We start from the raw sequence: 72,089 nt of genomic DNA, 5'->3' as shown, positions 1-72,089 counted from the left end.
AAACAAAACAAAACAACGAAAATAAACACTTGTGTCCTTATCTTGGGGTTTATTGTGCTTAAGATCATCTTATCCGACCTTTTCTGCTTGTCTCAAACATATACTAGTTATTGCAAATGAGGGAAACCATGGGACCTGTGTTTCTTTGTGCCTGGCTTACTTCACTGAAATTAATTTTTTCCAAGTCTTTCCATTTCCTAACAAATGGCCCAAGATAAAGACACAGTGATTTTTTTCTGTCTTGCTATTGCTCCTAACATATTTATAAGGTACCACCTGAGTTTTTTTTGTTGCTTTGTATGTCCCTCCCCCACAGTATAACCCCTGTTTTCACTGTATTAGATGTTGGTATAATTTGGGGAGGGGAAAGGAAAAAACAAATTGTTTAAACAAGGATACAGGTTGACCCATTGCAACAATGAGATATACACGATGCTATGTCAAAAAACGAACTTTACAATTTAGGCAGGGGGCCGGTGAGGGAGGGGGAATGTAGTTTTGGAGATGGGAAGAAAGGGATGGTAGGGGAAAAACAAAGAAGGGGACAAAAAAGCTTGATAAGAAATGTAATCATTACCTTGCTCGTGTACCTGTAACCCCTCCTCTGTATAGTATTCTCACGATAAAAAACATTAAAAAAAAAGAAGAAAAAAAAGAAAGTCACTTCAAATCCAATCACAATAAAGAATATGGCTTGAAACCTTTTATCAGAGCAAATCTGTATTATTATATATGCCTGAAGAATTACAGTATTTGGACATATTGTAATTTTATTATACTCATTTCATTGTATTTGTTTCTCACAATAAACATATCCTTGTCTTTCAGAGATAAATGCCTTTCATATAACAGCAAAGATGCCAGAGTTGTTTACATCTACATGATGTTTATCTCATAATACCATTTAATTAGAGTGTGATTCACACCAAGAATCTTTAAATGTACTTTAGATTGGCCTAAGCAAACACAGTTCCCTGGTCATATTGACATGTTTGTCTATGCTTGCGTATGTTTCATTTGTAGGACACCAAACAAAATGTAAGGGAACATTTACTTCTCTGGTCAGTGATTTAGATGTTCAGTCCAAATTTCTACATTGCTTTAGTAGACAACACAAATCATAGGAAAATTGCTGGAATATGACTTACAATGAGAAAGACGCATTGTCTACTTCAAAGTAAATGTGAGAAATATTCTCTCTCATACAATTATAGTCACATCACTACCCTTCCATCCTTAGTTAAACTTTGTTTAAACTTTCTTCTTTTTAATGAATATTATCTCACCTTGGTCATGAAACATAGTGTTGCCTTGACACCCTCAAGCAATGGGTTCTGGATTCCACCAAAGCCAAAACACATGGATGCTCAAGTCTCTTCTATAGATGAGTAGATAATTTTCATATATCTAACTATAGATAGATTTGTAGATATTTATGGATATTGCCATATATCTGTAATCTAATAATCTCTCTATCTAATGCAATAAAGTATAAATTTCTAGATTGCTTATTTCATCTACAATATCAAAGACAACAACTATCTTGGTAGTTGCTCTACTGTATGAATCAGAGGATAATGATAAATAAAAGTCTGTACCTACTACGTACAGACAATTTTTTTCCAAAATATTTTCACACATCAGTGACTGAATGTAGAAATATTTTATATTCTCTTTCAAATTCTAGAAATGATATTAAATGAACAACATATCAGAGCTTAAAAAATGGAAGTCAATGTCAGTGTTTGAATATCAAGTTTTAAGAAGAGCACAGACAGTTCAAGACATGCATATAAATTTTGACCAAAGCAGTGTAAATAACATTTCCACCTTCAAATTATTTTGTGAAATATCACACTATACTTTATAAATGTGTAAAATTATTATGCAATAATGAAAATTTTCAGTCAAATATTAAGTAACCTGTTTTTCCCATAAAATATAAAATTATATATATGTATAAAAATATATAAGTGTATATTATATACATATTATATGATACATGATCATATTAATACCATTATACTTATAATTACATGTATAATTGTACATCGTAATTATAAAGTGGAACTTTCCTATATTTTTACAGTAATAGGAAGGAGGTACACAATGAAGTTAGGCTTCTACCTCCTACCACAGAATTATAAAGGTATGAACACAAGACTATTTTTCTTAATATTTACATTTCAAAAAGTTGGCTCCAAGCTTTCTGAAGAAGTCATTGTTGGGTTATAAAACTGGCTAGAAATTCTGGAATACATTTACATATATCTCAAAGGGGAAGAGGAAAAAATTACAATTACAAATTTTTTAAATGTTCTAATAAAGCAGAGTAAGAGCCTAAAGGAAAGAAAGAGGAGGAGAAAACTGTCTTAAGTTTAATCGAGGTGAGAAGAATGTAAGGCCAGCCTAGGTTAAGGAAGAGATTCTTTTACTGAAGTAGGAAGTACAGCAATTGTTACCTTCCTTGGACCCTTGAGATGTGACTGTTGTGGCTGAACTACTGCGTATTTAATTTATTTAAATGTAGTTAATAGAGGTGAATTTAAATTTAATTAGTTCATACTTAGATGCCACAGTATTGAAGTGCATAGGCAAGATTAACCCATAATCACTGGTCGCCATCTTTAGTCTTAATAAAAATTTAGTTAATAATTTAAAAAAATGAGTATTTTAGGCATATTCATTTAAATAAAGTACACCTTATTTTCATTGCTGTTCTCTAGTCACTAAGTATATACATACTGAACTTAAATTTCATGTGTGTGTTCAATTACTATTTGGTTTCCAAATACAAGAAGATAATGACACCACTAGGACATTTTTTCCAATCCCAAATTTGGCACATTTTTTGCCATTAGTGACAACTTTGCTACATAAAGCTTGAGAAGCAGAGCTTAGCGTTTCAAGAAGACTGTTTTACACGTTCCATGAGAAGCACTCATCATCTGTTATTTATTTCACATATTTTTTCCTGAATGAGTGACATAGAGGAGTGCCCAGATACATCAACATTTTCTCTTTTTTGGCTGAAAGTTTTCATTTTTAAAAACTTAATTTTGTTGTGGAAAGATGCCCAGTGTCAAGATCAGGGTCCTGTTATGCTTTCCAAAGCTTCTTCCTTTATCTAAACTGTCCTGGGGTCCTGCCCAACATGTAGTGACAATCCCTCCCCACACTAATTAGTTCTTGCTTTAATTTAAACCCAGAATAAAGAGACTCTCATCCTGGAATAACTTCAACGACCAAACACAGAATATTGTGGTTGAACTATGATCGCCTTTCCCAGTGTTTACTGTGTTGAACTATGTACATTAAAAATGTGAGCACCGATACTTTTCTATAACCCCGTTCTCCTGAGGCTGAGACAGGTGAATCTCAAGTTCAAGGAGATCTTGACATCCATGTTACAAGACAGTAAAATCTGGGAAAGAAAAGAACAAATAATAGATTCATATCGGATTGGACATTGTCCCATATTCCTAAGGTTGGGCAATTACTAAAGGATGACTAAGTTGGTCACTTCTTTATGTGTATTTTACTAAAAAATAAAATAAAATTGCAATCATCCCAGTTATGCTTTTTTTTTTTTTTCCTGGTCATGGGTCTTGAACTCTGGTCCTGGGCACTGTCCTTCAGCTTTTCTGCTCAAGGAGAGTGCTCTACCACTTGAGCCATAGTGCCACTTCCGGATTTCTGGTGGTTAATTGGAGATAAGAGTCTCATGGACTTAACTGCTCAGGCTGGCTTTGAACTGCCATCCTCAGATCTCAGCCTCCTGAGTAGCTAGGATTACAGGCGTGTGCCATCGGCACCCATTCTAGTTCTGCTTTCTAAAATTGTTTGGGAAAGTAAAGAAAACTAATGAATTCAAAGCATCTAACCAAATATTTAATACCAGATAAGCCCTTACTACATATTAGCTATTGGTAATATTGTATTATTCTGTGTAAGAATGTCTGTATATGTACACATTTTCTTCCTTTATGGCTCTTTTTATTTCATCCTAAAAAGTTACTTTTTTTTCTTTTTAATTTGAGTGTCAAATCTTTTCTGTACCTTACATATCTTTAAGTTTCAGTCTGGTACACATGACTTCAGGTACCTATGGAAATGTAACACTCCTTCAGAAGGTAACTACATCAAATCTCAAATAAGTATATTTACTCCCTTTATCCAACTTAAAATTATTCACCTCCTATTTAGGTCTCAGTGTCTTACCTGTACATGGGTAACAGGTGCTTTGAGTCTATCAAATATAAAGGTCTCAGAAGTAGAAAAGGTCAATAGCTATGTACATATGAGATGAAGTTAAGCGAAATGAACCCCAAGACAGGGACACAAGTGTTTTTGTTTGTTTCTTGCTTGCTTGCTATTGTTTCTAATGTATTTATAAGGTACCATGTGATTTTTTTTGTTGCTTTGTATGTCCCTCCTTCACGGTATATCCTGTTTTCACTGTATTTGATGTTGGTATAATTTGGGGAGGGGAATGGAAAAAACAAAATGTTTAAATAGGTATACAGGTTGAACCATTGTAACAATGAGATGTACAAGACAGTAGGTTGAAAAACGAACTTTACAATTTAGGTGTGTGGGGGAAGTGTAGTTGTGGAGGTGAGAGGGAAGGGATGGTAGGGGAAAAACAAAAGAGGGGGCAACAATGCTTGATAAGAAATGTACTCATGACTTTGCTCATGCAACTGTAACCCCTCTGTACAGTATTTCTACAATAAAAAACTTATTAAAAAATAAAACAGAAAACCTTGAATTGAAAAAAAGAAATACTTTATTCTTCTCTCTCATTTAAATCATGTGGTTGTTGTTCATATAGTCAGCAAGGATTCTGTCTACTCCACAAAGGAAATGCTCTTGTTGCTCCTGTGTAATAAGACACATAGTTTTTTAGAACTAATTTGAAAAAAATATGAACATATGGAGGTCTGATCTCCATTCATACTTCAAAGTACAACACACTGAGGTAAGGATTCATGCACATATGTTTCTGTCTCTTCCTTTCATTTCAGCACCCCTCCTATAGTTTGATTGAGGCTTTCATTGATGTTTACCAGGCTCCCGAAATGACCTCTGATTGCACAGCTGTTTAGTAAACCATATTTTGAATGTTAATACTGTGGCTTGAACTCAGGACCTCACACTCGTACTTCACTTGGTGGATCATTTAAGCCACACTTCCCTTAACATCCTTTTTCTGGTTTCATGGAGATAAGAGGTGCATGGATTCAACTACTCACTGTTTTGACCTGTGATTCTCAGCCTCTTGAGTAGCTAGGAATATAAACACAAGCCATTTCCACCTGGTCCTAATTAATTTCTCATTGCTTTATAATATTCACTAGTTCTCATTTTACCTTATAATAACTTCAGAAAATTCTGTATTCTCATGGCTTTATGAATCAAAACCTATGTGCTTCACTTTTTTCTCTCTTCACTCTGATGTTACTCTTACACTGTTGTCATGCAGATAATCAGTTTCCTAAAATCCAAGAATATTTTTTACATTCCTTACTTATTTTTCCTTACACTGATCTCCCTTAAGTAATATTTCTCCATCTCACAATTGGGAAAATATTGACTTTATTTCTAATGCAACTAAACCAATACATTTTCTATGAAGATATTTTTCTATCAGTTTTTTTGCAATCCATCTACACTTTTGTTCTCTGCTCAAAGCTCTCTGCTCCAATGTCTTATCAAATTATATTATAAATATGTTCTTTTCTTTTTTCCACTGTAGTGTGAGCTCTTGGGAATTAAGCACCTTTTAAAACTATCTGAACTGTTCCTATTTAAATCGAATTTCCTCAACTGACCTTTATATGTATAACTAATATTTTGAAAGGTACATTTTCCTAAAGAAATTATAAAATGAGTGCTTCCTGACTTTTGAAAATATTTTGAAGCATTTAATAAAAATATATTTTGAAATATTTATTGGGCATTGAGACATTTAAAGAATAAAATAATGACGAAAACATTTATCTGCTGACATATTCAATAACAAATATGATTCAGCCTATCAAAATTAATTTTGTATTGTTCAAGAGATAAACTCTAAGTCTAGTAAGCTCATGTAAGGGGATGCATCGCCATCTGCTGGCCATTTTAAGTTTTAACTACATTATCCCCAAACACTAGCTTGTTTATGTTGTTATATGCATGTTGGTAAGCATCTGATTACACAGAAGAAAATAGGTTAAATTAATAGACTGAAATTTAATATAAAATAAAATATATTTTAATTAAACAGATATATGTTTCTGATTGCTTTATGCATTCAATTGTGTCACAATGAGTTTAATACTCTGAATAATAAGGCTATAAAACTTCAGGAACAGACAACCAATTGATAATCATTTGCCTTCATTTAAGATACTTTTAACCTAAGTTAGAGCAAAGCATAACATTTCCTGATGTCAAGCAATTAAAACTTTATTTTCATTAAATAGTAAGAGTTACATATAAACATAAACATTGACACTATACAAAGAAAATACTGAACATATCTCTGTAAAATACTGAACATATCTCTGTTGTGTGGCACTTTATCTTTTTACATTCAAAAGTAAAATCTTGTCCTAAATGCAGTTATAAGTGCCTATGTGTAGATGGATTTTCATTTAACAAGGGCATTCTTCCTCTTGGATAGTATTTATTCTCCTAAAAATTAAAATTTAATCTCTTTTAATAGATTTTTTGCCTAGACATGCTAATCTTGACAGAGATGATTTATGATTTTGAGAATATAACTAAATTTCACAAAGGCCTTGAGGAAGCTGACAGGAGTTTGTATTAGAGAAATGGTGGTTGCATTTTAAAGGGGAAAAAAAGCTCAAGAGCAGACAATTCAGGTATTAATTAACTACATAATCTGAATTACAATATTAAGTCATAGATCAAGGAAATTTTTGTATCTCTAATTATTGATTCTTCATAACAATCAAACAATTGGTATAATTCAAATTATTCCCTAATTATTTGTGCAACTGGGAAGACAAAATAGATTTTGAACTTGGCCAAGTTCAACCAGATATTATATACTATTGCTGGGAAACTCAGCCAAATTCCTGAGGGCTCACTACAAATTTGTGTTTTCTCCTTTCTGTAATAGTATAGTTTTTCAGCAACCTGAATAGGTTTAGCAGGCTTTTTGGTTTATTTGTTTGTTTTTGTCAAGTGGGGCCTGAACTCTGGTCCAGGATGTTGTCCCTCAATCCTTCAGCTCAAGGCTAATGCTCTACCACTTGAGCCACAGTGTCACTTCTGGCTTTTTCTGCTTATGTGGTGCTGAGGAATTGAACCCAGGGCCTCATGCATGCGAAGCAAGCACTCTACCACTGAGACATTATTTTCAGCACTGCAGGTAAATTATTTTGCAAATCAGTGTACTTAAAGTTATTTTCTGTGTCTGCTGTACTTAGATGATAATTTTAATCAAGGGAGATACATAAAAATGTACAGTTCCTGGGCAGGGGTCGTTTATGACCAGTTCTAGATGTACTGGAGTTTGAGATCTGAAGATCCCAATTGAAAGCCAGCATAGAGAAGACAAATCCTAGAGACCCTTATTCCAATCAAACACCAAAGTAAAGTGCGCAAATGGTAGAGTTGTAAATTAAGAAAAAAAACTGAGAAAATGAGGAAAGAAGTGACACTGTTCAAAAATAAATATACTCATTACTGACCTATGTGATTGTCCTCCCTCTGTACATTACATATTTACAATAACAATAAAAATAACCACTCTAAATATAGCAGAAAAAACGATAAGTAAGAATGTGAGGCTCTGAGTTCAGCCCTTGGTACTGGCTCACAAACACATGTACGCTTGCAGAAAGTTGCAGCTCTACAGTTCTTAGTATATTACCATAATTATGAACTCCTAGAGCAAGTAGCTCAGGTGTTAGTCCTATTCTACACAAGTTCATGGCATTTAAATTCTGAATTTTTTAAATATTGCTTTTCTATCCATCACTTCTGAGTATAACTGCTATCATGTAGAGAGGCAGAACGTCTTCGTTTTTCTTGTAATTTACTGAACATATAACCCTACAATTATCTGTTCTCAGTGATTTTAGATTTTTGTAGTTTATTTTTATATTTAAATTCAATTTTGAATTAGCATGTATTAATGAAGGGTTCTATTGTTATAATTTTATAAATGTGCACAAGCTGGTTTGAAATAACTTACCTTTTCTATTATATCCCTTGTCTTCTTCAATTTACTTTCTCCAACAGAGTTTAGGTGGATTTTATTTTTCTGACTTCATATATTATATACATATATATGTGAATATATAAATATTTATTCCTATACATATTTATACACACATAAATTATATATTTAGGTATATATATTTACAAATAAATATGAGTTCATATAAATATGTATATATGCACATGCCTAAAATATACTTCATTGTTATTCACCCTTGACAAACAAACATCTTTTATGCTTATATGGCATTATCATAAACATTATCATTATTAGATTAGGTAGAGATTTCATAAATAGTAAAAATACATGAAACTTGGCTTTTGAGCTTCAGGAAATCACTGAAAATCTAATGATCTTAGTTCTATGTTTTCCTATGAATGACATACTTTTATAGTGCATGCATGTATATGTTTGTGTGCATGTATTTATTCACCCACATGTTATTTGTCATTTCTTTAGTGTTGACCACTTGGAAAACTGATTTGATTTCAGTTTATACTCAGTCACACAGTCCTAGGCCATCTTTTCTTATACTATTTGTTTAAGTCACTACCTTGTTGATTGCTAAATTAAAAAAAATAGATGAAATTTGAAGCAAACATACTTTAACTAATAAACGAAGTCTAAATATTCAGAGAATTAGTTATTTTCAACTACAAAATGAAGAGATACTTTTGATAACTAGGAATTATTTAACTCAAACTTTTTAAAAATAAATGTCCACAAATAAACTTATTGGTTGAAAAAATTGGTTAAGGTTTGATATTAAAGGAGGATTTATTTTTACATTCTCCATTGAAACATTTGGGCAAAAACAAAAACAATGTGCAAACAACCACATCAAGAAATTTGTGCCAACCAGGTGCTGGTGGCTCAGGCCAGTAATCCCAGCTACTCAGGAGGCTGAGGTCTGAGGATCATGGTTCAAAGCCAGCCCAGGCAGGAAACTCGGTGAGGCTCTTACCGCCAATAAACCACTAGAAACCCGGAAGTGGTGATATGGCTCAAGCAGTAGAGTGCTCACCTTGAGCTGAACAGTGTAGGGAAAGCGCCCGGGCCCACAGTTCAAGTCCTAGGATCGACAAAAGAAAAAAAAAAGTTCCATGAGACTATTGTTCCATATACCTAAAAAGAAAAAAAAGTACAAATCTTGCCATGCATATACAGAAGTAAACCACCAGGAGAACAGGGGATCTGGGTACACAGCAACTATGTTACTATAGCTATAAAAATGCAGTTGTCCATACACAGAATGGAGATGACCCTTCAAGTGATGTTGTGAGGTACAAATATTGCTCACTTGTTGAAAGTAAACACTTTCCAATTCATCTGTGACAATGGGCACAGTGGAAACGTAGAATTTTTGACAGTAAAGTGTCGTAGATTTAGACCTCTCTTCCAAACAGATCTTTTGGGCCTCTGAACAAAAATGTATCCTGCTCACCACCAGAGAGTGAATACCTCTGTGATTACCATTCCCTTATGAAACTGCTGTGAACCAAAATCTCTGGGACATCAGTACTCTTCTTTTTCCATGGAGGTATAATCTTCCTGTTTCATCAGCTTGTACTTGCTGTGTGAGGAACTCTACCTTTTGATTTATAGGTATTTGAATTTCAGCAACCATAGATTGAGTTCTTTATATTTGGATGCATCATCTTTATGATGTCTGTTTATTTTCCTTTGTAAAAAGTAGCAACATGGTTACAATTTAATGGAGTTTTTGAAGAAATGTTGACCTAGAGCAAAGCCATTTATATCTTCAAACCATATGTGCAGGAGGTAAAAAAAATCTAGACAATCATGGTTCCAGGCCAGCTTCAGTAAGTTTAAAAGACTGAACCTCTGTGAGTGTGCTGTGTGATTTGCTCCTACAGCCTCTCAACTATGTAGATGGCTGCAGGTAGAACAGTTGTCCATCCTAACAATAAACCCTAGCTAACCATAAGTCTAAATAAAACAAAAACTCTGAAATAGCCAAAAACTCTTAAATAGTAAACCATAATAACAACAACAAAAAGATGTAAAGTTCTGAGTTCAAACTCTATTACTGCCCAAATATTTATATACATTTAATTTCTTTGGCTGAATTTTTCTGGACTCATTTTGACTGACTAGGTATGATCAGCAATGACATGACTTCCTTAAGGACCGAATTTTTGAAATGCAGTTGGTGATTTTTCCACATTTATTGTTCGTAGTGAAGATTAGAGATTTTTCCGGTGCAGAGTGAAAACTCTCAACCCTGAGTGTTTTCACGAGCAGATTTGTTTGATGATCTATGAGAGACATACAATAAACATCAAATGTAAACTGTACATCATTGAAATAAAATACCAGACACACACACACACACACACACACACACACACACACACACACACACACACATATTACTGCAAATTTACTGAACCCATTATGATTGTTGTTACTGTGAGTTTTGATCAATTTCTAAAACTTTACTCCTGAAGAGAGGACCACAAAGGAACACACTGGGACTCTCCTCACTTTCTTTCGAGATTTACCTTGCTGCCTCTGTAGTTGGTTATAATATCTAATACATAGTGTTGTTTGTAATAATCAGAAACCACTGGAAGTTATTCATGTTTGCCATTTCTATTTTAATTTATCCCTTAAACTGGAAAAAGTTCATCTGAAATTACTTTGTTCTTACTTGAATTACAGGCTAGCTAAGTACTATATTGATGTGGAGATGAGAGCTGTAGCTAAAATTAGCTATCTTTTCACAAAACCAAATTATAATTACACTACTCTTTTGTAATATATGCAGACTGATTTTATTGTGCATTGCAAATATTGATTTGATTATCTCATTAAGGAGAGAAGAAAATGTGTCAAAACATTTTATTTTGCCTTCAACAAACTAGAAATATTCTTTTCAAAAATAATTAAAGCTATTTTGGAGAGATATGGACAATATTTGAGAAAATATTTTGAAGGATTCGAATATACTATTTACTTGTTCTTTTCACAAGGAATACCAAAACATTTTGAATCAAACAAGGAGATGCAAAATCCATTTTAAAGGTTAGACCAATTGTGTTGAGGAGGCCATATTGATTTATGAAAAAAGCTGATCAATATGAAATGAAAGATTTGAAATATCATTTCTTTTATGACCAAAAGAAGTATAATAGGAGTTCTTCCAGACCAATTAATTACCCATGAGTTATGAGGAAATAAATGAAGTGGCAGATGAATTCTTTTCTCCTACAAGTAAAAGCAGTTGCACTGTGAATTGGCTCCATACTGTTTCTACAACCTCAAATGCTGGTGGTTACAGATCAAATTTTTGTCTTCTTATGGGTGTGATTTTAATTGAAAGAAAATAAATGGAGTCATCTGAGAGAAATATGGAATGCGTAGTTTAAACACAATTACACATATTCATACATATATTTGCATAAACTTACCTAGGAGCATGCAAATAAACTCCACAAATCATAAAGTACTTTTTTTTTTTACTATTTTAAGGAGTATGCATTAATTTGAATATTGGGATGTATCAATCATTCACTTATTCATTTTTGTCATTATTTGTCCTTTAGAAGAAAGAGCATGTCATCATATTTTTTGAAATGACTCTGTGTGACTGTTAAGAATTCAACCCAGATCCTGGTAGATGCTGACCTGTCACCACGAATGTTCTACTTTGCATTCACAGGAGCAATTTCAGTTCCTTTTCTTCTTATCATTACTTCAAGATTCTAGGCTAAAGTACAACATATTTTTACTACATTATAATAGTATTGATTTGCCAATATCAAGGATGATGCTATATAACAAGTATAAAACAGTATCTTTTAACTTTAATGCACCACTTAGTATAGAGAAGGAATATAAAAAAGTGTTATTATGAAACTGCCAGCAATTGATTAAAGAAATTACACTTCATTGATAAGAATTAATATAAGTCAAAATGAGTTTTTCTCTTTTGTTTTTGATTTCTTTTCTTTTTTTCAGATTGTTCATTTATGTGTCTTTGGGAATGTAAGAGGAGGCACAGAAATGGAGTGACAATGGTAAATAAATGTAGTAAGGGTACTCACTAGACCCTGCATTGGAAATGAACTATACAACTTCTGGATGGGGATTGGAGAGAAAAAATGGGAGAGCATTAGGAACTTGACTTATGTAACTGGAATATCTAATATATAACCTTATTATATTATAATATAATAACAAAAACAATTTAAAAAACTATTTTATCTTTAACAATAAATAAAAACAAAAGGCTATTAAAATGGCTTCTATATGTATGCAAATATAATATTCAAATCATTGACTGAAATAGAGAGCTTCAGTACATGATAGTCAAAGATGCCCAGATAATATGAGAATTTATTTCTAGTCTTACTTGCATTTTCATAGATTACCTTCAATTCATAATAGTTGAGCTTACAAAATTTGGATATTCAAACATACACACACACACACACACACACACATACACACACATGTATATGTATGTGTATATATATATATATATATATATATATATATATATATATATACCTTGTCTTTTGCTTTGCTTTTTGTTTCAAATCTACCATTGGGAAAGTTAGATTATGGATGAAGGAGACCCAATAAATCCAGTGGGAGAAAAAGATTGGTTATTGCAAGAGGCATCAGATAATCAGTTAGCCTCAAGAAGAATTAACAAAAAATAAGTCTATAAGAATACTTACCAACCCTGGGTCTCCTTGGCTCAGGCCGAAATTTTCTGAATAGAGACCCGGAAACACAACAAATCAAAGAAAGGTTGGACAAATGGGATTATATAAGGTTGCAGAGCTTCTGCAGGGCAAATGACATAGCTAGCAAGATCAATAGAAAGCCCATGGACTGGGAGAAGATCTTTACTAGAAAAGGGTCTCATATCTAAAATATACTTGGAACTCAAAAAATTAAACCACCCAACAACAAATCCTCAAAGAAACAACTGCCCAATAAGTAAGTAGGCGAAAGACTTAAAGGGAAGCTTCTCTGAAGAAGAAAGAAGGATGGCCAATAGACACATGAAGAAATGTTCAACATCCCTAGCCATAAAAGAAATGCAAATCAAAACAACATTGAGATATCACCTCACTCCAGTTAGAACAGCAAAAATCAAGAACTCTAACAACAACAGATGCTGGAGGGGATGTGGACAGAAAGGAACCTTACTTCATTGTTGGTGGGAATGTAAACTTGTTCAACCACTTTGGAAAGCAGTATGGAGGTTCCTCAAAAGACTCCACATAGAGCTCCCCAATGACCCAGCAATCCCACTTTTGGACATTTACCCAAATGATGACAAACAAGGCCACACTAAAGCTACCAGCACAACTATGTTTATTGCAGCATTATTTACCATAGCTAAGATCTGGAACCAACCCAGATGCCCCTCAGTAGATGAATGGATCAAGAAGATGTGGTATATATACACAATGGAATTCTATGCCTCCATCAGAAAGAATGACATTGCCCCATTTGTTAGGAAATGGAAAGGCTTGGAAAAAATTATATTAAGTGAAGTAAGCCAGGCCCAAAGAAACATAGGTCCCATGGTTTCCCTTATTTGCAATATCTAGTATAGGTATGAGTCAAGCGGAAAAAGTCAGAGAATGTGATGTTAGGAAAACGAACCCTCAAATATGTATTTTAATGTTTTTGTTTCTTTCATGCATGTGTTTCTAACGCATTTATAAGATTATGTCTTTGTTGATTTGTATGTCCCTCCCCCACAGTGTAACCCCCGCTTTCACTAGATTTGATGTCAGTATAACATGTGGAGGAGACGGGGACAAACAAGTCGTTTAAGGATTCAGGTGGACCTGTTGCAACAATGAGAAGTACAAAATGTCATGTCAAAACCAGCTTTACAATGTCGGTGGGGGGGGAGGGAGGTATGATTGGGTGGGGGGGAGGGGGGAGGCTGGGAAGGGAGGTGAAGGGTAAACAAAGGAGGAGGCTGCAATGCTTGGTAAGAAATGTATGCATTATCCTGCCCATGTAATTGTAATCCCTCTGTACAGTATGTTCTCAAATAAAATAAAATTAAATTAAAAAAAAAGAAAAAAAAAAGAATACTTACCAAACATCTGATTAATTAATTAATAGCCACATTTTCAGTTGCTTAAATGAATGATCCTGTAGTTTCCATGCATTCTGTGTTACAACCAACCAGAAAATCTACCATGCCAATACTTAGCACTTACAACTGTTAAATTATCATTTAATGGTACATCTAAACATCTAGTAAGCCTGTCCTTACTGCATGTTGCATATTCCTTTAATGACAACTTTTCTAAGACAGTAAAAGTTCTTGTTGGTGTAGCTATTCTATTCTTCTAGCTGGGTTTTGCATAATTATAACACGATAAACCAATTAAATTTCTACACAGACTTAAAATGTTCTTTTAAAAAATCTGACAGTTTATGTCACTTATAAAATCCTGAGGCAATTTACTGTGCTTCAAAGTTCATGCCTAAAATAATTACTTAGTTCTATAAGGACTTAACTGGCTCATATCTACTTCTCCATTTTTTTTTCTGTTCTGAGAATTTTGAGAAAGACTCCTGTCATTCTGGTATATTCTTATACTCCCTCTAGTTTCCATTCCTTGTTAGTCTTTATGCATTTTCTTGTAGTCAAGGGCACTTTGAATTGAGTCTGGTTTTAATGCTACTTTCTCTACTTCACACAACATTTTCTTAGACTATGTCCAGAGTCATTTTATGTTGTTAGATTAAAAAAAATGTTTGCCTGATATATCTAAACAATTATCAGTTAGTGGGTTTTTCTAATTAGTTTGGAAAGTCAGAAAGGCTGGATGGAATTTTACCTTGTTTGGTACAAACACTTCACCGGTAAAATGTTTTACAGTTATTTTACCTAAATCACATATCTCAGTGAGTGAAAGAATTCATGAATAACTAAGCCAACATCACAAATGAAAGCAGATGCTATGGTTGATTTGGAACTGTTTGAACACATGGCGTTCTTGCTGAGATTATGATGAATAACTTTAAGTTAATAATTGTACAATCATTTAGAATAAGTGATTTTGTGATAACTTTACAAATTTTGCATAGTTCACTTTGAGACTAACTTTATAGATGTATTCCCAAACTCACCATATGTAATTCACCAGTCTTTTATCTTTCTAAAGTCTATAAAGCATTACTCTTCTATTTCTTAGCAAGTACCCCTAACAGTAGTCCATGAACATACCTGTTAAAGCTTTCTTTTCTTTGTCATATTAAGGAGTACAATGGATTGGAGGGTTTTCCTTCTTAGTTAATATTTTACCCGCTTCTTATAAGAGCAGAGGAAGCTCAAGGAATGTGAATCTATTGAAAACCATGAGGTGATATTCCTTATTAAAATCAGTGGAGTTCAACCTCCATGTAACACCCTTGTTTTACTAACAGTATGTGTTTTCAACCATTTAAACAAGTAGCATGGTTGTGATTTAAAATACAATTTTCAGCATAGATAATATTTGTGAGTATATTAAAGTTATTATTAGAAATTAAAGTCTCAGCTTATCTATCTCTTACAGTAAATAGTGTGTGATTTGTTTGTATGTGCATGTATATATACATAGACATATTATATATACATAATATATACATACACATTATACACACACCCACACCCACCCCCACACACACACATATATTTGAGGATTCCAAGAATTTTTTAACCAAACAGAATGGTAAGAATTAAGTGTATTGTGACAACTTCATGTTCTGAGCAGTTTTTCATTGGAGTCAATAAAAGCTAGAATGAAAGCTTGGAAATCATTTCCAGTGACCTATGTTTCAGGCAATCAGGGAAGAAATCAGTGGGCAAATTTCAATATGTGGGAATTGGACACCTAGAACCAGCTAATCATGTCTTTATGAAGTAGCATTTGCCTGCAGAAGATGAAGAGCATCAACACTTCAACCACTTTTAATGCAAGAAAAAGAAGAACATAACGTGAACTATATTGTCCTCAGGATTAATTGTATAAAATGCTTAAGATTAAAAAATAATAGCATTCTTGGAAATATGAGCTCCGTTATGACTCAGCAAATAATCTGGCTGATTGTGACCTGTTATACAAATGAAGTAATAAAAATTCAATTTTAATGCAATCATGATAAAAATTGCTTTGTTAATGTACTCTGTTTGATTGTCTAATGAATTGCCTTCATTTCTGACAAAAACACATGTTAAACATTAGAATATCCTCTAGCTAAGCAATGGCTTCTGTTTTTTTTATTTCAATACAAAAAGGCATGAATGATTGAAAGTTTTGATATTTATTTTACAAAAAGTTGTCTGATTTAAAGTACATTGTCCTATGTCATGTATATTTCAAAGAATTATCAAACAAAATCAACTGGTTTCATATATGCTTAAGTATTTTGTTTACCATATTACTCTGACAAACAACCTACTTAATAGTTTCTGAAAAAGATCTATTTGTAAAAGCAAGTAAACTGCACAGACTTATACTATATGACATATAAATAATTAAACAGATTTTCCAGCATCCATCTGAGCCAATGTGAGATAATTTAAAATATATCTAATTATTTTAGTCTTAAAAATTTTAATGTGACTTATTAACTTGTTCTTTGTTATGTATAGATAATCAAAATGACTTGTAGACTGAGTAGGACTTACACAGGTAACCAAAATTTAAAAATCAGGATTTCTTCTAGCAGTCAAATTTCTTACTTAAAGGGAGCTGTAAAACATGTCACTTCATTTTGATGGAGGCCAAAAATATATTCCCAAAGTACTTTCTACCACATGAGTGCAAATACTATTCCATAAGAATGTGTATACATGGACTGTGAAGAAACAGAATTCTGATACTGGCAGAGTAGGGACAGTCTGAAAAGTAGTTATTTTATACAAATGTTGAGGTGGTTCACTTTAATTGTTAATAAAAATATGTTTGTTTCTTCTATGCTTCTTCTTAATGACCTACTATGTCTGTATTTATTGATTATTTTGTATGTCCCTTGAATGATATAAACATACAAATGTCTCTTGATATATAAATAAAAGGTTATACAGCCCTACAGGAATATGCTTCATGGTAGCAATGCGAAGTTGGTTAAACATTTTCAGATATTTAACCAGCAATGTATTATTTCAACAAAATAAAGAGATTCAATTCATTATTCTTTCAATAAAAAAATATTTGGGAAAAATCTAAAAATCCTTTATGATAAAAATTTCATAGGTTTAAATTCAATATAACTCAGTTGATGAGATGCAATTTTAGAAGAGAATGAAAATGCACACATACACACACACAAATTATACTTGATGTTGAAAGACCAAATACTTTCCCTGAAAATTAGAAATAAAGAAAAATTGTAAACAATTTGTTTTTTTCCCTTCTCCTCCACAAATTATACCAACATCAAATAAAGTGAAAACAGGGGTTATAAGTTGGGCACTGGTGGCTCACCCCTGTAATCCTAGCTACTCAGGAGGCTGAGATCTGAGGATCGCGGTTCAAAGCCAGCCCAGGCAGGAGAGACCTTGAGACTCCTATCTCCAATAAACCACCAGAAAACCAGAAGTGGCGCTGTAGCTCAAGTGGTAGAGGCTCGCCTTGAGTTGAAGAGCTGAGGGACAGCGCCCAGGCCCAGAGTTCAAGCCCCACGACTGACAAAAAAAAAAAAAAAGGGGTTATATCATGGGGGAGGGGCATACAAAGGAACAAAAGAATAATCTTACAAATATATTAGAAACAATTGCAAGAAAAAAAAAAAAAACATCTGAATCATTATCTTGGGGTTCATTTGGCCTAACATACAACTTTGGCCAGGAGGCGGTGCTGGGGGAGAGGGAGGAGAAGGGAAGGGATGGCAAGTGGAAACAAAGGAGGAGGCAACAAAGCTTGATAAGAAATGCACTCATTAAGGGATGTGAAGGGTAAACAAAGGAAGAGGCTGCAATGCTTGATAAGAAATGTACTCATTATCTTGCCCATGTAATTGTAACCCCTCTGTACAGTATGTTCACAAAAAAAAAACCAAAAAAAAAAAAATGCACTCATTACCTTGCCCATGTGATTGTAACCCCTCTGTACCATATTTTCCCAATTAAAAAATAAAAATAAATGAATAAATGAATAAAAATTTTAAAAATGAAGAAACATGCAAAAAAAGAAATAAAGAAAAATTACACATGCTGATTGCTTCTGTTGATAATTTAACATCAAAGTAACCTCATCACCAATGAAAGGAGAAGTAAAATAATCTCTACCTTCAAATACCATGTTCTTATTAATAAAGTTACTTAAGGGAGTCATTAACAATCCATTAAAAGCAGGAAGTTCTACAAGGTTGCAGAATATACTAATGTAAAATAATTAATTGTAATTCATTCCAGATAAAAATTTCCAAGAAGAAATTCTTTGGGGGGGGGGTCAATAAAAATGTCTGACGTTTACTTTTTGTTGATACAGTAAAAATTATGTGAATATTCTAACAATATATTGACCTGTATAATGTAAATAGGAAAGCTTTGAAGTACTAGCTGTATATTACAAACATGTTTAGAATTATAAATTATTTGAATTCTAACCTATGTACTTTCCTTCCTTCTTTCCTTCCTTCCTTCCTTCCTTCCTTCCTTCCTTCCTTCCTTCCTTCCTTCCTCTCTCTCTCTCCCTCCTTCCCTCCCTCCCTCCCTTCCTTCTTCTTTTTTTTTTTAATCTTTCTGAGCTCTATCATTTGAGCCACATCTCCACCTCCGGAGCTAAGAGTTTCATGGACATTCCTGCCCCGGATGGCTTCACACCATGAGCCTCCTGAATAGCTAGAATTACAGTTGTGAGCCACCAGTGCCCAGCTTGCATAATTCTTAAATAAATTGGCTACTTACATATCTCTATCATCCTGAAGCGATCTGAAATTATTGACAGCTTGGTGAAGGTACTATCAAAAGCCTTCCAAACCAAGCAACACCGGTTTGATACAGCCTGTTTGTTGCTTGGAGGATTGTCATTGATTCCTGGAGCTCGCAGCTCATTAAATGGGAAGAAGAATGATGCTGGAGATGAAATGTAAGAGCAAGTACATAGCAAATATCTCAGCTTTGATATTAAAATGAAGTTTGGACTTTGTAGCAAAGGAGTACTTGTGGATGTAAAATTATGTTTTATGAAAAGATTTCCAAAATGAGTAACTATTTGACGCAAACTGTGGGTTCATATGGAGTAAAATAATTTGGTTTAATGATAAATCTGTATAAAATTCTAACTTTTAATCACTTAAATAATCTTAGCTGATATTGTAAGACATTTGCATTTTTGAAACCCACAATTTCATCTTAAAATGTTTTTTTAAAATCATTCCAATATGATCAAGTATATCATAGATTTTATGAATCAGGTAGAGAGAAAAAACAAAATAACAGGAAAAGGATAAAAGAACGCTTTCCATTTGACCATTCTAGGATGGTATTTATTAGTTTAGAGTAAATCTTTTGAGTAAAGTGGATCTATTTCCCTGGGGTCAGTGCATCACAGAAAGCTCGGGAGGAAAACACACAGAACCTGACAGTGGATTTCCATTAGTCTCATGGGAAATGGTGCTTCAAATTTTGTGACAAAGTCTGATACTGTGAAGGAAATTTGATTTTTATGACAGTACTACAAAATAACTTTCTCAAAGCAGAAAAAAAATGTGTCCCTTTCAGGATGTTGATGAAACTTATTATTAGGAGATAAGGAAACATGACTGCCTGTTTTCATAGTGTTAAAAACAGTGATGTTTACTCTATACACTTAGGAGTTACACTTTAGTAATATCATCCCACATTGATTTATTGTTTTTAGTTGTTGTTTTCCTAGCTGTGCTAGTTTATTATGTTGTCTATCTTCAATTATTAAGAGAGAAAAATAAGAGAAAGAAGATCATTTATAATCTCAGTAAAACAAGATAGAAAAGATAGAAATCTTTTATAGTAATGTACATTAGGCTTTTAGAAGATTTTTTATAGCTCAAAAATTGTATCCCAGTACATTTTAATACTTTTAGATTTAGGAAAGTATAAATAATATAATTAAACGTTTGATGCAATTATGAGGAGCAAAACTACCCAAATAATGTATCATTTCTGAAAGGCAGACATTGTAAAACACATCCCCACTTTCATATAACTTCTCAAAATCTGATCAACTTAATTTTTTTATTGTTAAAAGTACTTTATTTGTACACATTTAACACATGGTGGCTGAGGAAGCTATGATTTTTCTGGATGTATACAGATATATTTTAGCATGCAAACATAGGTTTTCCTGCATGCCAAGTACATAGGAAAGAAATAGTGACAATGGGCATATTTCAGAAAACTTAGAATAGAGTTGTGTAGGGCCTATTTTAATTAACTATTAATTAACCATTTCCCCCCCTCTGGATTTGTTTTCGAATGATTTCCCCTCAACATGTTACTTTGTTTTCAACATATAATTTGATGAACCAAAAAATATTCGTTTGGGACCTTGGTTCACACCTATAATCCTTACGCTCTAGGAAGGCTAGGATATGAGATGTGAGGATCCAATTAACCAGATAAAAGCCAGAAGTTGAGATGTGCCTCAAAAAAACTACATGAATATGCAAGGTACGGGTTTAAGCCCCAGTAACACACACACAGACATCCCCACAGGCAGACACATATATTAACAACAATTCATTCAGTATGTATTCTTTATACAAAGCATTCTCTCTCTCTCTCTCTTTTTCTCTCTCTCTCTCTATCTCTATCTCTCTCTCTCTTCCTCTCTCCCCCCTCTCTCTCTCTCACACACACACATACATTTGGGAGAGGAGGATTGTACTGGCATTTGAACTCTGGGCCTTGTATTTAGTAGGCAGACACTCTACCAGTTGAGGACACCTTCATCTCACTTGGTCTTGAAATTATTTTACCATAAGATTTTACACATTTTCCCTGGGCTTAGTCTCAGATCTTGATTACCCAGCCTGCATTCTTCCTGTAGTTCATACATGTTTTACCCCTGACCCTCACCCTCAACCCTACCTTTCTTAGATTTTTTTTCTTCTTAACTTTAAATAAATTGGCTAGAGGAAATAAAAGATGGATGAGTATCAGACTACTGACACACTTCTGAAAATTTGTTAAAATTTTATGTCTTCATAATTTAAATTTTATGTAAGATGTTTATTATATACCATGACCTTAAAATTTAAATAATGAAGTGTCAACATCATTGTTACTTTTGCAGTAAATTTTTATTTTCTTTTATTCATGGCTACTTCTGTTGTTGTTGTTGTTTTTGTAGGTTGTGAGGCTTGAACTTAGGGCCTGGGAGATGTCTTTGAGCCTAAGGCTAGCACTCTATCACTTTAAGGAACAGTGCCACTTCCAATTTTTGAGTGGTTAATTTGAGTTGAGAGTCTCATGCCCCATGCAGCCTGGGCCAGCTTTAAATCATGATCCTCAGATCTCAGTAGCTAGAATTAGTAGGTGTGAAACACTGGCGCAATAAGTCAGCCATAAGTCAACTATAAAAAAACCCTCAAAAACTGTTTCTAATGTAGCATAATGTCACTTTGTAATTAAATATTTCTTTGTGAGTTACTAATTTTTTTTAGATTTAGATGGTGCTGAGGGTCCAATCCATGAGTTTCCAAGGCTTAGACAATTGGCTCTCCCACTGAGCTGAACCTCAATCCTATTTCCTTTTGCTTTTTTGTACATGAGTGGCTAGTGACATGACATTTGCTTCTTCAACATACAGATTTTTTGGTTGATATTTCCAGTCCAGGGTGGGGAAAAAGAATGGCCTGACCCATACGATTTTGGCTGGATATTACCATCTTAAACCTGAGTGCTGGAGTCTTACAGATGCTTAGCAGTGAAATCGCTTCGATTAGTCTAACAACTTTGGTTTAAAGCCAGTTGGATGCCCCAAAATCTTGACTTCACTTTTGCTGTGACTGCAGTACAATGAAAACAGATGGTTCAAAGCATTGTCATTAAAAGTTCACATCAGAGTTGCATAGTGGTTTGGCTACTGTGAATGAGAAATAGACTGAATGATTACAGCACATGAACTTAATCAGTTTCATCTTGTTTATATCCAGGCGCCTCTCCAACTCATCAAGGTCATTTTGAATTTCAATCCAGCTTTTAAATGTGCTAATTGTCCTACCAAATTGGTGTCATCAGCAAATTTAATAAAGATACACTTCGGTTCATCACCCCAATCATTAATTTAAAAAATGTTTAATAGTAGCTGACTAAGTAATGGCCTCAGAAAAACATACTTAGCACTTAAAGTTTCAAAAATTGATACTGTATCTCGAAATTTCTGACCACTTGATGTTCCCCTCTGGTTAAACAATATATATATATGTGTGTATATATATATATATATATATATATATAAATTATCATAACAAGTTCATCTGTGTATAAAAGCTAGTGTCAGACATTTAGATCTCAGAACTAGAAAGTAAGGAATACATCTACAGTATTGCTTATTGATATTTTGGCCCAGTTTAATTTTTATTTGAAATGTCTAAAATTAAATTATTTGAGTCAAAATCTTATTTTTTTCTCTGATGTAACATCTTTTTTTTTTAGAGGTTAGTTTCATTGAAGTGTTTGGCATTTTTTTTTCTTTTGCCAATGGTCTTCCTTCAATCAGGCGTACCCTCAACACAGACCTTCCAATTCCTTTGATTACTCAACCCATTCCTCCCCAAACTTTCAAGAACGCACAACTTAGTATTTCTCAATAGGGTGATATTACAATATGTTTCAACTATAGATATAAAGCATCTTACTATACCCACCACTGGGTACTAATCTGTCTTTCTAATTTAAAAAGTCCATCTTTTATATTTATTTGTTTTTTATTGTGAAAATACCATCCAGAGGGGTTACAATTACATGAGCAAGGTAATGAGTACATTTCTCATCAAGCATTGTTGCCTCCTCCTTTGTTTCCCCTTATCATCCCTTCCAATCTCCCCCCCACAACCCCCCCAACCCCCACCCCGTGGCGCCAAAGTTGTAAAGTTCGTTTTCAACATAACATTTTGTACATCTCATTGTTTCAATGGGTCCACCTGTATCCATATTTAAACAATTTGTTTTTTCCATTCCGCTCCACAAATTATACCAACACCAAATACAGTGAAAACAGGGGTTATACTGTGGGGGAGGGACATACAAAGCAACAAGGAAATCATCTTATAAATATGTTAGAAACAATAGCAAGAAAGAAAAAACATTTGAGTCGTTATCTTGGGGTTCATTTCGCCTTACATCAACTTATCTGACCGTTTCTGCTCATCTCAGACATATACTAGTTATTGCAAATAAGGGAAACCATGGCACCTATGTTACTTTGGGCCTGGCTTACTCCACTTAATATAATTTTTTCCAAGTCTTTCTATTTTCTATCAAATGGAGCAATGCCATTCTTTCTGATGGAGGCATAGAATTCCATTGTGCATAAAGAATCCACATAGAGCTCCCTATAACCCAGCAATCCCACTTTTGGGCATTTACCCAAATGATAACAAAAAAGATCATACTAAATCTACCAGCACAACTATATGTATTGCAGCATTATTTACCATAGCTAAGATATGGAACCAACCCAGATGCCCCTCAGTAGATGAATGGATCAAGAAAATGTGGTGTATATACACAAAAAGTCCATCTTTAATAATGCTGTTGCATAATTCTATACCAAATCTGCAAACTCTGTCATTTCTTACTATACCCATTGCCCTTAAATAAACTTTCCTCAGCAAAGTATCAAGGTAATTGTATAACTTATGAAATATTTACTGAGTCAAATGAGATAAATGTTCTAATTTTCATTTAATGATGTCTTCATTCCATAGTTAAATGTAGCACATACATGTTAATTATAGAAATAAAGTGTTATGCATTGTTTAAAGCATCCTACTTTCAAGGAGGTATATGTAAATATACAAGCAGACAACATGAGTAATATCTGAAACTGAGATTTTTTATTTATTCATATTTAATAATGTCTTTATTTGCTTTCAGTTAGATATAAGCTGTGATTTCAGTATAATCCTGGAAAACTGTCCTGGAAAACTGACATTACTGTTTTGTATTATTGTTATACTAAATGTGACATCAAATTCAGCACAAGCCTAATTTTCCATATTCTTGCACTTCAATCAATAGAGTTCTAGTCCTTTAAATGCTTTCATTGAATTGTATGTATTTAGAGCACATATTTAATATATATTTTTAAAATTTTACTAAAACTTATGGAAACTTCTCATATGTAAGTCTCTTTCTCTCCTCTCTCACCTCTCCCTCTCTCTTTCTCTCCCTTATTCCCTTCCCCCACTCTCCTTTGCCCTCCCCCCTTCTCTAGGTACTGTAAGTTAAACTCAGGACCTGGGCTTGCTCACTTATGGCTGTTACTCTACCACTTGAGCCCCACCTCCAATTCAGCATTTTGCTGGATAATTTCAGATGGAGTTTCACAGGCATTTTTAGCCAAGCTCCTGCGAAACCAAAATCGTTGAGGTCTCAGAATCTCAAAGAGCTAGAATTACAGATGCAATCCACTGGCACCAAGCCTGAGCCAGTCTCATTCTTTGGCTTTGGCTTCATTTGTGAATGCTTGGCTTGGTCACTTTCTTGCAAGCCACTTACAAGATTCCCAGCAATGAGAGCAGAGGTAGAATTTTCTGCAAGGGTGGAAGGAGCCGGAAGGAGGATGGCTTGGTTTGTTTGCGGATGTTGGAGAAATTCTAGCAGAAAGTGATTACAATATGGGAAGATGACTGCTGGCTTCAGCCTGTGACCTCAATGCAAATTTCTTTGAGCAGATGTGGGAAATTAGTGGATTTTTACTCAATATGCTGAGTCAATAGTTCAATCTGCTCTTCATAAATATAACTCCACATAAATGCTGCATGAAATGCCTAGCTGTGATACTAATGCGCTGCAGTCAGTTCCAACTGCCCTTGGGACAAGATATCTGGGAATATAGGTGCTTGAATTTGCATGCTTAATCTTTCTCCTAAATAAATGATTATATTCTCCAGTTTTTCCAACACATTGAGAAGCATACAATAAATATGTACTTGTGTGCATGTGCAAACACACACACACATACACACACACACACACACACACACACACACACAGAGCTAGGATAAAGTACATCCTCTGACTCTGTCTGACTTTTTTCTCCCTTTCTCTTTCTCAAAGCTTTACCCTTCCCTTTTTCTTCTTCTGTTTGTATAAATATTTACATATATATGAAGGAAACACACATAATATAAATTTAATAAATTTTGTCAAAACATTTGCACATATCTAAAAACTTAAGTATTAGATTCTCAGATGTATCTGTTGAACTAGATTGTATCTGTAGACTATTGACTGTGCAAATGCAAACTTTGATTGATGGTTGCCTTAAGATAGTGTTCTAGCACAAAACTGGTGCTATTTTCATCTCAAATGTGCAGAGTAAGCAGGAAAAACACAAGAAAAACGGCAAATCCGGATATCTCAATTCCCAATCTTGAAAATCAGGGGTCAGAACAGATAATGAATAATCCAGAGGAGAGTTCCCAAATAGCTTTACAAACACTGCTGGCAAACATGATAAATGAGAAGTTTGACAAATTACAAAGGACTCTGTATGAGCGTGAAAGGGAGAGAGAGGAGGCATCCCAAAAGCTTATACAGGAATATCATAAGCCTGAGGAAGCTACTCAAAAACTGATATAGGATTTGCGTGAACAACTTGAGAATACTCAAAGAGAAAGGGAGGAATGGCATGAGCAGGCTGAGAACACTCAAAGAGAACTGCAGGAATCCCACAAACGGGAGGAAAGAGAACTACAGGAATCCCATGAACAGGAAGAAGCTAATCAAAGAGTAATACAGGAATTGAGAGACCAGGTAGAGAATACACAAAGATCACTAAAGGCATTCATGGAATCCATTAACAAAGAACTGAAGGAAGTCAGGGAGACCACAAAGGGAATGCTGAATGGAACCCAACAGAAGGAATGGGAGTCCAAAGAAACCATAACCAATCAACTAAGTGATTTGAGAACAAACACTGAACACCAAATTAAGGAAGTAAAGAAATTCATACAAGACCTAAAACAGAGCTTCAACAAAGAACTTGAAGCCATCAAAGCTGACCAATTAGAAGGAAAAGAGATAAAAAACAAAGTAGAGAGTCTTGACAGCAGGTTAGACCATGCAGAAGACCGAATCTCAGGGATTGAAGACAGCCTAGATATTATAGAGAAAGAACATACAACCATCCAAGACAAGTCCAAGAAATATGATAGATCTATCCAACACCTGGAAGACACCATCAGAAGGCCTAATCTAAGGATAATGGGTGTAGAGGAGCACCTAGAAACAGAAGTTAATGGTCTAGGAAATTTGTTTAACAGGATCCTAGCAGAGAACTTCCCAAACATGCAAAAAGATAGGCCTATTCGATACAAGAAGCTTTTAGAACCCCAAATAGACCAGACCAGAATAGGACATCCCACCGTCACATTATAATCCACACAGGATCAACTCAGAACAAGGAAAAGATCCTTAAAGCTGTCAAGGAGAAAAGGGTAATCACCTATAAAGGGAAACCAATTAGAATCACCTCAGATTTCTCAGCAGAGACAATCAAAGCAAGAAGAGCCTGGAATGATGTATGCCATGCCCTAAAAACAAACAACTATCAACCAAGAATACTGTACCCAGCTAAACTCTCCTTCATAACTGAAGGCCAAATAAAAACCTTCCATAGCAAAGAAAAATTGAAACAATACATCTTCACCAAACCAGCCCTACAAAAGATTCTTAAAGATGTCCTACACATAGAAAACCAACAAGACCACAATAAAGGCCAAGAAATGGCAAGCAAACTGAGAATCCATGAACCATAGGAAGAACACAGTTTTCACAGCCCCCAAGAAGGTGGATATCATGGCAGGAACCCACAAATACCTCTCAGTCCTATCTCTTAAAGTTAACGGACTGAACTCTCCAATTAAGTGACACAGACTGTCTAGTTGGATTAAAAAACAGACCCTTCTAATCCCAGCTAAGAAAAGTCCAGGACCAGATGGTTTTACAGTGGAATTTTACAGGGCCTTCAAAGCAGAGCTCACACCAATACTCCTCCAACTCTTCAATGAAATTGAAAGAGAAAGCTCACTACCGAACACATTCTATGAAGCCATCATAACCCTCATCCCAAAACCAGGCAGGGACTCATCAAAGAAAGAGAACTATAGACCCATTTCTTTGATGAACATTGATGCAAAACTTCTCAACAAAATTTTGGCCAATCGACTTCAACAATTCATCCAAAAAATCATACACCATGATCAAACAGGATTCATTTCAGGGATGCAAAGCTGGTTCAATATACGCAAATCAATTAATATTATTCATCACATCAACAGGAGCAAGAATAAGCACCACATGGTTATCTCAATAGATGCAGAAAAAGCATTCGACAAGATCCAACACCCCTTTATGATGAAGGTTTTGGAAAAATTAGGAATCCATGGAACATTCCTCAATACAATAAAGGCTGTATATGACAAACCTACAGCCAGCATTATACTCAATGGTGAAAAACTAAAGCCATTTCCTCTTAACTCAGGAACAAGACAAGGATGCCCACTCTCTCCACTTCTCTTCAATCTAGTATTAGAATGCCTAGCTACAGCAATAATACAAGATGCAGACATAAAGGGGATCCAAATAGGGAAAGAAGAAATAAAACTCTCCCTCTTTGCAGACGACATGATCTTGTATTTAAAGAATCCCATAGACTCCACTCCCAAATTACTCAAGCTGATTCAAAACTTTGGCAAAGTAGCAGGTTATAAAATTAACCCCCAAAAATCAATGGCTTTTCTGTATGCCAACAATGAGAAAAGTGTGGCTGAATTTAGGAAAGCAACTCCATTTGTAATAGCCCCACAAAAAATAAAATACCTAGTAATTAACTTAACTAAAGAAGTGAAGGACCTCTATGATGAAAACTTTAAAATCTTGAAAAAGGAAATCAAAACAGAACTTAGAAAGTGGCAAAACCTCCCATGCTCCTGGATTGGAAAGATTAACATCGTGAAAATGGCAATACTTCCCAAGGCTATCTACAAATTCAACGCAATACCTATCCAAATTCCAACCTCATTCTTCAAAGAAATAGAAGAGGCAATCCAAAAATCATATGGAACAATAAAAGACCCCGAATAGCAAAAACGCTCCTCAACGGAAAGAACACTGCTGGAGGAATATCAATACCAAACTTCAAACTCTACTATAAAGCCATAGTAATCAAAACAGCTTGGTACTGGCATAAGAACAGACCTCAGGACCAATGGAATAGAATTGAAAACCCAGAAATGAACCTACAGACCTATAGCCATCTAATCTTCGATAAGGGAGCTAAAACAATAGAATGGAAGAAAGACAACCTCTTCAGTAAATGGTGCTGTCAAAATTGGTTAACTACATGTAGAAAACTTAAGCTAGATCCTTATATATCACCCTGCACCAGAATCAACTCCAAATGGATCAAAGACCTTGAACTCAAAGCAGACACTCTGAAAACATTACAGGATGGAATAGGAGAAACCCTAGGTCTCCTTGGCTCAGGCCGAAATTTTCTGAATAGAGAACCGGAAACACAACAAATCAAAGAAAGGTTGGACAAATGGGATTGCATAAGGTTGCAGAGCTTCTGCAGGCCAAATGACATAGCTAGCAAGATCAATAGAAAGCCCACCGATTGGGAGACGATCTTTACTAGCCATACAACGGACAAGGGTCTCATATCTAAAATATACTTGGAACTCAAAAAATTAAACCCCCAACAACAAATCCTCAAAGAAACAACTGCCCAATAAATAAGTGGGCGAAAGACTTAAAGAGAAACTTCTCTGAAGAAGAAAGAAGGATGGCCAATAGACACATGAAGAAATGTTCAACATCCCTAGCCATAAAAGAAATGCAAATCAAAACAACATTGAGATATCACCTCACTCCAGTTAGAACGGCAAAAATCAAGAACTCTAACAACAACAGATGCTGGAGGGGATGTGGACAGAAAGGAACCTTACTTCATTGTTGGTGGGAATGTAAACTTGTTCAACCCCTTTGGAAAGCAGTATGGAGGTTCCTCAAAAGACTTCACGTAGAGCTCCCCTATGACCCAGCAATCCCACTTTGGGGCATTTATCCTAATGTTTACAAACAAGACCACACTAAAGCTACCAGCACAACTATGTTTATTGCAGCATTATTTACCATAGCTAAGATATGGAACCAACCCAGATGCCCCTCAGTAGATGAATGGATCAAGAAAATGTGGTATATATACACAATGGAATTCTATGCCTCCATCAGAAAGAATGACATTGCCCCATTTGTTAGGAAATGGAAAGGCTTGGAAAAAATTATATTAAGTGAAGTAAGCCAGGCCCAAAGAAACGTAGGTCTCATGGTTTCCCTTATTTGCAATATCTAGTATATGTATGAGTCAATCGGAAAAGGTCAGATAATGTGATGTCAGGAAAATGAACTCTTAGATGTGTATTTTAATGTTTTTTTTTCTTTCATGCATGTGTTTCTAACACATTTATAAGATTATCTCTTTGTTGCTTTGTATGTCCCTCCCCCACAGTATAACCCCTGCTTTCACTATATTTGATGTCAGTATAACTTGTGGAGGAGATGGGGAAAAACCAGTTGTTTAAGGATACAGGTGGGCCTGTTGCAACAATAAGAAGTACAAGTTGTCATGTCCAAAACGAGCTTTACAACGTTGGTGGGGGGGGGGGGGAAGGGGGAGAAAAGGGGGGAAGAGAAGGATTGGGATTAGTGGGGGAGGGGGGAGGCTGGGAAGGAATGTGAAGGGTAAACAAAGGAGGAGGCTGCAATGCTTGGTAAGAAATGTACGCATTATCCTGCCCATTTAACTGTAACTCCTCTGTACAGTATGTTCACAAATAAAATTTAATTAAATTAAAAAAAAAAAAGCAGGCTTTCACACTGAAAAAAAAAAAAAAAAAAAACTGACCCTTCTATCTGCTGCCTGCAGGAGTCACATCTTGCCCGTAAAAAAAAACGCATTTTCAATGTTAAAGGCTGGAACAAAATCTACCAAGCAAACAGCCCCCATAAACAGGTGGGAGTTGCAATCGTAATATCAGATAAAATAGACTTCAAATTAAAATTCGTGAGAAGAGATAAAGAAGGTCGCTACATACTAATTAAAGGATCTCTCCTTCAGGAGGATATTACAATTCTAAATATCTATTCGCCAAACAATGGAGCACCCAAATTTATCAAAGAAACACTACTTTCCCTCAAATCCCATATAGATCCAAAGACATTAATTGTTGGGGATTTTAACACACCACTCTCCCCACTAGATAGATCAACTCGGCAAAAACTCAACAGAGAAACGGCAGATCTAAACAGCTGCATAGATCAACTAGACTTAACAGACATCTACCGAACATTTCACCCAGCAGCATCAGAATACACGTTTTTCTCAGCAGCACATGGAACGTTTTCTAAAATAGACCACATTTTAGGCCACAAAGCAAACTTGTCTAAATTCAGAAACATTGAAGTTATACCTTGCATTCTCTCTGACCACAAGGGAATAAAATTAGAACTCAACACCAAAAGACACCAAAGATAGTCTGATAACACATGGAGGCTGAACAACACACTGCTGAATCAGGAGTGGATCAAGGAAGAGATTAGAAAGGAAATTCAAATGTTCATGCTATTCAACAAAAATGAACACACAAATTACCAGCTCTTCTGGGACACAGTAAAGGCAGTACTCAGAGGCAAGTTTATAGCTCTGAGCTCCTACATCAACAAATTGGAGAGATCTGAAACTAACAATTTAATGACATATCTAAACCTCCCTGAAAAAGAGCAGCAAGATAAACCCCAATCCAGTAGACGGAAAGAAATCATCAAAATTAAATCAGAATTAAGTGAATTAGAATCCAAAAAAAATATAGAAAGAATCAACAAAACAAAGAGTTGGTTCTTCGAAAAACTTAACAAAATTGACAGACCCTTAGCAAATCTTATCAGAAAAAGAAAAGAACACACCCAAATTAATAAACTCAGAGGTGAGAATGGAAACATCACCACGGAAACAACCAAGATTCAGAACATTATAAGGGAATACTTCTCAAAATTTTATGCTAATAAGTTTGAGAACTTGACAGAAATGGACCTTTTCCTAGCAAATATTGACATGCCAAAACTAAACCAAGATGAGTTAAACAATCTTAACAGGCCCATATCAAGCACTGAAATAGAAACAGCAATAAGAGACCTCCCAGCTAAGAAAAGTCTAGGACCACATGGTTTTACAGCGGAATTTTACAAGGCCTTCAAAGCAGAGCTCACACCAATACTCCTCCAACTCTTCAATGAAATTGAAAGAGAAAGCTCACTACCGAACACATTCTATGAAGCTATCATAACCCTCATCCCAAAACCAGGCAGGGACTCATCAAAGAAAGAGAACTATAGACCTATTTCTTTGATGAATATTGATGCAAAACTTCTCAACAAAATTTTGGCCAATCGACTTCAACAATTCATCCAAAAAATCATACACCACGATCAAACAGGATTCATTTCAGGGATGCAAAGCTGGTTCAATATATGCAAATCAATTAATATTATTCATCACATCAACAGGAGCAAGAATAAGCACCACATGGTTATCTCAATAGATGCAGAAAAAGCATTCAACATGATCCAACACCCCTTCATGATGAAGGTTTTTGAAAAATTAGGAATCCATGGAACATTCCTCAATACAATAAAGGCTGTATATGACAAACCTACAGCCAGCATTATACTCAATGGTGAAAAGCTAAAGCCATTTCCTCTTAACTCAGAAACAAGACAAGGATGCCCACTCTCTCCACTTCTCTTCAATCTAGTATTAAAATGCCTAGCTACAGCAATAAGACAAGATGCAGACATAAAGGGGATCCAAATAGGGAAAGAAGAAATAAAACTCTCCCTCTTTGCAGATGACATGATCTTGTATTTAAAGAATCCCATTGACTCCACTCCCAAATTATTCAAGCTGATTCAAAACTTTGGCAAAGTAGCAGGTTATAATATTAACCCCCAAAAATCAATGGCTTTTCTGTATGCCAACAATGAGAAAAGTGTGGCTGAAATTAGGAAAGCAACTCCATTTGTAATAGCCCCACAAGAAATAAAATACCTAGGAATTAACTTAACTAAAGAAGTGAAGGACCTCTATGATGAAAATTTAAAATCTTAAAAAAGGAAATCAACACAGACCTAAAAAAATGGCAAAGCCTCCCATGCTCCTGGATTGGAAAGATTAACATCATGAAAACGGCAACACATCCCAAGGCTATCTACAAATTCAACGCAATACCTATCAAAATTCCAACCTCATTCTTCAAGGAAATAGAAGAGGCAATCCAAAAATTCATATGGAACAATAAAAGAGCCCGAATAGCAAAAACGCTCCTCAACAGAAAGAACACTGCTGAAGGAATATCAATACCAAATTTCAAACTCTACTATAAAGCCAAAGTAATCAAAACAGCTTGGTATTGGCATAAGAACAGACCTCAGGACCAATGGAATAGAATTGAAAACCCAGAAATGAACCTACAGACCTATAGCCATCTAATCTTCGATAAGGGAGCTAAAACAATAGAATGGAAGACAGACAGCCTCTTTAGTAAATGGTGCTGGAAAAATTGGTTAACTACATGTAGAAAACTAAGGCTAGATCCTTATATATCACCCTGCACCAGAATCAATTCCAAATGGATCAAAGACATTGAAGTCAAAGCAGACACTCTGAAAACATTACAGGATGGAATAGGAGAAACCCTAGGTCTCCTTTGCTCAGGCCGAAATTTTTTGAATAGAGACCCGGAAACACAACAAATCAAAGAAAGGTTGGACAAATGGGATTGCATAAAGTTGCAGAGCTTCTGCAGGGCAAATGACATAGCTACAAGATCAATAGAAAGCCCACGGATTGGGAGAAGATCTTTACTAGCCATACAACGGACAAGGGTCTCATATCTAAAATATACTTGGAACTCAAAAAATTAAACCCCCCAACAACAAATCCTCAAAGAAACAACTGGCCAATAAATAAGTGGGCGAAAGACTTAAAGAGAAACTTCTCTGAAGAAGAAAGAAGGATGGCCAATAGAGACATGAAGAAATGTTCAACATCCCTAGCCATAAAAGAAATGCAAATCAAAACAACATTGAGGTATCACCTCACCCCAGTTAGAACGGCAAAAATCAAGAACTCTAACAACAACAGATGCTGGAGGGGATGTGGACAGAAAGGATCCTTACTTCATTGTTGGTGGGAATGTAAACTTGTTCAACCCCTTTGGAAAGCAGTATGGAGGTTCCTCAAAAGACTTCACATAGAACTCCACTATGACCCAGCAATCCCACTTTTGGGCATTTACCCAAATGTTTACAAACAAGACCACACTAAAGCTACCAGCACAACTATGTTTATTGCAGCATTATTTACCATAGCTAAGATATGGAACCAACCCAGATGCCCCTCAGTAGATGAATGGATCAAGAAAATGTGGTATATATACACAATGGAATTCTATGCCTCCATCAGAAAGAATGACATCGCCTCATTTGTTAGGAAATGGAAAAACTTGGAAAAAATTATATTAAGTGAAGTAAGCCAGGCCCAAAGAAACATAGGTCCCATGGTTTCCCTTATTTGCAATATCTAGTATATGTATGAGTCAATCAGAAAAGGTCAGATAATGTGATGTCAGGAAAATGAACTCTTAGATGTGTATTTTAATGTTTTTTTTTCTTTCATGCATGTGTTTCTAACACATTTATAAGATTATCTCTTTGTTGCTTTGTATGTCCCTCCCCCACAGTATAACCCCTGCTTTCACTATATTTGATGTCAGTATAACTTGTGGAGGAGATGGGGAAAAACCAGTTGTTTAAGGATACAGGTGGACCTGTTGCAACAATGAGAAGTACAAGTTGACATGTCCAAAACGAGCTTTACAACGTCGGTGCGGGAGGGGGGGGGGTAGGGGGGAGGGGAGGGGAAGGATTGGGATTGGGGGGGAGCGGGGAGGCTGGGAAGGGATGTGAAGGATAAACCAAAGGAGGAGGCTGCAATGCTTGGTAAGAAATGTACGCATTATCCTGCCCATGTAATTGTAACCCCTCTGTACAGTATGTTCACAAATAAAATAAAATTTAAATTTAAAAAAAAGTATTAGATTCTCAGTGTTTTTTTCTTATTGGCTGTGAAAGTCATATTGTCATAAAAGAAAGTAGAATCCTTATAACAAACATTCAAAGTAAAATGGACACTATTTAGAAAAACTAAATTTGAACCTCATCATTGTTTCACAAAATAACCTTTTCTTGTGCTGATTTGTAAGAGGTAAATGTTTCATTGAGTTTTTGGGTGGGATGTGAATTTTCTTGTCTTTTAATTTTTATAGGATATTTGTCATTCAGATGTGTATGTAAGTTCATACTTAAATGAAAATATATATTACTTGCTACCTGTAATACTTTCTCCTTTTTCTTAATCCCAAGCCTAAGCAAATGTTTACTATTCAGCATTTTGTTTTGCTTTGATGGTAGTGGGATTTAACTTGAGTGCCTTTACATTTATCATGCTGACACTCTACCTCTTGAATTACATTACCAGCTCCACTTCTTCCTTGGTTATTTTTGAGAGAAGGACTTGCTTTCTGCCTGAGCTCATCATAATCTCATTCCTAAAGTATAATCGCTATACTTTGGGCTTCCCAGCAATTGCTACAATGACTTATGTAAGTCACCATATACAGAAATAGGTTGAGAATGACTGTCACAAACGTTCCTGCCATGAAATACTAGGATCTGAATCCTCCCAATCTCAGATTCTCAGATAGGAGGGAGCTTCGCCTGACATGTATACACCATAGTGCCCAGCTATTAGATAACGAAGGGTTTTAGGAAGTTTTCTGCTTGTGCTGCCTTTGAACCAACATCCTCCTCATGTCAGTCTCCCAAGAAACTAGAATTATAGGCATGAGGTGCCAAGCACAACATTTTCAACATTTTTAATTAGCAGAGTCATACACCTAAGATGTCTGATAAGTTTGGAGGCATGATATCTCTTTTAGACCATTCATACCTAAATTTTGGGGGGAAAAACAATATAGAAAAATATTTCATAGACCATGTTAATTACTAGTGGGTAAATCTGATAAAATATGATAAAGAAGAGATGAACTCGGGAAACTGAGGGGTTACATACATACCCAGATATGAGAATTAGAATAAGTACGCAAGAGACTTTCCAGATTAAAATATTTATGAGGATTAAACAGCTTTTAAATCTCATAAATTGAAGGATATAATTGAAGGGCTTAGTTAAGTTTCAAGCATAAAAAAAAAACTTCCAACAATATGGCTAAATGCAAGGATTAGTTAAAGTATTTTATGTCATTATTTTTGTTTTTGATAAATAACATGATCAAGGTAAATTTTAGGTCAAAGTTAATCATTCTAGTTCCCTTGAGCTCCTATAACAAAATACCACAAGATGAGCAGACTACAACAACAAATAATTATTATCTTCTCATAATTGTAAAGCCTGGGAGACTGCAACCAATGTGTTAGTAAAGTTGCTTACATCTGGAGGCTTTCCATGAGAATCTCTGGCCCATCTTTCTTCGTTTGAAAAGGTAGGCAATCCTTTGCCTTCCATGAAAAATAGACAAATCTATCCAAACCTTTCTATTTTCACAAGGCATTTTTCACTTTGACCTAAAACTTAGTGATAAATTCTATAATTTTATTTATTTTATGTTTGAACTTACTAGTACTTTAACTCAAGAGTCAGGTCATTGTCCCTTTCTTAGTGCTGTACCACTTGAGCTACAGCTGCATTTTCTTGGACTTTAGTAATTAATTGGGGTAAGACTCTGACAGGTTTTCCTGCCCAACCTGCTGTGAAACCATGATTCTCAGATTTCAGCCTCTTGATAAATTAGGATTACAGGCATGCATCACAAGTGCCCAGTAGTATCTTAAAAAAAATTACAATGACTGTATTTCCAAGTAAGTTCACACACTAAGGTTAGAATCTAAATGCATGCATTTGACAGATGAATGTGTCTCAGCTCACTGAATAGAAACCACAATGGCTCCATGAGACTTCCAGAAGTTGAGAGAAACATGGCTTTACGTAAGTACATTAATGCTACAAAAATAATTTGAAAAATTTTGATGATCGTAATGACCAGATATAAAAGACACTGGAAGCCAACTCAGTTTTACATGTCCATTTACTTTTGTTTTCTGAGAAAAATTAGGTGAATTGGTAATAAATATTTTTACCCAGCAACATTGGCCATGAAAAATTTTGTTTAATCCACTTGAGCTTTAGTGTTTCAATTTTGAAAGTGAATATAGCCTTGATGCACATCGCATTTGAAAACAGTTTTAAAAAAAGTATCTGAAGGAAACCTATATAATTATACCTGACAAATAGTAAGATATGCTGGCAATAATTTTGGCTGATCTTAGCATATTACTTCTGTAACAAATGATGTTCTAATTGGTATGGGTATGTTTAAACATAAAGATGGAATAATGTGTTTGTAAGGAATGATGCTGATATCCCAGAGCCTTACCATACTAACGTTACCATACTAATGTTATCTCTGCTTTATATTGACTTGCATTTCCAGTTCTAATTTGTGGTACATGTTAACAAATACACTGGCCTTGGGAGTCACATTAGGATGCTAGGTATTAAAATCTCTAATGAAAGAATCTGTTTTCCATAGCAATATATTTATATTAGTGTATCACTGATATGTACAAATTTCAAGGATTGATTATTACTGGTTACAACAGGTTTATGCCAAGTTCTGTGGGTTGGGGACTTAATCTAGGATAAACTGAAGTGCTTGGTCTGCTGTTGGTTGATCTCAAAGTTACATCTTTTTGTATCTACAGCCCATTATTTGAGCTGACTAGATAGTAATTGGATAGATTTGATAGGCTTTGATATTCCTCGATTTTGTTTCATATCCCTCCTAAGTAGACCAAAGCATATGTTCATGACAAAGAGAAGGTTGTACATTTCTTTTATCCCAAGCAGCACTGGTATAGTAGCAAAGCAAATATCATTTCAGAAAAGGATATCCTGGAAATTCACATTGTAAACATGTCCCAAATAATCTACTGGCGGTAGTCAAAAGAGCTATTGCTTGAGAAAGAAAAATCAATGGAGAAAACGTGAAATTTTAACCTAGCTTTGCAGGGTTTCTTGAATTAAGACTTGTCAAATAAGAAATCATTCTGTTTAATTTTTTTCTTCTTTTATGTTTAGGCTGTTCTTTTTGCATTGTTTACACAATACTAAATTTTTATTATTGAAAACTAAATTATTTTAAATTGTTGAATAACAATTAATGGATTTTAAACAATATATGTGAACTTCTTTTCACATTTTTGTAAGGTAGAATTCCAAAAGTTAAGGAATTGGAACTATTATGTATCTTCCAATAATTCCATTCCCTTAAATAAGAGAAGATTCCATTTCCTTAACCATTCCTGCCCAAACTGCCTTCATTCCATGTTTTCTGTCCTTAATTTTTTGCTCATTTCTGTTTGCTTAATCAAATATTTTTGTGTTTTTTTTATTTCATTTTTAATATTTTGCTTGTTCTGGGGTTGGAACTAAGGGCTTTGCCCTTTTTATACAGGTACTCTACAACATGAACCTTCAGCACTAAATCTCCTTTTTTCCCTAAAACTTTATAGTCTCTGTTATAAAAATCATGTGATTATATTAGAACTATGTAGATAATAAGATTCACTCCCCATCCCAAGTTCTAATTGACTTTTGTTGCCAATGGCTCTTTAACCACTACAAAGAACATGCCCAGAAGTTTAAGTATGAAACTGGTTGTCTTCCCTAATGTGTTATTCTCCATCAAATACACTGGAGACTCAAATGAAAGGAGGAAACTCTGAAGGAAGAAATTTTTTTCTAAATGTGTAATTCTCAGGCTTTGGATTCAAAAGAAAACTTTGGCTTTTCATGTGTCTCAAGACTGCTAGTGTCACACAGTCACTGCATTTGAGTTCTCCTGGGAATCTAGTTGATTGATCGCAAATCATTGGAGGAAAGTTGGGAGAAATAAGCTCACAATGTCCACACAGGGAAAAAGTACTCCAGAGACTGGGCCTGCCAGAAGATGTGACAGTCATTAGAAGAATGAAATTCCAAATTTTAAGGATAAGGCAAGATTTAGGATTAGAATGTCAAGGAAGTTTTCTTAATCCATGTGATGGTTAATAAGTATAAAAATAAAAGCTCTTGGGTGGCTATAAAGATAGTTCAAATTAGCTAATTGAACTAAACCATCGTGGAAGACAGACAGGGAGAACTAAAAGATGAAGCAGGAAGGAAACAGGCAAGTGCACATAAACTATGTCACAAATTATATCAATTTGCTGTGCACTAATTTGAAAGGCCACTTTTATTGAGTGAAAATGACAGAAAGAAAAAAATGATTTTGGAAGAGGTTTAAAGAATGTTCTCTAGACAAGAAATAATTTAAGAGTATGATCAAAGACACTAAATTATGTGACTAAATCATTAAAGCTTATGTTAACTATTTAAAGACAGCAATAAAGAAGCCAGACAATATTGAATATGTGGGTTGACATGAACATAAGTTTATGCGTAAATATATTAACATTTTGGATGTATGGTTTTTGTTTTGCTGATACGTATGTATAGTAAAAAATGAGTTTATTGTTATAGTACAAAATTCAGTACATAATTTTATACCCTATGAAGGTGAACATTAGCCTTATAAACCGTGTTATGAGTAAAGACAATATTGAGAACTTCAGAAATGAAAGATGGCTCATATCTAGAAATATTCTTTACTTCCTCTAAAAAATAGTACCATTGAAATATGAAGTGTTTATAATTAATTTATATAAACAGTGAACTTATGTTTGCCAGAAAAATGTTGAATGGCCTGCTCAAAATGACAGTAAAGTTTATGAAGAAATCCTCAAGTGTGAGATATGGTAAGCAAGAAATTGGACATTCTCTGTGATAAAAATGAAGAGTCCTTTTCTTTCTTAAAATTATGATTTTTTTGGTAAGTCAAAAACAATTAAAGCAAACTTAGCTGTGTAAATACTGAAAATAAATTAAATTCTAAAAGCCTTAATTTGCTCTCTAGTAAAGTAGGGAAAATGTAATACTTAAATCACAGCAGTAGTGAAGATTAAAATAAATAATACTTGGAACAAATATTAAAGTTTCAATAAGCATCTTACAAGAAGAAACAGTGCTTTCACCGTTATTACCATTGTATTATTGTGACATACTGGAAAAATTACCTGTAACACTGTGCATAAATAAAAAAACTGAAAATGCAAAAGAAAAAGAAAAGAGTGGAGAGAAGCAAAGCTGAGACAAGTTCCAGTGTAGAGTGCTGCCCTGCATTCTTAGTATGGCAAATAAAATTGACTAAGGATCAGGAGCTGCATGGAAAGAAAAAGAAGCTAAGCATAATTTAATGCTAGACAGCATCAGCCAATGAGCTAAATACATTTCCAAAAGTGGTTTAAACATTAACCTAATAAGCAATCTTGATAGCACTCAGGATTTTACACTGCACTGATAGAAGTCTATTGCAGAAAGAAAAGAGTGGGCCATTTGTCTGAGCATTACCGCTGTCACTGCACATCCAATTCATAACAGAAAAAGAAAAACCTTAATGTTATAAAGCATTGAAAACAAATTAAATAATACAACTAAGAGCCAATCACCCTTTTTTCTTTTAATCTCTATTGCAAGTTTAGAGAATCATGCCAGTGAGACAAGACAAACAATTGATTCTGAGGAATCCTCTCTCATCCCTGCCCCAAAGTCAACAGTCTTCATATCAGTAACTGTGTCATGTGGCCACATGTGCATTATTAAGAACTAGATGAATTAATGACAATAAACATTACTATTAGATCCGCAACACTATGATTAGAATGAAGACTATGGTATATCAGTATATAAGTATTAAATAAAAATACAGACACCTAGTAATATGAGTTTGAGGTCTTGGTCATCATAAGCTATACACTTTGGAAAGCAGTAGTTAATAAGTAATATTGGGATTTTATTTTATTCAAATAAAATAGGACTAATTAGAACTAAATAGGACACTTTTTTCTTTGAATATTATAATATGTATCTTTGAATAAAGTTAAAGTTTGAAATTCATGTCTATATCAATAAGATAGTGAAAGCAAAATCTGTCTTATTATTTTTGTATTTATTCACCTCCAGTGGTAGAATAAGAATATATGCCTGTATAAAGGTGGTAAAAATTAAAACATGCAAGTTGGCTGAGTGACAAATCCCCAGTGTAGTAATTAGAATAAACAAATTATTTATAATTTTCTGAGCAAATGGACTACTAAAACTATTAGAGCTCAACTCAGCTTTATAGAATTGTTGGCAAAAAATACAACCCCAAATACTACAGTCATATGGTTGTTAAGTAAAATTTATCAACCGAAAATATAAGAATTCATGTTACAAAGATTATCTTATATATCAGAATACCAATTTATTTTACATACCATTATTGACAGAATTAAGTATATAAATGTTTATTTGTAATAAGTTTAACATAATATATTATGTATAACTTATATAAATTTATTTAAAATCATTCATGCAATGACAATATTCTATCACATGAATTACAACATTCAGATTTATGGTGCATGGTTTTAAAACCCATATACATATAATTTGTGCAAATATTGTTTGTGTATGAGTGTGGATGTACTATACAGTGATGATATTGTTATTTATTTTGATTGCATATTTAATTTATACATACCCTATTTTTTCTATAAAAATTTGTTATAAAGTAAATGCATTTCATTTTTTGAAGACAGATTTGGACAAAGAAATATACATGTTGTATGTTTAAGATTTTAATATAGTTTTGTAAATATTAATCAAGAAATATGAAAGTGTTTCCAGGCTCATATTTAATTTCAATAAAGTTAATGATTAATAAATTGTAGGACCACAGAGCCTGGAAAGATGGTTCAGTGGTAGAGTGCTTGCCTTGCATGCCTGAGGCCCTGGGTTCTATTCCTCAGCACCACATAAGCAAAATGAAAAAAGCTGGAAGTGGCGCTGTGGCTCAAGTGGTAGAGCTCTATCCTTGAGCTGAAGAGCTGAGGGACAGTGCCCATGCCCAGAGTTCAGGCCCCACAACCGGACCCACCCCAAAAATTATAGGACCACCGTATGATTTACTGAAATTATGAAAATTAATAAAAAATGGTTTTCAATGGTGTAGGCATGAGAGTCTTATAAAAGATTAGCCATACCATAATTTGTACATAGTAATTTAGTTATGTATTTTCATTATGTGCGGCAATAAAATGAATCACTACCATTAGGTCCATGAATATTAGAATTTAACCTGTGGATATTAACTTCTGGCCTCAGTGCTCACTTTTCTATTTCCAATTTTCTCCTTTTCACATCTTCTAAAGTGAAAGAGGAAAAACTCATGTCACACTATAATCCCGAAGACACAAGAGAAGAGGAATTGTTACAACTTGTAGGTCCCAAGGATGTAGTCATAAATTGAATTTCTTTTCAATCCTCTACTTCTACTGACAATCATCAAAAATCTGTTTCTTTTACATTTTTTCTTCCGTTACATACTGCCTACATCCTGATTTAGTGTTTATGATTTTGTGATCAAGAGTTTATTAATGCAGTCTTGTTTTATCTAAAATGCATCCTCTCCTAATGGAATAATTCAAGGTTCAGTTTCTTGGGTGATTTCATACCACAGAATAGAAGCCGCTTTGCATGTGTCCAGGAATAAGTGGCGTGAGTATGACAAAGGATAGACTATAATGAAGGCAGAGAGAAGAAGGATCCAACATTACACATGAGGTAAAGGGACAACTGAAAAGCTATGGAAAAAAATATATTTTATAAAGTATAAAGTATATCATATTATATATAATATAAAATATATTTTATATAATATAAAGCCTGCCAGCTCCAATCCCAGCTCACTAGGGGTCAGGGGAAGCTGAGGACAAAACTATAGGGTAAGTCAAGCAATCTGCTGGCAACAGATCAGCAATTTTAGCAACAGTACAAACCCACAGTTCTTACCAGCTTTAAATCCAGTGAGAACACCCAGCCAGTCAGTAATCCAGAATTAGAAAAGAAATCCATTTTGCTGCTCTCAGCATTTCAGGAAGCTGCAGGTGTCATCTCAAGAGAGAACTCATGATTTCAGACTGAACAACATTCGAAATGTACTCATTTTTTTCAATTGTGAAAATATCGTACAGAAGGGTGACAATTATGTGAGTAAGGTAATGAATACATTTCTTTTTTTCTTTCTTGTGATTGTTTCGAAATGTACTCATTACCTTACTCATGTAACTAACTGTATCATCTCTGTATGGAATCTTTACAATAAAATAAAATTTAAAAAAGCAAAAGTTTGGAATGATTCCACAGTCAGTACTCCTCTTTTAATTACTTTTACTTTTGTAATCTGTAAAGTATCTTTATAGAGCCGTGTCATTGTCAGTATTTCGTTCCTCATCTTAATCATTTTAAATTTGCATTGTTCCCTGATTTATGACATTGTCTAGAGTCTCATCTGCTTGTTCAATGAAGTATTTCTCTTTCTTGTTGTTTTTGTTAAATATTTGATGTTTGTGCTGCACAGTCACTCATAATAATGTACAATTGGCAAACTGGGGAAACTGACATATATTTTCTCTACTAGTCCGTCAATCTTTTGTTAATTAAAAACATCTATGTGCACTCTAGCTACACGGTAAATCCAGTTTTAGATGTGATATCGGAAGAGGACATTTGTCCATGACCCATCTGCCGTGCAGATCAAAATGTTGTAAGAAACCAATAGATACTCACTGGAATTTGGATATTTATGTGAAATTATTTTGATTAGACATCTTCTTTTATCCAGGTCTCACTGCTTATCTTATTGATGCACACTGAAATTAATATAAAATTTATATGAATTAATTTATAAAATATTATAGATTTGTTTTTTTGTCACCAAAATTAAGGATTTCTGAACAGGAAAAGCCAACTTTCCTAAGAGCATTAGAATAGATCTGATTTCTTCTCATTAGTCAAATGGGTTCCACTTGTGAAAAACCACCTCTAAATTGTCATAATCTCTGGTTTACTTCTTTCTTTTTTCTTTTTTTTTTTTTGGTCGGCCATGGGGCTTGAACTCTGGGCCTGGGCGCTGTCCCTCAGCTCTTCAGCTCAAGGCGAGCGCTCTACCACTTGAGCTACAGCGCCACTTCCGGTTTTTCTGGTGGTTATTGGAGATAGGAGTCTCATGGTCTCTCCTGCCCGGGCTGGCTTTGAACCGCCATCCTCAGATCTCAGCCTCCTGAGTAGCTAGGATTACAGGCGTGAGCCACCAGCGCCCGGCCTCTGGTTTACTTCTATGCCACCATTATTTTCATAAATTTATTTTCATTTATTCTACTTTGTTGTGGTTTCATTGTAATTTATTTTGTGGAAGTAGAATAGATAATAATAGTACCAAACATGTACATGTGCAGATGTAGAAGTTTTCTATTTGATTGTGTGTATATATACATATATAAACATGAACATATTTTATATAAATATGTGTGTATATATGAACATTAATTCTGTCATATGTGTATAATTAATTTCTATATATCTAAGTTCCTTTATAAACATATGTATATGTTAAATAAATATATATTTATATATGTTTATAGATATACAAGTTAATACAGGGGTAAATATAAATATAGGTCTATTATACTAACACACATACACACAAATATATATTTACATAAATATATATTTGTATGGGGGGTTGAATGGATACAAAAATAGAGAATACACACAGGAATTGAGGTAGAAATATATATGTATGTATATGTATCTTAGCTCAATGTCATCTGGGAGGCTCCCTATTTTCAGAATTTCTTCTGTCTTCAAATCTTCACTTGTCTGGGCAAGTTGGTCTGCTTTGCTCAGTCTACCACCTAAGTGTTAGTAGCATCCAGAAGTGTCTTTATGGAAACACACATAATAGTATTTTACACAAAACCTTGAAACTACCTGACCCTTAAAACTTTTACTCAACATTAGACATGGCAGCCTGGAAACATGTAAATAAAGTATATGAAATGTTTGCAAAGTTTATTATACACATTATATTCCATGAAGTGTACACTGTTGTCATTAATAAAAGTCATATTCTATTGGTATTTTCAGCATTACACACTGGAATTCTGAATTATCAAACAATAAACCATTGTTCCTAGGAAAATCTTGGTGAGCTTGTGACAAACATTTTCTTTTTTTTTTATGTGTATTAATTTTAACGTAAAGGTGATGTACAGTGGGGTTACAGTTAAATGACTCAGTTAATGAGTATATTTAATTCGGAACAGTGTCACCTCCTCCCTCATTCTCTCCCAGTTTTTCCTCTCCCAACTTTCTCCCCCCCAAAATTGTATAGTAAATTTCCAACATAGTGTTTAGTGGGTTCCACTGCTGAATTGGTTTACCCTTTGTCCCACTGTTTTTGTGCTTCCCCTTCCCTTCCCAAACCAGATAAACTTATATACAAGACAAGGGGTACAGAAATCTAAAACAGAGAGAGAAGGGAATAAAATAATGAAAACAGGAGAGAAGAAAAGGGGAAAAAAGGAGCCACAAACAGTATAATAAAAAATCTCTTAAGCCAGGAGATGGTGGCTCACACCTGAAATCCTAGCTACTCAGGAGGCTGAGAACTGAGGATCAAGGTTCAAAGCCAGCTCAGGCATGAAAGTCTGTGAGACTTTTACCTCCAATAAACCACTCAGAAAAATTGGAAGTGGCACTGTGGTTCAAGTGGTAGAGCACTTGCCTTGAGCTGAACAGCTCAGGCCCCACGACTGAAAAAAAAAATCTCAGTTACATTTCTTAGAGTTCATTTGGATAAGGATCATTTTCTATGGCCATATACATGTAGTTATTGAGCCCTTGCAATCCTCTCCAAAGAATATCCTCCTTTGTTCTCATTGTGTCAATGTTTAGACGGATGTTTAATTAATCATGTCCAGGTGTAATTACTGTGACAAACATTTTCTTATTCAATCATAGGTTCATAGAAACCTAACACTGTAGTTTTGTAATATCCAAACTGAAAAAAAGAATCTTAGCCTCTTTGTGTTTCTTTTAATATCCAATATTATATATTATATACACATGTATATACATCTTATGATATAACATAGTATACATGTAATACCCATTATTACATACACTAAATAATTTATATGCAATTTTTATCCATAAACTGTAATACAACCTATAATTTTTATCACCTTCCAAACTTTCATGTAATTTATATAAAATGATCTAAATATTTAAATTAATGAAAACAATGAATAGTAACAAAATTATGAGAACCTTTTAAAAATTTCTCAAGACAAACGTGGTAAATATAGGCACTATAAATGTGCCGCTTGGATTGTTTAGTTTTCCTGTAGTTGATATCTAAAAGGATTTGTTTGTTTAGAGGCAAATTATTTAGCTGCTCATGTTATACAAATAAAGAAACAAGCAGAGCATGTATTTCTAGTCAACATCTTCTGTGTCTGTGCAGGTGCTTTCTCTGTCTTTATTCTTCTGTAGCTGAGTTCATCCAGCTCCTGAGGGGGTGGTAATGTGCATAACTTGCATCAATACCAGCTCCAATCCAAAGAATGCTGCTTGTAAAATAACAGTGAATGAAACCACCTGCATTTAAGTACTTGACATTTTGTAAAATACAACAGCTATACCAAAAACTCTAATTGTTAGACTTGAATTCATTTGATCTTTTTTTTCTGTCTATTTTTATGGGGCAAAGGTTCAAAAAAAAGCACAGTTCCTGTTTAATGAAAACAGCAGGCAATGCATTGCACAAACAGAGAATTGCTCTCCTATTCCCATTTGAGAAACCTGAATTTTAAAAACAGTTTTGCCTTGAAAATCATCATACTTTTATTCAAGTTGCAAATGTTCAGGTTAACAACTGTTTGAAAAATTGAAGGAGATTTCCAATTTGAAATTGACATAAGAATCCTTTCTGTTCAAGTTGGGAAAAGAGTTTCAGTGAGATGTTTTTGAATTCTATATATAACATCATAAGTCTAAAGGAGATCCCCCCTCCACAAAAGATTTTTATTCTTCCTTCCTTCCATCCTTCCCTGGCTCCCTTAGTCCTGCTGTCCCACACTGCTGTCTACTTATCCTTTCCATATCTGCAATTCTTTCTTAATTACATTTAGTCACACAGAGTTCATCACATCCTTTATTCTTTGCAGCTATTCAATACATTTTTTAATTGGATAAATGATTAGTATATTCCTCTTTGGGAACTTAAATATTTTTATACAAATAAAATTTTTCATCATAATGGGAAATATGAAATGTAGAAAATGAAATATTAAAATAGCATGATTATATTATATGATGAATCTCTAATAAATTCCCAATAGTCATAAAACATTGACTGTCACTCAAGTGTGAGAATTACTGTTAGATATTTGTTGAATTTCCACTATACAAGAACACACAGATGAAGGGGAACAAATATCAATTTGAAATATTCAATTCTAATTCATTATATTAAAAAGGATTTAATTTCAAAAGTAAAATGAAAAATCTGTAATGATTACATAGACTTATAGTACTTAGGAATCTTTAGCTATAAGTTTAAACACCATAGGATATCAATGCTTCGTGTTAGTAGGTGGCCAGATAAAAAAATACTAAGTGAATTGAACTTTGTAAATATATATAACATATTAAATATAAATGAATAACATTAAATACTGTGGAGTTGGTCTTGCATAAAAATATAAAACATTTTACATGAAAAGTTTATGGAATATTTATGACTATAGTAAATATGTTTATGGGATACATACAATTTACATCTGCAATACATTTTTTTTGCAAACAGATTTATAGATGAGTTACATTTACATGACTAAGGAAAGTAATATATTTTATGTGGTATGGTCCTAGTCAGTTGGAAGTCTAGAATAAAAAGTATAGTGTTTTATTATGGTTGTCGTTGTTATTATTGTTGTTGTTGTTGAAAGAGAAAGCATATGACAATATTTATCTGGTATTACCATTTATTCACCATTAAATATCTCATTTTAATTTTTAGGATATATCAATATTGCATCTTATATGTATTTTCTATTCCTTCTCATTATCATAAATAAGATAGTAAACAATATATCTTTATCAAAACATAACATATGTATATTTAAATATTTGACTAATGTACACATAATTCAAAAAGATAGCATATCAATATTATATACAGGATGAAATATGTGTTATAAATTGCATATGTGAGATTTTGAGTTTTAAGATGTACATACCATTTTCATGAATATAGTATATAAATATACTATTTCCTTTGGTTTTAAAATATATTTTAAATTAGTGATAGTTCCATTAGTATAGCTTTGTAGTATGTGTTTCTAATATATCAACTACAAAATATGGAAATAATTTAATATGGAAATAATTATTTTAAAATATAAATAATTTAAAAGATAAGATCATCATCCTTATATAGTACTTAATTTGCCAGTAATAAAGTGATATATACTCTATTTTATTTTATTATTTTAATAGAAATAAAATTTACAAATTAGATGTTTAAAAATAACTTTAGCGACAATTTAGTAGGTCATTCCAAGGAAATAACTTCAGGTTTCCTAGAAATTTATGATAGCATATATTGATAAAATAATATGTGTGAGTATAAAAACTTATGCATGCAACAACAAAACACATTTTATGAACTTCTAGCAAGAATCTACCATAATTCACTTTAAAAAGCTCTCAGAACATTTCTGAAATTGATTTTTTGTATATGATAATAGAAACTAAGTTTTAAAACTTATTTATGGAATGCTGGGGTCCTTAATGATGTCATGATATGAGTGAATCATTTTAAGCAGCAAAATGATGGTGTTGTGATGGGCCATAAGTGTATCAGCGGTTACTTTGCAGTAATTAGGTATTCACTACTACAGCAGCATAAAGTAGCAAAGATTACTGCTGATTGTTTTTAATGTTTTTTAATGTAAAATTAGTGTACAGAGGGGTTTACCCCTGAAAATTTTTACTTTTATTTATTTATTTATTTTTATTTTTTTGTCGGCCATGAGGCTTGAACCCTGGGTCTGGGTGGTGTTCCTCAGCACATCAGTTCAAGGCCAGCATTCTACCATTTGAGCCACTATGCCACTTCCCATTTTTTGGTGTTTTATTGCAGATAAAGATCTCAGCCTCCTGAGTAGCTAGGATTATAGGTATAAGCTACTGGTGCCCACCAATCTATTAAATTCTAAGAATATGTCCACCACCACATGTATACCATAAGTCCTGCATTATTTACAGTCCTGCATTATTACAGGCATGAATCACTGGTGCCCAGCTTTAAAAATCTAACGTTTAAATAATAAAATTAATTATGATTTTTAATAAAAATGTATTTGATTTAAAAACATGTATTTACAAAAACAAATGTGTTTTGAATGCTTTCAACCTTAAATGCAGGGTTATAAAGAAACACGCTTGCCATCTGTTCAAATACTTTAAAACCTCAGCCTTAGTTAGTGTAAGTGTAATTCATAAAAAAGAAAGGTCAAGATGTTTGAAGTTATTCAAGTATAGGACAAGAATCATTGACAATATCATTTAGTCAATTTAAAATGTATTTCCTCAACTTAAAATTAGGAAATTTAGATTTCAAGAAAAAGAAAAGAAATTATGATGGCTAATGGCACCTCTTAGACTTCACAAAAATACACACAAACCCACATACATACAAACTGGAAAATATGTCAGGTGCCAGTGGCTCACACCTGTGGCCTATGACCACACATATAAAACACACACAAAGTTACACAAACATATCCACAGAAACACATAGCCACACATGTACAAACATGCATAAACACGTATAAATAAATATGCCCTAAAATATGCATACAGCTATGCATCTGTATACAATAGCACATATACATACAAACCTACACATACACACCTATGCTTCTCAAGGAAGGACGGGAAAAAGCATGTAATTTTGCACATGTATGTATATTTCAACTCATGTTTTTAATCCACTTACTAAAAAGTGACTGTTAATTACTTAGACTAAATGTCATTTCAATTCTTCCCAACTGGTTGTAAAAGCCTCTATTAGAAACAGAATTTTGAAAAACTCTATTGAATGATATATTACTTTCTTCCATACTGCCTCAATATTATTGCTGCTTTAAAAGCAGATATCAAAGATCATTTCTATTGGCTCGTTACAATGGAGTAAGACATGCTCAGTTATTATCAGATAAACTCTCACAAGTTTCTCTTCAACAGCTTTCTTTAGCATAGGTTCTCCATATTGCTTTGGCCAACCATTTTATTATTTCTGTATTTATACCAGGATTTCATTTTACTTTGGGTACATAAATAATTACAAATTTATGGCAGCCTCTGTCACAGGTAATACCATTTGATGATTAGCACGTAATCGCAGATATATGTAGGAATATCTTTGCTCAAGTTAATGGCATAAGTATCTCAACCAGAGTTGTTTGTTTAACGTTTTGCATTTGAACAGAATGTTGAAACTCTTGCTGAAGTAGCATACTCTTGCTGTGGAAAGAAATTGAAGCCATACAGAATTGTTGAATCTACATATTCTCTTCATATTTTGAAGAGTTGGGGGGAATTTTGATCAGTTTTGGTAGCATGCTCAGTTGATTCCTGACCAATATTTAGAAGAAACCAGGTGCGATTATATTTTAAGTCGAAATCATTTACATTCTTTTAGAAAGTAAATTTGTACATTTATACACTCATGTACCTATAAATGAAGGTATCTATGCATGTCTATGTATATATGTGTTTACATGTGAGTATGTGAATAAGAAGCTGTCAAGGAAACACAGAAAAGCATAATCGATTCTTTTTTTTCCCCCACAGTGAAGTGGGGTTTGTCAGTGATTTCTGTCACCAATTAAGACAGAGGAAAGCTTCAGAGCCCAATTACTCCAAAGTGACTGTACAGATTATATGCATACTTAATTTTAGTGAGGTGTTATAGAATATGGATTTCTGTTTTTTAGGACTTTTAACTAATAGCATAACCTTGCCTTTTTTTTTCTTCCCTAAACATATTCCAGAAAGTATTTGTATGCAACCTCTACCTTCACTTTCAATAACCTTCCAATGCATCAGTAGATGAATTAGAAAGGGAAAGGACAGTTTAATGAAGGTCATGCTGGAGAAAATCACTCTCCTGCCTTCACCAGTATATCATCCTTTATAAGTCAATTCTAGAATTCTTCTAAACATATGCAAAATTCTCTTGCTCCATATTTCTTAGGGAATGCATTTTCTCTGTATATTATATGTTAATGAGAAAACCAAATGTAAGTAAATATATACTTAATATCATTTTCTGATTCAAAGTATATTTCTATAGTTGAGTGTTTGCCTAGTATGTGCATTTGTGAAAATTCCAAGGAAACACACACACACACACACACACACACAATTTAATATATGAAATGAAATGTGACTGTGATTCACACAGTATATTTTTTGTTTTTTTCAAAATGACACATTTTACCGTATCAAATACAGAATAGTTCAATTATTTAAAAATCAAATTTTAGTCACGTTTTATAATTTATGACAATTTTCACACTAACATATGAGCAAAGTATATAACTATAATTTTAAAATATTATATTAACATTTTAACTTTTTATGTATGATATCAATAAAAAAAACAGTGTATTTTGTTCACAGAAGCAATTAACAAACATTTTAATACCTAATGGAATTTTTAATTTAATTCCATTTAATAAAAATAATGTACTTTGTTACCTTTTTTCCCAGTAGGATTATCAATAAGACTTTTTCTTTTTTAAAACTTTATTGTAAATGGGTTGTACAAAGGGGTTACAGTTGTATAAGTCAGGTCATGAGTACATTTCCTTTTAAAGAGTGTCACCCTCTCCCTCATTATCTCCCAGTTTTCCCCCTCCTGACTTCCCTCCCCACAAATTTGTATAGGTCATTTCCTACATAGTGTCCATTGTGTTTCACTGCTGAATTGGTTTAGTCTTTGTCCCTTCTTTCTGCGTTTCCCCTTACCCTCCCCATATCAGATAAAGTTATATATACAAGACAAAGGAAACCAAAAACAGGGAAAGTAGGGAATTAACAACAAAAATTTGAAATAAAGAAAGGAATGTTAAAAGAAAACACAAACAAACAGTATATGCATAAACCTCTTACTTCCATTACTTGGAGTTCATTGCAATAAACATCATGTTATATGATTTTATGTATGTAGCTATTGAGCCCTTGTGATCCTCTGCTAAGAACATCCTTTTTTGTTCTCACTGTGTGATTTTTTTAGACCTCTTTACATGAGCTGTGGCTTCGTCTTCCTATTAGGGAACTTTAGCCATAATAATCTCCAGTACAGTATGTACAATGAATGTGAATATACATATCAACATGAGAATCTATATCAATTTGTTATATAGTTCCTTTTATTGGGATTTTCAGATGAAATGCAAGAAATCTATGTACTTAATCCCTTTTCCCTAGATATTTCAAGATTCAGCATTATTTTTGTCTTCTTAAGTCACACTCAATTTTAAATTATTTGATTAGTTTCATTAAAATCACAAATATTTAAATACCTTCCCAATTTTGATTCTGCAGATAACTTCTTTAAATCTTCTGCTTCATGATACTGTCATATGCCTTCAATTCTACTTTGCTACTTCTTATTTTCTTTGTGATCATATCTTTAAATAAAATTTCTGAACTCTTCTTTCTATTCTCACTTTATTCAAACCCAGTTCTCTTTTACTAGTATTATATACATAGTTGCATTAAAAATTTGGCCTATCAAGAAACAGCTCCCAAACTGAGAATCCAAGAACCATAGGAAAAACCCAGCTGTCACAGCCTGCAAAAAAGGGTGGATAACACAGCAGGAACTACCAAACACCTCTCAATCCTAATTGTCAACATGAATGGACTTAACTCCCTGATTAAGCGACATAGATGGACTAGTTGGATTAAAAAGCAAAATCTTTCTATCTGCTGCCCTCAAGAGTCACACCTTGCCCATAACAAAACCATATTCTGAAAGTGAAAGGCTGGAATATAATCTACCAAGCAAATAGCCCCCATAAACAGATGGAAGTTGTAATCCTAATGTCAGATAAAACAGAGTTCCAATTAAGATTAGTGAGAAGAGATAAAGGTCACTACATACTGATGAAGGAATCTCTCCTTAAGGAGGATATTAAAATTCTAAGCATCTATTCACCAAACAACAGAACACCCAAATTTATCCAAGAAACATTAATTCCCTCAAATCCCACATAGATCCAAAGACATTAATTGTTGGGGACTTTAACACACCACTGTCCCCACTAGATAGATCAACTTGGCAAAAACTCAACAGAGAAACCACAGATCTAAACAACTGCATAGATCAACTAGATTTAACAGATATCTACAGAATATTTCACCCAGCAACATCAGAATACACATTTTTCTCAAATTACCCAAGCTGATTTAAAACTTTGGCAAAGTAGCAGGGGATAAAATGAACGTTCAAAAATCAATAGCTTTTCTGTATCCCAACTATGAGAAAAAGCATGGCTGAAATCAGGAAAGCAACTCCTTTTGTAATAGCCTCACAAAAAATGAAATAGCTAGGATTTAACTAAAGAAGTGAAGGACCTCTACTATGAAAACTTTAAAAACCTGATAAAGGAAATCAAAGCAGAACTTAGAAAGTGGAAAAACCTCCCATGCTCCTGGATTGGAAGGATCAACATCGTGAAAATGGAAATACTTACCAAGGGTAGCTACAGATTCAATGTGATACCTATCAATATTCCATCCTCATTCTTCAAGAAAATAAGCAATCCAAAAATTCATATGGAACAATAAAAGATCCCAAATATCAAAAATGATCCTTAACAGAAAGAACAGTGCTGGAGGAATATCAATACCAAATTTCATATTACAAAGCCATAGTAATAAAAAAAAAAGTGTGGTGCTGGCACTAGAAGAGACTACAGGACCAATTTAATAGAATTGAAAAGCCAGAAATGAACCCACAGTCCTATACCCACCTAATCTTCGATAAGGGAGCTAAAAATAGAATAGAAGAAAGACACCTTCTTCAGTAAATGATGCTGGCAAAATTAGTTAATCACTGGTAGAAAACTAAAGCTAGATCTTTCTACATCACCCTGCACCAGAATCAACTCCATATATATCAAAGACTTCGGAGTCAAAGCAAACACCCTGAAAACATTACAGAATGGAATAGGAGAAACCCTAGATCTCCTTGGCACAGGCCAAAATTTTCTTAATAGAGACCCAGAAACACAACAAATCAAAGAAAGTTTGAACAAATGAGATTGCATGAAGCTGTAGAACTTCTGCATGGCAAAGCATATAGCTAGCAAGATCAATACAAAGCCCACGGATTGAGAGAAGATCTTCATTAGCCATACAATGGACAAGAGTCTCATATCTAAAATATACTCGGAACTCAAAAAATTAAATCCCCCAACAACAAATCCTCAAAGAAGCAATTGCCCAATAAATAAGTGGGCTAAAGACAGAGAGAATCATCTCTGAAGAGGAAATAAGAACGGCCAAAAGACACATGAAGAAGTGTTCAATCTCTCTAACCATGAAAGAAAGCAAACCAAAACAACATTGGTATTCCACCTCACCCCAGTTAGAATGGCTATAATCAAGAAATCTATTAACAACAGATGCTGGAGGGGATGTGGCCAGAAGGGAACCCTACTGCATTGTTGGTGGGAGTGTAAACTTGTTCAACCACTTTGGAAAGTAGTATGGAGGTTCCTCAAAAGTCTCTACATAGAGCTATGACCCAACAATCCCACTTTTGGGCATTTACCCAAATGATCAAAAATAAGATCATACTAAAGCTATCAGCAAAACTATGTTCACTGCAACATTATTTACCTAGATCCCCCTCAGTAGATGAATGGATCAAAAAAATGTGATATATATATATATATATATGTATATGTATATGTATATGTGTGTGTATATATATATATATATATGTATATATTGGAATTCTATACCTCTATCAGAAAGAATAATATAACTCCATTTGTTAGGAAATGGAAAGACTTGGAAAAAATTATATTAAGTGAAGTAAGCCAGGCCCAAAGAAACATAGGCCCCATGGTTTCCCTTTTTTTGCAATAACTAGTATATGTCTGGGACAAGCAGAAAAGGTCAAAAGCTATGTATATATGACCAGATAAGATGATGTTAAGCAAAATGAACCCCATGATAGGGACACAAGTGTTTTTTTTTTCTTTCTTGCTATTTTATCTATCTTATTTATAAGGTACCATGTGATTTTTTTAGTTGCTTTTGATATTCCTCCCCCACGGTATAACCCCTGATTTCACTGTATCTGATGTCGGTATAAGTTGGGGAGAGTAAGGGAAGAAACAAAATGTTTAAGTAGGGATACAGGTTGACCCATTGCAACAATGAGATGTACTAGAGCTATGTCACAAAATGAACTTTACAATTCAGGCAGTGAGGGAGGTAGGATAGTTGGGGAGGTGGGAGTGAAGGGATGGTAGGGGAAAAACAAAGGTGGAGGCAACAATGCTTGATAAGAAATGTACTCATTAACCTGCTCATGTAACTGTAACCCCTCTTTACAGTATCTTCACAATATAAAACTTATTTTAAAAATTGTGCTATATTCTATGTTAGAGCTCAGCCTTTCTTTGTCCTTCCTTCGTTCCTTCCTTCCTCCCTTCCTTCCTTTTATGTATTGAGGATCAGAGTTACTGAGTCAGGGCAAAATATTTGCTTAATTGGTACTCTTTCCATTGAGCCATGCCTCCAGCATTTTTTGTTGATTATTTTCTTATATGGGGTTTAAGCTGGCTTCAGAGCTCAACCTACTGATCATCTGGGCTTACAAGCAATGGACAGAACTCTACATTTCTGTTTTTATGACATACATAATGTTAATTACACCAGAGTCACTGAATATTCAAATCTCTTAACTTATTTTTAGGTAGAAATTCTTGATTCATTTATGCTGAGAAACTGTCATAATTCCATTTCCCTTATTTAGTTGACTTGCTGTTTTAATTAGCATTCAGGCATATGAAACCTCAGTTCTTTTGCAGCTCAGGTGAGATATACAAAATGTGTAATAAATATTTTTAACATTTGCTTCTACATTAAAAAATAGTGTTCCTATGAGTTACGTTCTTTTCTTTTTGTGAATCATTCACATAGATCCATCCATGGTCTTATATTCATTTATATCTAGAAAATAATATCTACAAAATTCTGAGCAGTGTTGCTGATTTTTGTTTCTTTATCAAGTAGTGCAGAATGAAATTCAATACTATTTTATAATGCCAATTATTCTTAAGGTTATAAATCTTTCACAGCTTAAATAGGGTTTCTAATGTCCTATATCTACATGTTTTTTTTCTCATAGAAACATTTAAAAGCATTCAACATTATTTTATTATCTAAATATAACTAAAAATGTACTCATAAAATATGAATTTCAGGATGCTAATATTAATCATTGTTCATGATGAATAAAAATTAGTTATTTTTTTTAAAGTGTATCTCCTGGTTTATCTTTCTCATTTGTAATATCAGAAATGTTAGCATCATGCTCTGTGATTGTACATGTGAATGCAGATATGTATATAAATATGGTATTTTGATATTGTACATCTACACTGCAGTGTTTGTGACTGATACCTTTTAAAAAGCAATGATTCAGAACATATATAAAATTTACAGAATATTGCATAATGTCATACTTAAATGATTTCAAACACAAGATGAGTTTATTTGGATTGGATTGAATACATATATCTCCATCTCTGTTTCTGAAGATTGTGTACATTTGTTTTGCACAAAGATTTCAGAATCATTAGAGATTCATGAAAAGCTGGAATTTTCTGTTTCTGTCTGAATAGTTTATTTTTGAAGAAACTCTTATAACTACTTCTTCAAATATTGTCAATGACTTTTTTTATTCTTAAAGGTGATTTACAGATCAGTCGCAGTTACATAAGCCGGGTAATGAGAATGTATTCTTTTAAACAGTATCACTGCTTCCCTAGCTTTACCCTTTTTCCCCCTCCAGTCTTCCCCACCCAACCAAGTTGTAAAGTTCATTTTCAACTTAGTATCTTGTATCACCGCTGCACTCATGCCAATGACTTTTTAAACTACCTCAAAACTATCTTCCTCATTCTTTTTTAAATCTACAGATATGTAGGAAATGTGTTAGATTATTTTAACAGTTTATTCATACCTTTGTTCTTGTTGAAAAGTCAGGTATCTATTGTGTTATTTCAGCTTAAAACTCAATAATTTTTATATCTAACTACTTACAAAAATAGTCTGCATGTGTTTGGCATTGCAGACATTGGTCTTCATATAGAATGCCATCTGAAACTGTTTTCCATCACTTTAGGAATTTGTTTTCAATTGTTTTTCTTCTACTTCTATTTAAGTATGTGCAATTGATCTGTCTTTGAGATTAGTGATTTCCTATTTCATCCAGAATACCATGACACAAATGTCATAGTTATTTACTTTCCTCTTCTGAAGAATTATGAGAATTTTAATAATAGATTAATATTCTTTGTTGTAAATGTTGAAATGGTACATTTCATACTATTCTTAATTATTCACAGGAATTTTAAATAATTGCAAATTCCAAAATCTGAATCATTATTTAAGACTGTGATTACACAGTGTTTCTTTTTGAGCTTCCATTCACTTATTCTGTTTACACACTTTTTTCAGAGTTCTGTAGAGGGTGTATTTGACACATTTCAAAAGATATAGACCTACTTTCACTCCAAGAAAAGAAAAGAAAAGAATTAGCCAGGGACCAGAAAGGAAGATTTATTCCAATTGGTTTATGTAACTGTATAACTCCCAAGCTTGTGATGAATGCTTGCTACAACTCTTTATCTCTACACATGCTCTGAACAAGGGATTTTAGTACTGTTGAGCTCTGCTCGTAGGATGCTAGTTCAAAGAGTTTCTAATTCGGATATTTCCTTCGTCATCCTATATTTGGCTCCTTTTTTCCCAAGACTTTGACTGCAGATATTTTCACAGTGTCATTTGTAAGCTTATGCTGTGGATACCTTCGTGTCTGCTGTGCTCAGAAATAGCGGTATAAGGAACACCAGATCGGAAATCATGAACTCCATTCATTACTGAAAAGTTATGTTTTTCTTACCTGGAATCTGTAGCCTCCTTCCCACCTGTTAGATTGAAACATGGTTTCCAAAGTATGCATTTTGTGCATCGTCATTTAAAGCTCCAACGTTTTTCTTCAATCTCTTGGGTGCACCTGAATCACAGTTCTACTCCTATGATGATACACAACTCAGCAAACTTATCTTTAAATAAAAGTGTAAATGCTATTCTCATGTTTTCCTTCTGCCCTTTCTGCTGAAGGATACCTAAGACATAAAATATTTATTTTCTCTTTATTTCATGACTGGCTCTATACTTTCTGAGAGCCAGTGAATGACCATTTAGAATGGTTATTTAGGATCTTCACAAAATACACTCACCATAGGGATCCTTACAGCTTATTTTGTTAAATTATTTTTGTGTATCCTTTCTTTGTTTTTACTAGCACATTTTAATACTTTATTTTGGAGAAAGAAATTAGGAAATTAATATCTCTGGGCTTATGTTCTCATTTCCAAGGAAGCTAGCACTATTTGGCTTTCCTCTTACTGCTTGAAGTTTTATTTTTCCTTTAGAGTCATTCATTCCTTTACGATAGTAGCAAAATGTGGTTTTTGGTCTCATTTAGTGTATTTGTAGGACACTTGTATCTCTGCTTCATGTGCTTTTTTGTAAGTTTAACAGATTCTTTTTTTTATTCCTATCAGTCATTGGGGCTGGACTCTGGCCCTGGGTGCTGTCCCTCAGCTCTTCAGCTCAAGGCAAGTGCTCTACCACTTGAGCTACAGCGCCACTTTCAGGTTGCTGGTGGTTTATTGGAGATCAGAGTCTCATGGACATTCCTGCCTGGCCTGGCTTTGAACCATGATTCTCAGAGCTCAGCCTTTTGAGTAGCTAGGATTACAGGCGTGAGCCACCAGTATCCAGCTAGTTTAATTGATTTTGACTGTACAAGTTAACAATACTCATTATGATATTTGCATAACTATGTACGTTATGTGTTGGTCATGTTGTTCCACAATTGATTTAACCTCTATCCACACTTAACTATCCTATATATCCTTTGCCCTTATTACCTGCCTCCAATCTCCACTTACTTTTAATTCCCCAATGGTCTCTGTCATACTTCGAAGAAACAATATTTTTTTTTCTTTCTTTTTTGCTTCCATATGTGATATTTGTCTTTTTATAAAGGGCAGAGTCAAATTTATTTAACCCAATATCCTCCAGTGCCTCTATTTGCAACATATGAGGGGATTTCATTCATAATTTCAGCTATCAGTGCTCTGTTGTATTGCTATAATGTATTTCTTTAGTCATCCATCTGCTGATGGGCATGTAAGCTATTTCTGTAGCTTTACTGCTGTGAAAAAGGCCACAATAAAGAGAGGTTTATTTTTTGTAGGTCAAATGTGTGTGTGTGTGTGTGGTGTGAGCTTGTGCAATTGACATTTAAAGAAACCAATGTGATTGATATCTCATGAAAAGTCCCCCATTTTAAGTGGCTTGTTCACTTTCTTCTGGGTATACTGATCGATCAAATTCTTTTCTTTTCTTTTCTTTTCTTTTTTTTTATTGTGAAAATACTGTACAGAAGGGTTACAATTACATGGCAAGATAATGAGTACATTTCTTATCAAGCATTGTAGCCTCCTCCTTTGTTTCCCCTTCCCATCCATTCCCATCCTCCCCTCCCCCCCCCTCCCCAATCCTCCCCTCCACCCCCCCACCAAAGTTGTAAAGTTCATTAAAAAATCAAATTCTTTTCATACTTGTGTTTTGGTTTGTCCCCTTTTACATTACTTCAAATAACATGTAATATTTGTAGGAACCGAAAAATCAGTTCACATTTCAACTAAATCTTTCGCATCAGTATCTTATGATTATAGTAGTTTGACCCAAAATAAAATAGTTAGCATTCTGAACGTTAAGCCTTCAATTAATTATTTTCTTTTTAAATATCTTTTTAATATCTTTTTTTAACCTATGGATGACTGTATTTTTTGTTTATATATGTATTTATTGTAAAGATACTGTACAGAGGGGTTACAGTTACATGAGTAAGGTAATGAGTACATTTCCTATGATCATTTTAACCTCCTCCTTTACTTTTCCCCTAACATCCCTTCTCTACCCACCTCTCCAACTCCTCCCTCCCCCCACTGAAGTTGTAAAGTTCGTTTTCAACATAGTGTCTTGTACATTTTATTGTTACAATGGGTCAATGCTTAAAGCATTTTGTTATTTCCCTTCCCTTCCCCAAATTAGAAAAATGTATATACAAGATGCAGGGCACTGGAATCACATACAGTGAAAACAGGGGTTATACCATGGGGGAAAAATATACGAAAGAAACAAAAAAATCACATAGTATATTATATATACATTAAAAACAGCAGCAAGAAAGATAAAATCTCTTGTGTCCCTTTCTTGGGGTTCATTTTACTTAGCATCATCTTATATGGTCATATGTATATAGCTTTTCATTCATCTCTTGTCCTAGACATATGCTACTTATTGCAAATAAGGGAAACCATGGGACCTATATTTCTTTGGGCCTGGCTTCCTTCACTTAATATGTTTTCCAAGTTTTTCCATTTCCTAACCAATGGGGCAATGTCTTTCTTTATGATGGAGGCATAGAATTCATATATATATATATATATATATATATATATATATGTATATATAAATATACATCACATTTTCTTGATCCATTCATCCACAGAGGGGCATCTAGGTTACCATGCATAAGACACAATCTTCATAAACCTTTCTATCATACAATTATCCTATTTTATAAGAAATATGTATTATTACATTTTGATGACTTATTATCAAAGATGTCTAAAATAAATATTCCAACAATTCTGTATAAATATATACAAATAATATATGACAAATAATAACAGTATTAATAATAAATTAATGTTTAGTTGCCAAGCGCTGGTGGTTCACGCCTATAATCCTAGCTACTCAGGAAGCTGAGATCTGAGGATAGTGGTTCAAAGCCAACCTGGCCAGGAAAGTCTATGAGACCCTTACCTCTGATTAACCACGAGAAAACCAGAAGTGGCTCTGTGGCTCAAGTGGTAGAGCACTTGCCTTGAGCTCAAGAGCTCAGGGACAACTCCCAGGCCCAGAGTTCAAGTCCCATGACTGACAAAATATAATAATAGATTTTTAATTAATTAATGTTTATTTGATATCAGCAACATTCTATTAACAGTTCTATTACATCCAATCTCAATTCCCAGGAGAACAATTATTATTTTTTCTTTTCAGAAGAGAAAGCAACATCTAGGAGATAGTAAATATTACCAAGTTCTACAATGAGTCCATAGGCAGTGTCATCTGTATCTGGGCACTTGAACTTCACTTGTTCCCACTCTAAGCAAAAAGTGATTTCTATTACATCTCATCTAGTATTCTTGATTGCCTTATGGACAAAAAGACAAATGAGGCTGAGGTAATGCCAATGTGCTTACCTCAGCTTAATGAAGTTATGATTCTATTTGTAGCATGGTCTCCTTAATGGTGAAATCAATACACCCTGACATTCTGTGGGCATCTATTGATGTAATGAGTCTATTTTATACCTTCTGTTAAATAGAAAACATGGGAGCATTGTCCCTTACCCTAGGACATCATTACTACATTGTGTGTAGTGATTACACACATTAAAGAAGGTTTATTGTATTTCATCATCTTCATTAAAAATTTATCTGTGGGAGAGAATCAAATTATCTTGCACCATAGGACTTGGTTAGTTGTTAGAGTAAAAGACAAAAGTGTATATGTTTATGTTCATGTATAAAGATCAGTAGAATTATCATACAACATATAGAATAGTTAATGTCACATGATGCAGTCATCTTAGCACAACGTGTTAAATGCGTATTAGAATGATGATTTTCAAAATGGATATCTAAGAATGGCATATAAATTTTAATCCATGGTGTAAAGGAATTCAATTTTAATCCCAGGCTGAAATTTTTTCTCTATAGGAGACTATTATCAATTTGCTAATTATAGAGAAAAAGATAAGAAAAATTGATCTCCAAACTGTTCCCCTATTCCAAGATTGGAGAGTAATAAATAATCTAAATCCAGTACTATGCTTTAAGATAAAATACAAAAGACCAAATCTCATGTAACTAGACATAAAAGATATTAATTATTCTGGGGAAAAGGGTTTACAAAGAGTTTACAAAAAATCCCGTAAGAGCAGCCCTGGCTCCTCAATGTGATAATCCATTACTGCAGGTAGAAAGCTTGGACCAGAGGCTCAAGTCCAGACCTTACCTAAGCAGGTCTCAGATACACATCCATTGTGATCCACCACATAAGAAGGACCCTTTCTTTGGCTGGAATTTTCTGTTACTGATTATGATTGTCCTTGAGTGACTTGAGAATTCATGATCCCTTTTTTGTTGTTGTTAAATTATTTTATTTGTGTTTTAATTATTTTTAAAATATTTTTTATAATCCTTAAGTAGTTATACAAAAGACTTAGCCTTCAACAATATAGTTTATGAACAGTGGGTCTTGATCAATGTCATCCTTTCAATATTGTCACCCATCCTTCCCTAACCATCCATTCTCTCACTTTTCTTTTTTCTTTCTTTCTTTCTTTTTTTGTCCATCATGTGGCCTGAGCTCTGTTCCTGGGTGCTGTCCTTCAGCACTTCTGCTCAAGGCTAGCTCTCCTGCTCAAGGCTAGCTCTCTACCACTTGAGCCATAGCACCAGTTCTGGCTTTTTCTGCTTATGTGGTACTGAAGAATCGAACCCAGGGCCTCATGCATACAATGCAAGCACTCTACCACTAAGCCACCTTCCCAGCCCTCCTTCACTTTCCTTAAATTTGTAGGATATGGCTTGAACTTTTTTCTTACCATTTAACAAAGCAGTTTATATTCACACATTTTATCAAAATTCACCATGTAATTAGTAGCTAGCATACATTCATTACTTATTAGGTGTAACACATACTATAGAGAGTTGATTTGTGTCATTATTACAGACTGAAGTAGTTATTGTTTTCTGGTTTTTACAAAAAACAAGTCACAGAGAACTAAGCAAAGGTCATTTTGAGGCATAGGGCAAAGCAGGGTCCCCAATCCCAAAGTCTTATTTAATTATTTATTATTATCATTGTAATTTTTATACCTCACTCCAGTTAGAATGACCATTATCAAGAAAAGTACAATAGCAGATGTTGGCAGGGATCTGGCCAAAAGGGAATGCTTGCTACTGCACTGTTGGTGGTAATGTAAACTTATTCAATCAGTCTAGAAAGCATTATGGAGGTTCCTCAAAAGACTAAAGATAAAGTTTCCCTATGACCCAGCAATCCCACTTCTGTGGGATTTATCCAATTGACCACCAATCAGGCCACACTTAGGTCACCAGCACAACCATGTCCACTGCAACATTATTTACCATACCATAGCTAAGATATGGAATGAACCCAGATGCCTCTCGGTGGACCAATGGATCAAGAAAATATTCATAATGGAATGCTACTCATCCATCAGAAAGAATGATATTGTACCATACTTAGGGAAAGGAGAAAATCTTGGAAAATTATATAAAGTGAAGTAAGCCAAAACCAAGGAAATATAGACCATATGATTTCCCTCATTTGTGGTACTTAGAATGTGTCTATTAATCTACAAGTAAACACACTGAATTATACATACACAATACACATACAGAGACACACACTCAGACATAAGAAATTGCTCATACTGAGGCCAAAGGAAGATATTCATAGAGTTGCTGACAAGGGCACAATAGCTATGTGCATATGATCACATAAAATAATATTCTATGAATATTATTGTGAAAAATATTATTATGAATGAGTATTATTATGAAAAAGAAACAACAAACATTTTAGTTGCCATTGTTTTGGTTTTCTTTTCCTTTTGTCTTGTTTAATTGTTTATATTTGGGAAGGTAAGGGAGGGCACAGAATAGGTGGAAAAAAGATGAACAAATACATCAGTAGTGCTCACTATGTGGACATGAATTGTGCATATTTGGGGATGGGAGGGAAAACCAGGAAAGAGTGATGGAAGGGGAGACATGGTTCAAAAAGATTGTACCCATTACTCATTACCTGATTCGTGTGACTATAAATAACTGCTCTGTAGAGCAACTTGACAATAACAATAATTATGTTTACATCTTAATTTGGTCTTCCCTTCAACATTTTCACCCTCAACCCTTCAAACCATCCTTTGTGTTATTTTCCTTAATGCTGTGGTATGTATAATAAATTCTTGACTGCATTCTTTCTCCCTTTCTCTTTCATTCATTCATGATCCCTTCTTCATCTTGGCTCTACCACAACCATTGCCATCAGTTCTGGCTCCTAGTGTATTTATCGTGTGCTTCGGGGATTGGAAACAACTATGCTGCGTCCAAGACTCTGATTTCATTGCCACCACCAGAGCCCTTACCTTAGGAAAACCCTATAATATGACATCAATGTGACAAAGGGAGCCAGCAAAGTGGAATAATCACTCAAAAGTTGAGGGAAAATGATTTCAAATTATCTATTTGATAGTCACTTGAATCTATAATATAAAATGAGCATTTAAACTTCAATAATTAATATGCAAATTAATCTGAAAATGACCAAAAGGGTTGAACAGACTATATTCGTGACAAGATTATGGGGTATTGAATATAGGGTGGAGGGTTGGGGAGTAGTGGGAAGGGGGAGTGGGGGAGCTGGGAAGGGGAAACAAAGGAGGAGGCAACAATGCTTGATAAGAAATGCACTCATTACCTTGCCCATGTAATTGTAACCCCTCTGTACGGTATTTTCACAATAAAAAAAGTGTGGCAGAGGGATGTGAAGGTCCACAGCTACCCAGACTTCACCAGCCATCACCCAAATCAGACAACATACTTCAACATCAGTGTTACAAACTAATTTTTCATATCAATCTGTTTACTGAGTGAAGTTGGATGTGCTTCACATGTTTACATACTTATGACAATAGAAGAAAGTAGTAGCATCTATTAAATCATGGAATAGATACTTTGTTTTAAAGATAAATATTTCTTGTAAAATTAGTTAACAATAAGCCTAAGTATGAAATGCTAATTTGATTTTGATATCAAGGATCAAACCCAGAGCATTGCTATACAGGTGTTGTGTGACTTGAACTACATTCTTTGTGTGGGTTGATAGTAGAGCCTCCATAACTTTGCTTGGCCTGACACTCCTATTCCTTTTGATCCTTTCTCTTGACATGAGGGAGCCCAGATATGGACAACCAGGATCAGCCCTCTACATACAAAAGCACTGATTTTACTTAAAACTTCTTTGTTTTAATTTAGAAATTGTATCTCTAGGCTATTTGCTCTTTCCAGATGTTTGTGGAATCAAAGCAGCTGGAGCTTGTAAATAAATGTTTCTTATAAGTGTATTCTGAATAGAGAGTTATTACGTTACAGTTTTTAGTCAATACATACTCAACAATTTTGGCTCTTCTAATTAAAAATGAGAACAATCTTGAACAATCATATAGCTTAGATATAGAAGCCATACAATTGATCATGATTTGTTCAATTTACAAAATGAAAGATTCCAAACATATGATTAGATTCTTAATTATTTCATCTCATGGGTATATTGGTATGGCTGGTTAATTAAAAATGTAGTTTAGGACAAATCATTAGATTATATTTGGATAATTTATTCCTAAAAAGATGATACTAATTATTATATGTTAATTAAAATCATGGCTAAAATGTTTAGGTTTATAAACAAAAGAATCACTACAATCAGATGATTGTCACAAATCTTAATGTGGTATAATGTGGTATAATTTACAAAATAATGATTTTTTGGAACTAGAACCAATTATATCAAATAACTTGTTGACCAATTGAGGTGTTGATGTAATGGTAATGAAATGCACTGAATCAAGTTCAGAGGGCCTGAGTCATCCTCGATACTGTCAGAACAATAACTCTCCTTACAGTCTTTCCCATATGTTATTTTATTATTATTGTTATTATATTTGAGTAGCTGTACAAAGGAATTTGGATTTAACAAAGAAATTTATGGAGACAATGATCAAGGTCACCTCTTTCAATATCCTCACCTATATATTTTTATCGGCCACTTCTCCAATGCAAAGCTGTGGGGTTATAAAATTAACATGGATTTTTGTTTAATAATCATGAATTCCCTTGTCTTTCCATTGTCAACTTTGAGAAGTTCACCCCTAAATTGGTGTTATATGTAAATCATTTATCACAGATTTGAATATTATATTTTATCAAAAATCCTGTGTTGTAATTATACACACATACATATATATATACATATAACATATTGATGTCTATTCGTTAAGAATTTGTTTTTCAGTTAGATGGCCTGAACATAAATTTCTCATGTCATCCCTTTTACTGTAGTCCACTTAAAAAAATATCCTACAGAAATTCTTCTTTAGTGCATTGTTTATACAGACTCCACTTTCTATCTTTAACCTGAGCAAAGGACACTATTTCTTGGTAAGTCATAGTACCTTAAAAATAGACTGTGAGTTTCCAAACTAAACTTTGAGTTTACTAATTTTGTTATGTTTCCCCTTTAAACTTAATAGGCATTATTTTAGCTTTAAGGTAGCTTCATATTCACAATGAAAGGAAATTAAGTTGTAAAAATAATTGATTCACCAACAGTCTGAAAAGATGTGCTTGTCTCCCTCTCTCTACATGATGCTTGATACTAGCCGGTTTGATACAATCTAAGGACCCACAATTCATTGCTGCCTGGTTCCATTTTGGTATTGTGCATTCTATGGAACAAGAAGAGTATGCACTGGAAGTGGCGCTGTGGCTCAAGTGCTAGAGAGATCTTGAGCTGAAGAACTGAAGGACAGTGCCCAGGCCCAGAGTTCAAGCCCCACGACCGACCAAAAAAATAAAAAGAAAAGGGAATACAAAATGATGCATATCTTCCACAATAAATATGCTTACTGCCTTAAATATTCTGTATTTTCGCCATTACTCCTCCTTTCCCACTCTAAAATCTCTGGTAACAATACTGATGTTTTCAATGTCATTAAAATTGTGCTAATGTAGAGTGTCTTGTAGTTGAGTCATATAGTATTCAGTTTCTTCAACTTAGAAAAAGACATGTAACCTTCCTTTATGTATTTTAACTTTCCTTTATGTATTTTAATGGGTTTTTTTTTACAGTATGCAATTTTAGCACCAAATGCTTTCTAACTAGACTCATTTTTTTTCTTTTGTGATCTTATTTAAATTTAATTTTATTGTCAGGGTGATGTACAAAGGAGTTACAGTTACATATGTAAGGTAGTAAATACAATTCTGGTTGAACATTGTTAACCCCTCCCTGATTTTTGTCCTATTTTCCCAACCCCCAGTTTTCCCCCACAAGTTGTAAAGTTTATTTCCAGCATATTGCCTTTTGAGCATTGATGTAGCCTAGTAAGCTGTTAAAAGATATTGATTGTCTCCAAGTTTGGCAAATCCTAATTAACTTGTTATTTGTACACATGTCCATAGTATTTAATAATTTTAGGTGAGAACTAATGAGTTTGATTCTTGGATCATATTGTTGAAATGCACTTACTATTGTTAGAAATGGTCAGATTTAATAGTATCATTTAACTGTATCATAAAATATTCTTGCTGATATAGTATCAGGAATAAATGGAAGCTTGTATATCATGCATACATTCTTATATTTTTGTAATATTTAAGTATATAGAAAGCCCTCTAATTGTTACCTGGAAAGGTAATACGTGCTGGGCACTGGTGGCTCACACATTTAATACTAGGTACTCTGGAGGCTGAAGTATGAGGATCATGGTTTGAAGCCAGTCCATGCAGGAATGTCCTTGAGACTTTTACCTCAGATTACTCACAGAAAATGCTGGAATTGGAGTTGTGGCTCAAGTGGTTAGAGAGCTAGCCTTGAGTAAAGAGAAGCTGAGTAATAGCTCCCAGGCCCAGAATTCAAGTCCCAGGACCAACAATAAATACATAAACAAATTAAATACATACATACATATGTACATACGTACATACATACATACATACATACATACATAGACAGTAATAACAGGAGGCCTCCACAATTTTATTTCCTTGTGTATTAATGGAACAAATGATATGTGATTTAATAAATCAACACTTAATTCTACCTGAAGAATAGACAATTAATTCTAATTGAAAAGATACATGAAATAAACTACTGAAAACCTAAATGAAAATATTTTTATTATACTCAGTGACTCCTTACAAGGAATAGAATATAAAATATGTTCTTTGTATATACTGAGAAAATTTCATTCATTCCCTAGGGCTTTCCCATTCAGAGATTCATAGGACAGATGATTTTGCCAGAAAATAACTTGAATAAAAAGGCTGTGCCTCTAGCTAAGCTTCATGCCTATAATTGGTTGTAGGTCTTCATATTCAATTCACAATTAGGTTTTTTACTAACTCTATACATGCAGCTTCAAGTTAATTATCAGAAGTAAATTCAAGTCAATATACTTTGCAGTATTAGAGACTGCATTTCCAGAAATCATTCTTTTCTGAAGTTAAGAATCCATCAGGGCCCGGCGCCGGTGGCTCACGCCTGTAATCCTAGCTACTCAGGAGGCTGAGATCTGAGTATCACGGTTCAAAGCCAGCCTGGGCAGGAAAGCCTGTGAGACTCTTATCTCCAATAAACCAGTAGAAAACCAGAAGTGGCCCTGTGGCTCAAGCGGTAGAGCACTCGCCTTGAGCTGAAGAGCGCAGGGACAGCGCCCAAGCCCAGAGTTCAAGCCCCATAACCGACTCAAAAAGAAACAAAAACAAAAAAGAATACGTCAGTTTGTCTACTTTTGGAAGACTAATTATACAAGAGTGAAGTAAATATAGGCATCAATGACTAGATATGATCTAAAGTTATGAAAAGCCTGTAAGTTTTTCATATATTCTTAAAGTCTTCAAATATGAAATGACCGTATGAACCACTCTATACAAATGTTAAGGCTATTTCTATATTCTTTTAATTATGAATAATTAAAATTATTATAAATATATGTACGTGCTTAGTATAAATTATAATATGTTTCTATATACCTCTAATTAGAAACAATCATGAATTACTATAATTACATATAATTATTTAACATATAAGTATCATTGCAATATATTTCTGTATTTTTCTAATTACGAATAATACACAAAACCGGATTTGAAGCATTTAATTGTCTGACTGCCAAGTTTTTTGGGGACTAAGAGATTTTACTAACTAAAAAGGTATGACATTTTACTAATTAAAAATTTGTCATAGCTTATTAGCACATTTCTATATCTATTAAAAAAGATGCAAGTTCAAAAAAGTCCAAAGTTATTCAGAAATAAAGTTACTGATTTTGAAAGCACATGTGCAAATTTTTACTTATTCAAAATATATTTCATATAGAGCTTTATTGCAATATTTTAAACAGTATCTTCAATAAGGGTAATTTGAAGTAAACTCTTTAGAAAGTCTAAAACAATGTAAAGTCTATATTTACATACTCCCTTTTATTTATTACATATTAACATAAATCCTCCTTTAATATTTTCCTAAATATACTTACAGGAAGATTATTTGTTATAATCCTCTTAAATTATTTTGGAAATATCACTCTGCACTGATTATTCAAAACTGATTATTTAAAACAACAATAATATATGCATATGGAAAAAAAGTCAAGTGGAAGTGTTCCTCTGGTAATAGAGCCCTATCCTTGAGCAAGAAAGATTAGGGACAGGGGCTAGGAAGGTGGCTCAGTGGTAGAGCACTTGCCTTGCATGCCTGAGGACCTGGGTTCGATTCCTCAGCACCACATAAGCAAAAAGAAAAAAAGCCGGAAGTGGCGTTGTGGTTCAAGTGGTAGAGTGCTAGCCTTGAGCTGAAGAGCTGAGGGACAGCGCCCATGCCCAGAGTTCAGGCCCCACGACCGGACCCCCCCCCACACAAAAAAGAAAGAAAGATTAGGGACAGTGCCCAGTCCTTAATTCTAGTCTCGGGAAGGGCATACACAAACACCTGAACAGGTGTGCATATGTGAGCATGTGCGGGCGTGCACAGACACACACACACACACACACATACACAGAAAAGATTTACCTTGATATATGTATCTCAGAAAGCTAAAAGAAATGCAGTTCAGTAAGAGGAAGGAAATGGGAAACATGTGGAACCCTGGGACTAAATGAATATGAATAACAAAGGAGAAATGCTTGTGGGAATGTAAGTTGACTCTCAGCTGCACACAGACTTAGGTGACCAATCTTGTAAAAATCTAGCTGGATTGAAGTCATATTATTGACTTCTTTCAAAAGATGTGTAATAAGTCATCCCTATTGCTTTGTGTCTGTGGTGGCAGATCAGGGGAGGGGAGTGATAGCACAGAATCCTCATCATGAGAGGATGGGAGCACAGTACCACGTTCCCTTTGGAAAACCTACCCAAAGACATAAAGACATTCCACGCACCCTCACATCCTACTTCTAATGTTAACACATGGGTTTAGGGAAGATTTTTATGATCCAAACTATAGCATAATATTACATTGTAACTTTAGTGATCATTACTTCTTTCAAATAGACCCTAAGGATTAAAATCATATTTTATTCTACTCACTCTTCACTCAAAAAATACCATTTCACTTAAGCTAATACAATTTCTGCTTATTTAAAACTAAAGTGATGAGTAATTGGTAGGTACTTAAGAATTTATATATATATATATATATATATATATATGTATGTATATATATATATATATATGCCACATTTTCTTGATCCATTCAATGAAATTCTATGCTTCCATCAGAAAGGATAACATCGCCCCATTTGTTAGGAAATGGGAAGACTTGGAAAAAACTATATTAGATGAAGTAAGCCAGGCCCAAAGAAAAAGGTCCCATGTTTCCCTTATTTACAATAACTAGTATAAGTCTAGGACAAGCAGAAAAAGTAAAAGCTATGTACATATGACTATATAAGACGATGCCAAGTGAATGAACCTCAAGGTAGGGACACAACTTGTTTTTTATTTTCTTGCTATTATTTTTAACATATCTAAAATGTAATATGTGATTTTTTTCTCTTTTATGTTCTTCCCCCATTTTATAATCCCTGTTTTCACTGTATTTGATTCTGATGCCCTGCATCTTGTATATACATTTTTCTAATTTGGTGAGGGGAGTGGAAATAACAAAATGCTGAAACAAAGATATAGGTTAACCCATTGTTACAATCAGGGGGAAGTTTGGGAGGTAGAGAGGAAAGGGATGGTAGTGGAAAAACAAAGGAGGAGGTAACAATCCTCCATAGGAAATGTACTCATTACCTTACTCATGTAACTGTAACCCCTCTGTACACTATTCTTACAATAAAAAAGCATAAAAAAGAATTTGTTTTTAAAGAAAAAAACTGATTATTTAAAACTGTGGTGAGAAAAAGTATCATTTTTAATATATCTTTTATTGTAAAGGTACTGTACAGAGGGGTTACAGTTACTTGAGTAAGGTAATGAGCCCATTTCCTATCGAGCATTGTTACCTCCTCCTTTGTTTTTTCCCTACCATCCCTTTCCTCCACACCTCCCCAACTCCTTCCTCCCCCTTTCCCCCCAAAAAATGTTGTAAGGTTCATTTTCAACATAGTGTCTTGTACATCTCGTTGTTACAATGCATCATCCTGTATCCTTATTACAGCATATGGTTATTTCCCTTCCCCTCCTCAAAATTGAAAAATGTATATACAAGATTTGTATATAATATTTCAACATTTGTTATGAAGACATTTTAAAATCTATACTATTTTAAAATCTGTACTCTTAATGCATGTGAACAACTTTTAAGTCCCATACTTTTAAGTTCTTTTTTTTTTTGTTGTTGGTCATGGGGCTTGATCTCTGGGCCTGGGCAGTGTCCCTGTGCTCTTCAGCTCAAGGCGAGCTCTCTACCGCTTGATCTACAGCGCCACTCCTGGTCTTCTAGTGGTTTATTGGAGAGAAGAGGCTCACGGACTTTCCTGCACTGCTTTGAACCGCTATCCTCAGATCTCAGCCTCCTGAATAGTTAGGTTAACAGGCATGAGCCACCGGCACCAGGCTTCACTTAATTTCTTTTATAATAATGGAGTATTGCCAATGGCTCTTGCCTTAAAATTCCTGTCTATGTTTTGGCTGATAATTAAATTGAGTTAGATCTACAA

This window comes from Dipodomys spectabilis, unplaced genomic scaffold (assembly GCF_019054845.1).
Source record: "Dipodomys spectabilis isolate Male_0828 unplaced genomic scaffold, ASM1905484v1 ptg000409l, whole genome shotgun sequence".
NCBI classification, from domain to species: Eukaryota; Metazoa; Chordata; class Mammalia; order Rodentia; family Heteromyidae; genus Dipodomys; species Dipodomys spectabilis.
This window is presented reverse-complemented; position numbering follows the sequence as displayed.